Source organism: Conger conger, chromosome 8 (genome assembly GCF_963514075.1).
Source record: "Conger conger chromosome 8, fConCon1.1, whole genome shotgun sequence".
NCBI lineage: Eukaryota > Metazoa > Chordata > Actinopteri > Anguilliformes > Congridae > Conger > Conger conger.
The window spans coordinates 8,440,855-8,512,357 of NC_083767.1; the positions used below are offsets into that span (position 1 = coordinate 8,440,855).

The window sequence follows — 71,503 nt, forward strand, 5'->3', positions numbered from 1 at the left end:
TGCTTTTGAAACAAAAGGCATGCTTTCAGGAAAAGCATTTATGTGACATGCTGGTAATTACCTGGAAAGTGAAAAGTAGGAAGTGATATTGGTCACCCTGAAACAAGCATGATTTAAAAAATCATGGTAAAATCAGGTAAACTTAACATTAATTACCTGAAATTTTCATCGAAATTTAAGTGAAATATCTATTAAAGTTGGTCTTAACAGATTAACCATATGGTAATGTACATTTCATGTCCGTATTTAGTGGATAGATGGCTGTGCTCTGACATTTGTCATTCAGGTGCATCAGACTGTTATGACTGCTGCAGCAGGTTTATCAAAATAAGCAAATTTGATAAAGGCGACTCTGTGTCGCATCTATGTTCACGGGGCAAAAAGGAGCACTGCATTACTGGTTCTTTTCCTGATAGTTCGAGCAGCACATGGAGTGGAGAGGAAAGCCGATGAGCTGATGAGCTGATCTCCTACAGCCTACTGTTTATTGCATATTTTTTACTAAGTGATGGGCAGTATGCAAAAAACATCTTCCTTACTATCTTCCAATTGTGCTGTGGAAATGTGATAAGATGTTCCGCCCTTGTGACCATGCTTACGTCAGCGAAAACGTCCTGAATTGCCACAGCAATTGTCTAGATAGAATGTCTGGACTGAATTTAAGCTGTATAGATTGCTCAGGATAGGATTGTCTACCATCACAAGGGTGGTATTAAAATATGTATTTCACAACAGGAAATGCTCAGGCATCTTTTATGTAAGGACAAAGAAATGTCATATATGTCAGGGCTCTAAGCAGCCTTGTAGCCAAAGGTTATTTCTAGAGGCAAAAAGTTATTTATGGCTGTAAACACTTTTAAAGACTTGTTTGTTTGTTTGTAAGCGTTTACAAAACAAAACACATTCATATTTGTAACCAGATTTTAAGGCACAATTTCATTTGGGCATACTTTCAAGACAGTGACTGAACAAGAAGGTAGTTTATTTTTTATTTTCTATGTTGGTTATGGCTGGTTACAGAAATAGCTCATTCTGTAACTAGCTACTTTTTACTTCATGGTCAACACATACACACATCAGTACAGCACAGTGATTTCGTGCAACTTCCAAGGCCATTATCAGAATGGCTTTTCCATAACAGGGCAATGAGGCCATTAGTGATGATTCAGCAGAGACACAGGTAAGCACTGGAAAGGGTGTGACAATAGGAATTATATTACTTTCCTGCTTTGTCACCGGTGTGCACTTGATCTGACCCATGAAGCAAGTTATGCCTGTGAATTAACAGGATTGTGTGCTTAATCAATCTTACTCTAATCATATAATCCAGATTTGTTTGAACAAGACCTGTCAGTCCTGTAGACATCTGATAATGTTCTGTCTACGGTGCAGTGTCTGTCTGATACTACAGAATAAATATATGAGTACCTTGATCTGTGACTTTGTATAGGTTGTGAAGGATTTCCAGAAATGTTTACAAAGCACAGACTTTTGTGAATGCGCTGTCCAAATTTGGACACAAACTATTAGCAAAGAGACATAATCATTGTTTAGTCTTTAAAATGCCAGTGAAGCTAATTGCATTATAGAATATTATGTTTGCTTTATTGGAATGCACTGGATGGCCACTGTCCTCTACAGAGGAAAAAGCAATACATTTTGGGCCTAATTTATCAATATTTTCCTAAATTTGCATGTAAATGTACGTGCAATTGGAAGAAAATGAACAAATTCAGCTGGATTTACACAGCTTTTTTGTATCAGCCACAACATTAAAACCACCTGCTTAAACTTATAAACTTGTCTATAAACACTTCATATTTCATTGTATGATATGTGTACTTATATGTGCAGATAATCATACGTGAATTATGTTCAAAAGTTTAATTTTTTAAATGAAAATGGAAATCTTGTAAGCTCCTTGGGAGTGGGGGGTGCATTGATTTGTTAAATATCTTAACAGATGCTCCAGGAGCTGTAGAATTGTTTATATTTAAAGAAAAAATAAAGACCACCCGCCATATTTTAAAATGCATGGGATCTATTCCTCAATAAATTCCAGCACATGCAGTACCATATAATTCCAATGGAGGGAAGAAAGGTGAAACTAATGTAGAATTAGATGCCATGCATTTTTAAATATGGCGGGTGGTCTTTATTTATTTTTTAAGATGAAAAATTCTATCACTGCGGTTGACACATTTCAGTAGTTTAAAATAAACAATGCAAAGAACAACAGGTTATTTCTTTTACATCAAATCTGCCCTTTCATTTGGCAGCTATCAGTGTGTTAATGTAGGTGTCATTGATGCGGTCACACGGTTCATGACATGGTTGATCTGTGTAGCTGCTTTAAGCAATGGATCATGTTGCTTCAGGCATTTGTGTCAAATTGAATGATTGGAAGGTCGGTGGGTGGGACACCTGTGGTGCTGGTGTTCTGGTTTAGCTTCTGCCAGTCATCCTGTTGTGAGGAAAAAAAAGTGTTGAGAAAGAAACTTTTTTACTTCACACCAGAGACCTGGCAGAAAAACATAACATTTTTTGACATAATAGAAATGTCTTAGAAGACAAAAACATGTAGTGAAAATATTTTTTAAAACATTATGCATTTTTATTTTTATTGAATGTTTTGTTTTGTGTGGATTTCAGCATAGTAGAATTTGTATGAATTTAAAAATGAATTTCCGGGTCTTAGGAGGCTGTAGGAGATTGTTGTCTGGCCCTGTTCTGCAATAGAATATCAGGCTGGAATGAACACCCCTGTGGACCATTGCTTTCGGGAAGAATCAATGGGGCCAGAGACTGCATTACTGCATTAACTTTTATGTCAGCTGGTCGATCAGGCTGTACTTACGTGCAATGATACTACCTGGTATAACATCCAGTTGAGACTGCCCAGTACTCAAAGCTGCAGATAAATAATCCACAACTGTGTCTCTGCTTGGAACCACTCCCTGATTCATGAATGTAAGAGTCACATCAACACCCACTGATCCATTCCTGTAGGAGAAGAGGAAGAACATTTTTATCTTTAAGGTGCTACATACAATATATTGATTTCTCCTGAAAAAGGTACATGTGATTTTGAACTTTGGAGGGACAATGTATTTCATGTATAATTCAATTGGTACAATTAATGCAACTATACGTTTGGAATCAAAATATTACACTTGAATATACATTCTCATATAAACTTGGTCAGGGTTTAATTAACAATCAGTTTTTTGTATGTACAGGCCAGAGAGGCCACCTTTATTTCCCATTGGAAATTGGGAAATGACTCACCAGAAGCCATCCACTTGGCATCGCACAAAGGTCTTTGGGTACATTGTCTTAAAAACAGGGCTCACCTATGGACACACACAAACACATACACACACACACACACACACACACACACACACAGAATTATGAGCTGAAACAGTTCATTGAATTGTGGTATTCTGCCATGAAAATTTGATGATCCTATAACATGTAGTTAATTCACGTCATCACACACCTCCTCTGTCACATTTCTAGCTAGCTCCAAGTACTCGGGTGTGTTTGGATCCCAGTAAGCAGAGTGAAATACCCTGCTTATTCGCATTTGCAGGCCCAGTGTCCCATCTGCTCCTATGTTGTTCCCTGTTGCCATTGTGTTAGGGCTGTGTGCATCCTTTGGGTCGGGCCCACTGGAACGGACTTCCCTGATAGGGTCATCCTTAGTTCTGTTGGTACTGCTCAAGGGGACAGTACCAGAAACGGACATTGCAGAAATGGTTTCACAAATTACTACTGGATACTGAAATTGAACGGGGTTTACAACAACGAGTCTTGGCTTTTGTGAAAAAAAGATAAGGGTTCCTTTGGTAGGTGCAGCTGATTTTTCTTCTGTGGTACCAGAGGAAAAGTGGGATGTGGTGCTGAATGGGGTTGTGATATGGACAGAGGCTGGTTTCTGGGAGGAATTCTTATTTGTGGCTACGGATGCCTCCTCTAAGGCCATTGTTATTGGAGTTGAATTAGTAGCCATGACAACAGTTGCTGGATCTGTTGGTGGTGTAGTACTGGGAGATGAATCTGTGGGCTGAGCTGTGAAAGTTGAGGGAATAGTGGTGGGGGCTGAGGAGGATTTTGTGCTTTGTGAGGCTGAAGTAAGGACGTGAGTTCTGGTGACTGAGGGAATGCTTGTACTGTCAGCTATAGCTAGTGATACAATCGGGGTAGCCAAAATTGTCAAATAATTCATAGAGGCTGAAGGCACTGGTGTATGTCCAATAACAGAAGTTTCACTTGTTGCCATTGGAGGGTTTGTCCAGTCATTGGAGGGTGTTGCCTTTGTGAGTGTTGTTGCTGGTGTTAAAATATTATGTGGTTTAGGTGTAGAAATGGAAGTAATAGATGTAGTTATTAGGGATGAAGTGATCTGACTTGTTGTTCGATGTGAAGAAAGGGTTCTGGTTCTGTGATTATTGAAATCAGTAGTTGTAGCTGAAGGTACAAGAGTAGTGGCAGCAGTTGCCATGGGAATTGTAGTGGCTAAAAAGTCTGTTGTGGTCCTTGAGGTGGTAATGGTTCCTGGGGCTGAAATAACATTTGTGGCCGTAGATGGAACTAAGAGAGTGGTAGTTGATGTATCCTTAACGGGGACTTCCGATGTAGCTATGGAAGGAGCGCTTGTATGTGGGGATTTAACAATTGCGGTTGTGAAGGCTGTTGTGATACTAGTTGTTGTGGGTCTTGATGGAAGTGTTGTGGCTGTGTGAATTGTGAAACCTGCGCTTGAAGCTGAAGGTGCAAGAGTAGAGGCAGTACTTTTCCTGGGGTTGGGAGTTGAAGGAGCTAAAGTGCCTATTGTAATCATGAAGGAAGTATTAATATGAAAGTTTGTTAGAGCAGAAGTGGCATTTGTAGTTGTGGCCTCTGTGCCTGTAGATGCAGCTGAGGAAGCTGTTGAGGAAACAGAAGTTATTAAGGATGGCATTTTGCTTTTACTTGTGGGCTCTGAACTGGTAGGTGTAGGCCTGTCAGTTGGTATACCTGTAGTTATGGGTTCTAAAGTCATACTGGTGGCAGTGAAGACTGGAGTTATGGCTGCAGGGCTTATAGATGTGGGTTCATTTTTAAGAGCTGTAGCTGTGGTAGTCATTGTCTGGGCTGAGGTAGTTGATGTTTCCAGGATGGTGGCTTCAGACGTAGCTGTGGAAGTGGAGCTCACATCTTGGGATTTTGCTATTTCTGTTATGAATATGGGAGTCATAGGGGGTGAAAAGTTGGTTTTCCTCACTGGGACAGGTGTAGAATTAGTTGTCAGAGGAGCTAATGTGACTTTTGAGTTTCTGCGAGCTATCGTGGTCCGAGTGGTCATGGGACTTGAAGAAATTGTTGTGTCCGTATAAATTGAGGAATCTGTAGTTGTAGCTGAGGGCATAATAGAAGTGGAAGTAGCTGTCATGGCGTTAGGAATTGTATGGGCTAAAAGGTCTGTTGTGGTCACGAAGGCAGTATTCATATTACTGGTTGTCGGACCAGGTGGAACATTTGTGGTTGTGGACTCTGTGCGTGTAGATGCAGCTGAGGAAGCTGTTGAGGAAACAGAAGTTATTAAGGATGGCATTTTGCTTTTACTTGTGGGCTCTGAACTGGTAGGTGTAGGCCTGTCAGTTGGTATACCTGTAGTTATAGGTTCTAAAGTGATACTGGTGGCAGTGAAGACTGGAGTTATGGCTGCAGAGCTTATAGATGTGGGTTCATTTTTAAGAGCTGTAGCGGTGGTAGTCATTGTCTGGGCTGCTGTAGTTGATGTTTCCATGATGGTGGCTTCAGACGTAGCTGTGGAAGTGGAGCTCACATCTTGGGATTTTGCTGTTTCTGTTATGAATATGGGAGTCATAGGGGGTGAAAAGTTGGTTTTCCTCACTGGGACAGGTGCAGAATTAGTTGTCAGAGGAGCTAATGTAACTTTTGAGTTTCTGCGAGCTATCGTGGTCCGAGTGGTCATGTGATTTGAAGAAATTGTTGTGTCCGTATAAATTGAGGAATCTGTAGTTGTAGCTGAGGGCATAATAGTAGTGGAAGTAGCTGTCGTGGCGTTAGGAATTGTAGGGGCTAAAAGGTCTGTTGTGGTCACGAAGGCAGTATTCATATTACTGGTTGCCGGACCAGGTGGAACATTTGTGGTTGTGGACTCTGTGCCTGTAGATGCAGCTGAGGAAGCTGTTGAGGAAACAGAAGTTATTAAGGATGGCATTTTGCTTTTACTTGTGGGCTCTGAACTGGTAGGTGTACGCCTGTCAGTTGGTATACCTGTAGTTATGGGTTCTAAAGTCATACTGGTGGCAGTGAAGACTGGAGTTATGGCTGCAGGGCTTATAGATGTGGGTTCATTTTTAAGAGCTGTAGCTGTGGTAGTCATTGTCTGGGCTGCTGTAGTTGATGTTTCCATGATGGTGGCTTGAGACGTAGCTGTGGAAGTGGAGCTCACATCTTGGGATTTTGCTATCGCTGTAATGAATATGGGAGTCATAGGGGGTGAAAAGTTGGTTTTCCTCACTGGGACAGGTGCAGAATTAGTTGTCAGAGGAGTCAATGTAACTTTTGAGTTTCTGCGAGCTATCGTGGTCCGAGTGGTCATGTGATTTGAAGAAATTGTTGTGTCCGTATAAATTGAGGAATCTGTAGTTGTAGCTGAGGGCATAATAGTAGTGGAAGTAGCTGTCGTGGCGTTAGGAATTGTAGGGGCTAAAAGGTCTGTTGTGGTCACGAAGGCAGTATTCATATTACTGGTTGCCGGACCAGGTGGAACATTTGTGGTTGTGGACTCTGTGCGTGTAGATGCAGCTGAGGAAGCTGTTGAGGAAACAGAAGTTATTAAGGATGGCATTTTGCTTTTAGTTGTGGGCTCTGAACTGATAGGTGTAGGCCTGTCAGTTGGTATACCTGTAGTTGTGGGTTCTAAAGTCATACTGGTGGCAGTGAAGACTGGAGTTATGGCTGCAGGGCTTATAGATGTGGGTTCATTTTTAAGAGCTGTAGCTGTGGTAGTCATTGTCTGGGCTGCTGTAGTTGATGTTTCCATGATGGTGGCTTGAGACGTAGCTGTGGAAGTGGAGCTCACATCTTGGGATTTTGCTATCGCTGTAATGAATATGGGAGTCATAGGGGGTGAAAAGTTGGTTTTCCTCACTGGGACAGGTGTAGAATTAGTTGTCAGAGGAGCTAATGTAACTTTTGAGTTTCTGCGAGCTATCGTGGTCCGAGTGGTCATGGGACTCGAAGAAATTGTTGTGTCCGTATAAATTGAGGAATCTGTAGTTGTAGCTGAGGGCATAATAGTAGTGGAAGTTGCTGTCATGGCATTAGGAATTGTAGTGGCTAAAAGGTCTGTTGTGGTCACGAAGGCAGTATTCATATTACTGGTTGTCGGACCAGGTGGAACATTTGTGGTTGTGGACTCTGTGCCTGTAGATGCAGCTGAGGAAGCTGTTGAGGAAACAAAAGTTATTAAGGATGGCATTTTGCTTTTACTTGTGGGCTCTGAACTGGTAGGTGTAGGCCTGTCAGTTGGTATACCTGTAGTTATGGGTTCTAAAGTGATACTGGTGGCAGTGAAGACTGGAGTTATGGCTGCAGGGCTTATAGATGTGGATTCACTTTTAAGAGCTGTAGCTGTGGTAGTCATTGTATGGGCTGCTGTAGTTGATGTTTCCTTAATGGTGGCTTGAGACGTAGCTGTGGAAGTGGAGCTCACATCTTGGGATTTTGCTATCGCTGTAATGAATATGGGAGTCATAGGGGGTGAAAAGTTGGTTTTCCTCACTGGGACAGGTGTAGAATTAGTTGTCAGAGGAGCTAATGTAACTTTTGAGTTTCTGCGAGCTATCGTGGTCCGAGTGGTCATGGGACTTGAAGAAATTGTTGTGTCCGTATAAATTGAGGAATCTGTAGTTGTAGCTGAGGGCATAATAGTAGTGGAAGTAGCTGTCATGGCGTTAGGAATTGTAGGGGCTAAAAGGTCTGTTGTGGTCACGAAGGCAGTATTCATATTACTGGTTGCCGGACCAGGTGGAACATTTGTGGTTGTGGACTCTGTGCCTGTAGATGCAGCTGAGGAAGCTGTTGAGGAAACAGAAGTTATTAAGGATGGCATTTTGCTTTTACTTGTGGGCTCTGAACTGGTAGGTGTACGCCTGTCAGTTGGTATACCTGTAGTTATGGGTTCTAAAGTCATACTGGTGGCAGTGAAGACTGGAGTTATGGCTGCAGGGCTTATAGATGTGGGTTCATTTTTAAGAGCTGTAGCTGTGGTAGTCATTGTCTGGGCTGCTGTAGTTGATGTTTCCATGATGGTGGCTTCAGACGTAGCTGTGGAAGTGGAGCTCACATCTTGGGATTTTGCTATCGCTGTAATGAATATGGGAGTCATAGGGGGTGAAAAGTTGGTTTTCCTCACTGGGACAGGTGCAGAATTAGTTGTCAGAGGAGTCAATGTAACTTTTGAGTTTCTGCGAGCTATCGTGGTCCGAGTGGTCATGTGATTTGAAGAAATTGTTGTGTCCGTATAAATTGAGGAATCTGTAGTTGTAGCTGAGGGCATAATAGTAGTGGAAGTAGCTGTCGTGGCGTTAGGAATTGTAGGGGCTAAAAGGTCTGTTGTGGTCACGAAGGCAGTATTCATATTACTGGTTGCCGGACCAGGTGGAACATTTGTGGTTGTGGACTCTGTGCGTGTAGATGCAGCTGAGGAAGCTGTTGAGGAAACAGAAGTTATTAAGGATGGCATTTTGCTTTTAGTTGTGGGCTCTGAACTGATAGGTGTAGGCCTGTCAGTTGGTATACCTGTAGTTGTGGGTTCTAAAGTCATACTGGTGGCAGTGAAGACTGGAGTTATGGCTGCAGGGCTTATAGATGTGGGTTCATTTTTAAGAGCTGTAGCTGTGGTAGTCATTGTCTGGGCTGCTGTAGTTGATGTTTCCATGATGGTGGCTTGAGACGTAGCTGTGGAAGTGGAGCTCACATCTTGGGATTTTGCTATCGCTGTAATGAATATGGGAGTCATAGGGGGTGAAAAGTTGGTTTTCCTCACTGGGACAGGTGTAGAATTAGTTGTCAGAGGAGCTAATGTAACTTTTGAGTTTCTGCGAGCTATCGTGGTCCGAGTGGTCATGGGACTCGAAGAAATTGTTGTGTCCGTATAAATTGAGGAATCTGTAGTTGTAGCTGAGGGCATAATAGTAGTGGAAGTTGCTGTCATGGCATTAGGAATTGTAGTGGCTAAAAGGTCTGTTGTGGTCACGAAGGCAGTATTCATATTACTGGTTGTCGGACCAGGTGGAACATTTGTGGTTGTGGACTCTGTGCCTGTAGATGCAGCTGAGGAAGCTGTTGAGGAAACAAAAGTTATTAAGGATGGCATTTTGCTTTTACTTGTGGGCTCTGAACTGGTAGGTGTAGGCCTGTCAGTTGGTATACCTGTAGTTATGGGTTCTAAAGTCATACTGGTGGCAGTGAAGACTGGAGTTATGGCTGCAGGGCTTATAGATGTGGATTCACTTTTAAGAGCTGTAGCTGTGGTAGTCATTGTATGGGCTGCTGTAGTTGATGTTTCCATAATGGTGGCTTGAGACGTAGCTGTGGAAGTGGAGCTCACATCTTGGGATTTTGCTATCGCTGTAATGAATATGGGAGTCATAGGGGGTGAAAAGTTGGTTTTCCTCACTGGGACAGGTGTAGAATTAGTTGTCAGAGGAGCTAATGTAACTTTTGAGTTTCTGCGAGCTATCGTGGTCCGAGTGGTCATGGGACTTGAAGAAATTGTTGTGTCCGTATAAATTGAGGAATCTGTAGTTGTAGCTGAGGGCATAATAGTAGTGGAAGTAGCTGTCATGGCGTTAGGAATTGTAGGGGCTAAAAGGTCTGTTGTGGTCACGAAGGCAGTATTCATATTACTGGTTGTCGGACCAGGTGGAACATTTGTGGTTGTGGACTCTGTGCCTGTAGATGCAGCTGAGGAAGCTGTTGAGGAAACAGAAGTTATTAAGGATGGCATTTTGCTTTTACTTGTGGGCTCTGAACTGATAGGTGTAGGCCTGTCAGTTGGTATACCTGTAGTTGTGGGTTCTAAAGTCATACTGGTGGCAGTGAAGACTGGAGTTATGGCTGCAGGGCTTATAGATGTGGGTTCATTTTTAAGAGCTGTAGCTGTGGTAGTCATTGTATGGGCTGCTGTAGTTGATGTTTCCATGATGGTGGCTTGAGACGTAGCTGTGGAAGTGGAGCTCACATCTTGGGATTTTGCTATCGCTGTAATGAATATGGGAGTCATAGGGGGTGAAAAGTTGGTTTTCCTCACTGGGACAGGTGTAGAATTAGTTGTCAGAGGAGCTAATGTAACTTTTGAGTTTCTGCGAGCTATCGTGGTCCGAGTGGTCATGTGATTTAAAGAAATTGTTGTGTCCGTATAAATTGAGGAATCTGTAGTTGTAGCTGAGGGCATAATAGTAGTGGAAGTTGCTGTCATGGCATTAGGAATTGTAGGGGCTAAAAGGTCTGTTGTGGTCACGAAGGCAGTATTCATATTACTGGTTGTCGGACCAGGTGGAACATTTGTGGTTGTGGACTCTGTGCCTGTAGATGCAGCTGAGGAAGCTGTTGAGGAAACAGAAGTTATTAAGGATGGCATTTTGCTTTTACTTGTGGGCTCTGAACTGGTAGGTGTAGGCCTGTCAGTTGGTATACCTGTAGTTATGGGTTCTAAAGTGATACTGGTGGCAGTGAAGACTGGAGTTATGGCTGCAGGGCTTATAGATGTGGATTCACTTTTAAGAGCTGTAGCTGTGGTAGTCATTGTATGGGCTGCTGTAGTTGATGTTTCCATAATGGTGGCTTGAGACGTAGCTGTGGAAGTGGAGCTCACATCTTGGGATTTTGCTATCGCTGTAATGAATATGGGAGTCATAGGGGGTGAAAAGTTGGTTTTCCTCACTGGGACAGGTGTAGAATTAGTTGTCAGAGGAGCTAATGTAACTTTTGAGTTTCTGCGAGCTATCGTGGTCCGAGTGGTCATGGGACTTGAAGAAATTGTTGTGTCCGTATAAATTGAGGAATCTGTAGTTGTAGCTGAGGGCATAATAGTAGTGGAAGTAGCTGTCATGGCGTTAGGAATTGTAGGGGCTAAAAGGTCTGTTGTGGTCACGAAGGCAGTATTCATATTACTGGTTGTCGGACCAGGTGGAACATTTGTGGTTGTGGACTCTGTGCCTGTAGATGCAGCTGAGGAAGCTGTTGAGGAAACAGAAGTTATTAAGGATGGCATTTTGCTTTTACTTGTGGGCTCTGAACTGGTAGGTGTACGCCTGTCAGTTGGTATACCTGTAGTTATGGGTTCTAAAGTCATACTGGTGGCAGTGAAGACTGGAGTTATGGCTGCAGGGCTTATAGATGTGGGTTCATTTTTAAGAGCTGTAGCTGTGGTAGTCATTGTCTGGGCTGCTGTAGTTGATGTTTCCATGATGGTGGCTTCAGACGTAGCTGTGGAAGTGGAGCTCACATCTTGGGATTTTGCTATCGCTGTAATGAATATGGGAGTCATAGGGGGTGAAAAGTTGGTTTTCCTCACTGGGACAGGTGCAGAATTAGTTGTCAGAGGAGTCAATGTAACTTTTGAGTTTCTGCGAGCTATCGTGGTCCGAGTGGTCATGTGATTTGAAGAAATTGTTGTGTCCGTATAAATTGAGGAATCTGTAGTTGTAGCTGAGGGCATAATAGTAGTGGAAGTAGCTGTCGTGGCGTTAGGAATTGTAGGGGCTAAAAGGTCTGTTGTGGTCACGAAGGCAGTATTCATATTACTGGTTGCCGGACCAGGTGGAACATTTGTGGTTGTGGACTCTGTGCGTGTAGATGCAGCTGAGGAAGCTGTTGAGGAAACAGAAGTTATTAAGGATGGCATTTTGCTTTTACTTGTGGGCTCTGAACTGGTAGGTGTAGGCCTGTCAGTTGGTATACCTGTAGTTATGGGTTCTAAAGTGATACTGGTGGCAGTGAAGACTGGAGTTATGGCTGCAGGGCTTATAGATGTGGATTCACTTTTAAGAGCTGTAGCTGTGGTAGTCATTGTATGGGCTGCTGTAGTTGATGTTTCCATAATGGTGGCTTGAGACGTAGCTGTGGAAGTGGAGCTCACATCTTGGGATTTTGCTATCGCTGTAATGAATATGGGAGTCATAGGGGGTGAAAAGTTGGTTTTCCTCACTGGGACAGGTGTAGAATTAGTTGTCAGAGGAGCTAATGTAACTTTTGAGTTTCTGCGAGCTATCGTGGTCCGAGTGGTCATGGGACTTGAAGAAATTGTTGTGTCCGTATAAATTGAGGAATCTGTAGTTGTAGCTGAGGGCATAATAGTAGTGGAAGTAGCTGTCATGGCGTTAGGAATTGTAGGGGCTAAAAGGTCTGTTGTGGTCACGAAGGCAGTATTCATATTACTGGTTGTCGGACCAGGTGGAACATTTGTGGTTGTGGACTCTGTGCCTGTAGATGCAGCTGAGGAAGCTGTTGAGGAAACAGAAGTTATTAAGGATGGCATTTTGCTTTTACTTGTGGGCTCTGAACTGGTAGGTGTACGCCTGTCAGTTGGTATACCTGTAGTTATGGGTTCTAAAGTCATACTGGTGGCAGTGAAGACTGGAGTTATGGCTGCAGGGCTTATAGATGTGGGTTCATTTTTAAGAGCTGTAGCTGTGGTAGTCATTGTCTGGGCTGCTGTAGTTGATGTTTCCATGATGGTGGCTTCAGACGTAGCTGTGGAAGTGGAGCTCACATCTTGGGATTTTGCTATCGCTGTAATGAATATGGGAGTCATAGGGGGTGAAAAGTTGGTTTTCCTCACTGGGACAGGTGCAGAATTAGTTGTCAGAGGAGTCAATGTAACTTTTGAGTTTCTGCGAGCTATCGTGGTCCGAGTGGTCATGTGATTTGAAGAAATTGTTGTGTCCGTATAAATTGAGGAATCTGTAGTTGTAGCTGAGGGCATAATAGTAGTGGAAGTAGCTGTCATGGCGTTAGGAATTGTAGGGGCTAAAAGGTCTGTTGTGGTCACGAAGGCAGTATTCATATTACTGGTTGTCGGACCAGGTGGAACATTTGTGGTTGTGGACTCTGTGCCTGTAGATGCAGCTGAGGAAGCTGTTGAGGAAACAGAAGTTATTAAGGATGGCATTTTGCTTTTACTTGTGGGCTCTGAACTGATAGGTGTAGGCCTGTCAGTTGGTATACCTGTAGTTGTGGGTTCTAAAGTCATACTGGTGGCAGTGAAGACTGGAGTTATGGCTGCAGGGCTTATAGATGTGGGTTCATTTTTAAGAGCTGTAGCTGTGGTAGTCATTGTCTGGGCTGCTGTAGTTGATGTTTCCATGATGGTGGCTTGAGACGTAGCTGTGGAAGTGGAGCTCACATCTTGGGATTTTGCTATCGCTGTAATGAATATGGGAGTCATAGGGGGTGAAAAGTTGGTTTTCCTCACTGGGACAGGTGTAGAATTAGTTGTCAGAGGAGCTAATGTAACTTTTGAGTTTCTGCGAGCTATCGTGGTCCGAGTGGTCATGGGACTCGAAGAAATTGTTGTGTCCGTATAAATTGAGGAATCTGTAGTTGTAGCTGAGGGCATAATAGTAGTGGAAGTTGCTGTCATGGCATTAGGAATTGTAGTGGCTAAAAGGTCTGTTGTGGTCACGAAGGCAGTATTCATATTACTGGTTGTCGGACCAGGTGGAACATTTGTGGTTGTGGACTCTGTGCCTGTAGATGCAGCTGAGGAAGCTGTTGAGGAAACAAAAGTTATTAAGGATGGCATTTTGCTTTTACTTGTGGGCTCTGAACTGGTAGGTGTAGGCCTGTCAGTTGGTATACCTGTAGTTATGGGTTCTAAAGTGATACTGGTGGCAGTGAAGACTGGAGTTATGGCTGCAGGGCTTATAGATGTGGATTCACTTTTAAGAGCTGTAGCTGTGGTAGTCATTGTATGGGCTGCTGTAGTTGATGTTTCCATAATGGTGGCTTGAGACGTAGCTGTGGAAGTGGAGCTCACATCTTGGGATTTTGCTATCGCTGTAATGAATATGGGAGTCATAGGGGGTGAAAAGTTGGTTTTCCTCACTGGGACAGGTGTAGAATTAGTTGTCAGAGGAGCTAATGTAACTTTTGAGTTTCTGCGAGCTATCGTGGTCCGAGTGGTCATGGGACTTGAAGAAATTGTTGTGTCCGTATAAATTGAGGAATCTGTAGTTGTAGCTGAGGGCATAATAGTAGTGGAAGTAGCTGTCATGGCGTTAGGAATTGTAGGGGCTAAAAGGTCTGTTGTGGTCACGAAGGCAGTATTCATATTACTGGTTGTCGGACCAGGTGGAACATTTGTGGTTGTGGACTCTGTGCCTGTAGATGCAGCTGAGGAAGCTGTTGAGGAAACAGAAGTTATTAAGGATGGCATTTTGCTTTTACTTGTGGGCTCTGAACTGATAGGTGTAGGCCTGTCAGTTGGTATACCTGTAGTTGTGGGTTCTAAAGTCATACTGGTGGCAGTGAAGACTGGAGTTATGGCTGCAGGGCTTATAGATGTGGGTTCATTTTTAAGAGCTGTAGCTGTGGTAGTCATTGTATGGGCTGCTGTAGTTGATGTTTCCATGATGGTGGCTTGAGACGTAGCTGTGGAAGTGGAGCTCACATCTTGGGATTTTGCTATCGCTGTAATGAATATGGGAGTCATAGGGGGTGAAAAGTTGGTTTTCCTCACTGGGACAGGTGTAGAATTAGTTGTCAGAGGAGCTAATGTAACTTTTGAGTTTCTGCGAGCTATCGTGGTCCGAGTAGTCATGTGATTTAAAGAAATTGTTGTGTCCGTATAAATTGAGGAATCTGTAGTTGTAGCTGAGGGCATAATAGTAGTGGAAGTTGCTGTCATGGCATTAGGAATTGTAGGGGCTAAAAGGTCTGTTGTGGTCACGAAGGCAGTATTCATATTACTGGTTGTCGGACCAGGTGGAACATTTGTGGTTGTGGACTCTGTGCCTGTAGATGCAGCTGAGGAAGCTGTTGAGGAAACAGAAGTTATTAAGGATGGCATTTTGCTTTTACTTGTGGGCTCTGAACTGGTAGGTGTAGGCCTGTCAGTTGGTATACCTGTAGTTATGGGTTCTAAAGTGATACTGGTGGCAGTGAAGACTGGAGTTATGGCTGCAGGGCTTATAGATGTGGATTCACTTTTAAGAGCTGTAGCTGTGGTAGTCATTGTATGGGCTGCTGTAGTTGATGTTTCCATAATGGTGGCTTGAGACGTAGCTGTGGAAGTGGAGCTCACATCTTGGGATTTTGCTATCGCTGTAATGAATATGGGAGTCATAGGGGGTGAAAAGTTGGTTTTCCTCACTGGGACAGGTGTAGAATTAGTTGTCAGAGGAGCTAATGTAACTTTTGAGTTTCTGCGAGCTATCGTGGTCCGAGTGGTCATGGGACTTGAAGAAATTGTTGTGTCCGTATAAATTGAGGAATCTGTAGTTGTAGCTGAGGGCATAATAGTAGTGGAAGTAGCTGTCATGGCGTTAGGAATTGTAGGGGCTAAAAGGTCTGTTGTGGTCACGAAGGCAGTATTCATATTACTGGTTGTCGGACCAGGTGGAACATTTGTGGTTGTGGACTCTGTGCCTGTAGATGCAGCTGAGGAAGCTGTTGAGGAAACAGAAGTTATTAAGGATGGCATTTTGCTTTTACTTGTGGGCTCTGAACTGATAGGTGTAGGCCTGTCAGTTGGTATACCTGTAGTTGTGGGTTCTAAAGTCATACTGGTGGCAGTGAAGACTGGAGTTATGGCTGCAGGGCTTATAGATGTGGGTTCATTTTTAAGAGCTGTAGCTGTGGTAGTCATTGTATGGGCTGCTGTAGTTGATGTTTCCATGATGGTGGCTTGAGACGTAGCTGTGGAAGTGGAGCTCACATCTTGGGATTTTGCTATCGCTGTAATGAATATGGGAGTCATAGGGGGTGAAAAGTTGGTTTTCCTCACTGGGACAGGTGTAGAATTAGTTGTCAGAGGAGCTAATGTAACTTTTGAGTTTCTGCGAGCTATCGTGGTCCGAGTGGTCATGTGATTTAAAGAAATTGTTGTGTCCGTATAAATTGAGGAATCTGTAGTTGTAGCTGAGGGCATAATAGTAGTGGAAGTTGCTGTCATGGCATTAGGAATTGTAGGGGCTAAAAGGTCTGTTGTGGTCACGAAGGCAGTATTCATATTACTGGTTGTCGGACCAGGTGGAACATTTGTGGTTGTGGACTCTGTGCCTGTAGATGCAGCTGAGGAAGCTGTTGAGGAAACAGAAGTTATTAAGGATGGCATTTTGCTTTTACTTGTGGGCTCTGAACTGGTTGGTGTAGGCCTGTCAGTTGGTATACCTGTAGTTATGGGTTCTAAAGTGATACTGGTGGCAGTGAAGACTGGAGTTATGGCTGCAGGGCTTATAGATGTGGGTTCATTTTTAAGAGCTGTAGCTGTGGTAGTCATTGTATGGGCTGCTGTAGTTGATGTTTCCATGATGGTGGCTTGAGACGTAGCTGTGGAAGTGGAGCTCACATCTTGGGATTTTGCTATCGCTGTAATGAATATGGGAGTCATAGGGGGTGAAAAGTTGGTTTTCCTCACTGGGACAGGTGTAGAATTAGTTGTCAGAGGAGCTAATGTAACTTTTGAGTTTCTGCGAGCTATCGTGGTCCGAGTGGTCATGGGACTCGAAGAAATTGTTGTGTCCGTATAAATTGAGGAATCTGTAGTTGTAGCTGAGGGCATAATAGTAGTGGAAGTTGCTGTCATGGCGTTAGGAATTGTATGGGCTAAAAATTCTGTTGTGGTCACGAAAGCAGTATTCATATTACTGGTTGTCGGACCAGGTGGAACATTTGTGGTTGTGGACTCTGTGCCTGTAGGTGCAGCTGAGGAAGCTGTTGAGGAAACAGAAGTTATTAAGGATGGCATTTTGCTTTTACTTGTGGGCTCTGAACTGATAGGTGTAGGCCTGTCAGTTGGTATACCTGTAGTTGTGGGTTCTAAAGTCATACTGGTGGCAGTGAAGACTGGAGTTATGGCTGCAGGGCTTATAGATGTGGGTTCATTTTTAAGAGCTGTAGCTGTGGTAGTCATTGTCTGGGCTGCTGTAGTTGATGTTTCCATGATGGTGGCTTCAGACGTAGCTGTGGAAGTGGAGCTCACATCTTGGGATTTTGCTATCGCTGTAATGAATATGGGAGTCATAGGGGGTGAAAAGTTGGTTTTCCTCACTGGGACAGGTGTAGAATTAGTTTTCAGAGGAGCTAATGTACCTTTTGAGTTTCTGCGAGCCATCGTGGTCCGAGTGGTCATGTGATTTGAAGAAATTGTTGTGTCCGTATAAATTGAGGAATCTGTAGTTGTAGCTGAGGGCATAATAGTAGTGGAAGTAGCTGTCGTGGCGTTAGGAATTGTAGTGGCTAAAAGGTCTGTTGTGGTCACGAAGGCAGTATTCATATTACTGGTTGTCGGACCAGGTGGAACATTTGTGGTTGTGGACTCTGTGCCTGTAGATGCAGCTGAGGAAGCTGTTGAGGAAACAAAAGTTATTAAGGATGGCATTTTGCTTTTACTTGTGGGCTCTGAACTGGTAGGTGTAGGCCTGTCAGTTGGTATACCTGTAGTTATGGGTTCTAAAGTCATACTGGTGGCAGTGAAGACTGGAGTTATGGCTGCAGGGCTTATAGATGTGGATTCACTTTTAAGAGCTGTAGCTGTGGTAGTCATTGTATGGGCTGCTGTAGTTGATGTTTCCATGATGGTGGCTTCAGACGTAGCTGTGGAAGTGGAGCTCACATCTTGGGATTTTGCTATCGCTGTAATGAATATGGGAGTCATAGGGGGTGAAAAGTTGGTTTTCCTCACTGGGACAGGTGTAGAATTAGTTGTCAGAGGAGCTAATGTACCTTTTGAGTTTCTGCGAGCCATCGTGGTCCGAGTGGTCATGTGATTTGAAGAAATTGTTGTGTCCGTATAAATTGAGGAATCTGTAGTTGTAGCTGAGGGCATAATAGTAGTGGAAGTAGCTGTCGTGGCGTTAGGAATTGTAGTGGCTAAAAGGTCTGTTGTGGTCACGAAAGCAGTATTCATATTACTGGTTGTCGGACCAGGTGGAACATTTGTGGTTGTGGACTCTGTGCCTGTAGATGCAGCTGAGGAAGCTGTTGAGGAAACAAAAGTTATTAAGGATGGCATTTTGCTTTTACTTGTGGGCTCTGAACTGGTAGGTGTAGGCCTGTCAGTTGGTATACCTGTAGTTATGGGTTCTAAAGTCATACTGGTGGCAGTGAAGACTGGAGTTATGGCTGCAGGGCTTATAGATGTGGATTCACTTTTAAGAGCTGTAGCTGTGGTAGTCATGGTATGGGCTGCTGTAGTTGATGTTTCCATAATGGTGGCTTGAGACGTAGCTGTGGAAGTGGAGCTCACATCTTGGGATTTTGCTATCGCTGTAATGAATATGGGAGTCATAGGGGGTGAAAAGTTGGTTTTCCTCACTGGGACAGGTGTAGAATTAGTTGTCAGAGGAGCTAATGTAACTTTTGAGTTTCTGCGAGCTATCGTGGTCCGAGTGGTCATGGGACTTGAAGAAATTGTTGTGTCCATATAAATTGAGGAATCTGTAGTTGTAGCTGAGGGCATAATAGTAGTGTAAGTAGCTGTCATGGCGTTAGGAATTGTATGGGCTAAAATGTCTGTTGTGGTCACGAAAGCAGTATTCATATTACTGGTTGTCGGACCAGGTGGAACATTTGTGGTTGTGGACTCTGTGCCTGTAGATGCAGCTGAGGAAGCTGTTGAGGAAACAGAAGTTATTAAGGATGGCATTTTGCTTTTACTTGTGGGCTCTGAACTGGTAGGTGTAGGCCTGTCAGTTGGTATACCTGTAGTTATGGGTTCTAAAGTCATACTGGTGGCAGTGAAGACTGGAGTTATGGCTGCAGGGCTTATAGATGTGGATTCACTTTCAAGAGCTGTAGCTGTGGTAGTCATTGTATGGGCTGCTGTAGTTGATGTTTCCATAATGGTGGCTTGAGACGTAGCTGTGGAAGTGGAGCTCACATCTTGGGATTTTGCTATCGCTGTAATGAATATGGGAGTCATAGGGGGTGAAAAGTTGGTTTTCCTCACTGGGACAGGTGTAGAATTAGTTGTCAGAGGAGCTAATGTAACTTTTGAGTTTCTGCGAGCTATCGTGGTCCGAGTGGTCATGGGACTTGAAGAAATTGTTGTGTCCGTATAAATTGAGGAATCTGTAGTTGTAGCTGAGGGCATAATAGTAGTGGAAGTAGCTGTCATGGCGTTAGGAATTGTATGGGCTAAAAGGTCTGTTGTGGTCATGAAGGCAGTACTCATATTACTGGTTGTCGGACCAGGTGGAACATTTGTGGTTGTGGACTCTGTGCCTGTAGATGCAGCTGAGGAAGCTGTTGAGGAAACAGAAGTTATTAAGGATGGCATTTTGCTTTTCCTTGTGGGCTCTGAACTGGTAGGTGTAGGCCTGTCAGTTGCTATACCTGTAGTTATGGGTTCTAAAGTGATACTGGTGGCAGTGAAGACTGGAGTTATGGCTGCAGGGCTTATAGATGTGGGTTCATTTTTAAGAGCTGTAGCTGTGGTAGTCATTGTCTGGGCTGATGTAGTTGATGTTTCCATGATGGTGGCTTGAGACGTAGCTGTGGAAGTGGAGCTCACATCTTGGGATTTTGCTATCGCTGTAATGAATATGGGAGTCATAGGGGGTGAAAAGTTGGTTTTCCTCACTGGGACAGGTGTAGAATTAGTTGTCAGAGGAGCTAATGTAACTTTTGAGTTTCTGCTAGCTATCGTGGTCCGAGTGGTCATGGGACTTGAAGAAATTGTTGTGTCCATATAAATTGAGGAATCTGTAGTTGTAGCTGAGGGCATAATAGTAGTGGAAGTAGCTGTCATGGCGTTAGGAATTGTATGGGCTAAAATGTCTGTTGTGGTCACGAAAGCAGTATTCATATTACTGGTTGTCGGACCAGGTGGAACATTTGTGGTTGTGGACTCTGTGCCTGTAGATGCAGCTGAGGAAGCTGTTGAGGAAACAGAAGTTATTAAGGATGGCATTTTGCTTTTACTTGTGGGCTCTGAACTGGTAGGTGTAGGCCTGTCAGTTGGTATACCTGTAGTTATGGGTTCTAAAGTGATACTGGTGGCAGTGAAGACTGGAGTTATGGCTGCAGGGCTTATAGATGTGGATTCACTTTTAAGAGCTGTAGCTGTGGTAGTCATTGTATGGGCTGCTGTAGTTGATGTTTCCATAATGGTGGCTTGAGACGTAGCTGTGGAAGTGGAGCTCACATCTTGGGATTTTGCTATCGCTGTAATGAATATGGGAGTCATAGGGGGTGAAAAGTTGGTTTTCCTCACTGGGACAGGTGTAGAATTAGTTGTCAGAGGAGCTAATGTAACTTTTGAGTTTCTGCGAGCTATCGTGGTCCGAGTGGTCATGGGACTTGAAGAAATTGTTGTGTCCATATAAATTGAGGAATCTGTAGTTGTAGCTGAGGGCATAATAGTAGTGGAAGTAGCTGTCATGGCGTTAGGAATTGTATGGGCTAAAATGTCTGTTGTGGTCACGAAAGCAGTATTCATATTACTGGTTGTCGGACCAGGTGGAACATTTGTGGTTGTGGACTCTGTGCCTGTAGATGCAGCTGAGGAAGCTGTTGAGGAAACAGAAGTTATTAAGGATGGCATTTTGCTTTTCCTTGTGGGCTCTGAACTGGTAGGTGTAGGCCTGTCAGTTGCTATACCTGTATTTATGGGTTCTAAAGTGATACTGGTGGCAGTGAAGACTGGAGTTATGGCTGCAGGGCTTATAGATGTGGGTTCATTTTTAAGAGCTGTAGCTGTGGTAGTCATTGTCTGGGCTGATGTAGTTGATGTTTCCATGATGGTGGCTTGAGACGTAGCTGTGGAAGTGGAGCTCACATCTTGGGATTTTGCTATCGCTATAATGAATATGGGAGTCATAGGGGGTGAAAAGTTGGTTTTCCTCACTGGGACAGGTGTAGAATTAGTTGTCAGAGGAGCTAATGTAACTTTTGAGTTTCTGCGAGCCATCGTGGTCCGAGTGGTCATGGGACTTGAAGAAATTGTTGTGTCCATATAAATTGAGGAATCTGTAGTTGTAGCTGAGGGCATAATAGTAGTGGAAGTAGCTGTCATGGCGTTAGGAATTGTATGGGCTAAAATGTCTGTTGTGGTCACGAAGGCAGTATTCATATTACTGGTTGTCGGACCAGGTGGAACATTTGTGGTTGTGGACTCTGTGCCTGTAGATGCAGCTGAGGAAGCTGTTGAGGAAACAGAAGTTATTAAGGATGGCATTTTGCTTTTACTTGTGGGCTCTGAACTGGTAGGTGTAGGCCTGTCAGTTGGTATACCTGTAGTTATGGGTTCTAAAGTCATACTGGTGGCAGTGAAGACTGGAGTTATGGCTGCAGGGCTTATAGATGTGGGTTCATTTTTACAAGCTGTAGCTGTGGTAGTCATTGTATGGGCTGATGTAGTTGATGTTTCCATGATGGTGGCTTGAGACGTAGCTGTGGAAGTGGAGCTCACATCTTGGGATTTTGCTTTCGCTGTAATGAATATGGGAGTCATAGGGGGTGAAAAGTTGGTTTTCCTCACTGGGACAGGTCCAGAATTAGTTGTCAGAGGAGCTAATGTAACTTTTGAGTTTCTGCGAGCCATCGTGGTCTGAGTTGTCATGGGACTTGAAGAAATTGTTGTGTCCGTATAAATTGAGGAATCTGTAGTTGTAGCTGAGGGCATAATAGTAGTGGAAGTTGCTGTAATGGCGTTAGGAATTGTATGGGCTAAAAGGTCTGTTGTGGTCACGAAGGCAGTATTCATATTACTGGTTGTCGGACGAGGTGGAACATTTGTGGTTGTGGACCCTATTCCTGTAGATGCAGCTGAGGAAGCTGTTGAGGAAACAGAAGTTATTAAGGATGGCATTTTGCTTTTACTTGTGGGCTCTGAACTGATAGGTGTAGGCCTGTCAGTTGGTATACCTGTAGTTATGGGTTCTAAAGTGATACTGGTGGCAGTGAAGACTGGAGTTATGGCTGCAGGGCTTATAGATGTGGGTTCATTTTTAAGAGCTGTAGCTGTGGTAGTCATTGTATGGGCTGATGTAGTTGATGTTTCCATGATGGTGGCTTGAGACGTAGCTGTGGAAGTGGAGCTCACATCTTGGGATTTTGCTATCGCTGTAATGAATATGGGAGTCATAGGGGGTGAACATTTGGTTTTCCTCACCGGGACAGGTTTAGAATTAGTTGTCAGAGGAGCTAATGTAACTTTTGAGTTTCTGCGAGCTATCGTGGTCCGAGTGGTCATAGGACTTGAAGAAATTGTTGTGTCTGTATAAATTGAGGAATCTGTAGTTGTAGCTGAGGGCATAATAGTAGTGGAAGTAGCTGTCGTGGCGTTAGGAATTGTATGGGCTAAAAGGTCTGTTGTGGTCACGAAGGCAGTACTCATATTACTGGTTGTCGGACCAGGTGGAACATTCGTGGTTGTGGACCCTGTTCCTGTAGATGCAGCTGAGGAAGCTGTTGAGGAAACAGAAGTTATTAAGGATGGCATTTTGCTTTTACTTGTGGGCTCTGAACTGGTAGGTGTAGGCCTGTCAGTTGGTATACCTGTAGTTATGGGTTCTAAAGTGATACTGGTGGCAGTGAAGACTGGAGTTATAGCTGCAGGGCTTATAGATGTGGGTTCACTTTTAAGAGCTGTAGCTGTGGTAGTCATTTTATGGGCTGCTGTAGTTGATGTTTCCATGATGGTGGCTTGAGACGTAGCTGTGGAAGTGGAGCTCATATCTTGGGATTTTGCTATCGCTGTAATGAATATGGGAGTCATAGGGGGTGAAAAGTTGGTTTTCCTCTCTGGGACAGGTGTGGAATTAGTTGTCAGAGGAGCTAATGTAAGTTTTGAGTTTCTGCGAGCCATCGTGGTTCGAGTGGTCCTGGGACTTGAAGAAATTGTTGTGTCCGTATAAATTGAGGAATCTGTAATTGTTGCTGAGGGCATAATAGTAGTGGAAGTAGTGGTCATGGCGTTAGGAATTGTAGGGGCTAAAAGGCCTGTTGTGGTCACGAAGGCAGTACTCATATTACTGGTTGTTGCACCAGGTGGAACATTTGTGGTTGTGGACCCTGTGGGTGTAGATGCAGCTGAGGAAGTTGCAGAGGAAACAGAAGTTTTGAATGATGTAGCTTCTTTTTTATCAGTGTCTATCGTCCTGGCAGTTGAGGGTATGCCTGTAGTTGTGGGTTTTACATTGCCACTGGTGGTAGGGAAGCCTGGAATTATGGATGCGGGGCCTGTCGATTTAGGTTCATTTGTTTGAGGTAAAGTGGTAGTTGTTGTGTTGCCTACTAAGGTTGATGCATCCGTTATTGAGGCTTGATATGTAGCTGTTGAAGTGGATCTTGTATGTATAGATGTAGTAGTTGAGCCAGAAGGTGAAAATGTTGTAGTAGGAGTTCGTTCTGTAAGTTTGGGTATTGTAAGGGCTGAAAAGTTTGACATTATTGCTGCTGGGGCTGTTAATTTGGGTTCATTTGTTCCAGCTAAAGCTGTAGTAGTTGTGTGGACTAATGTATTTAATATATCTATTATGGTGGCTTTTGAAGTAACATTTGGTGTTATGATAGCAAGTCCCATGACTGCAGTTTTGTGAATTGAAGATATGGGTGCTTTAATGGAGGGTGAGATTATAGGTGTAGTTTTTTGGATTGAACTTCCAAGCTTTTGGAGCAATGAGGTGGTGGGTGTAGTCGAGAGGGGCAAAGTTACACTTATAGTTATGGGACTTGCAGCTGTGTCTGTTTTTCTTGAGCTAGTAGGGCTGACAGTTCGTTTTGTAGATTCAGACATCACTGATATAGAATGTGCAGTTGCAGAGGTAGTGCTAGATATAATGGGAATGTTTGTACTGGTTGGTACAAAAGAGGACGTTTTGTAAGCTGAATTGTTTGAAGTCTCTGTTAGCACAGTCTTTTCTGTTGGGGAGGTGGAGGAATGGGCCACAGTGCTTTGGGCTGTACTTTCTCCTGTGTTGGTAATGTGGATGGATTTGGTTAACGTACTGAGCAACACATGTTTTGTAATACTGCTAAGTGCTGAGGCCTCAATTTCAGCTGTTTGGGTAACAGTTACTGTGGTGTCCAGTGCTCCTTTAGTATGGGCAGTTTTTGCTTCAACAGTATTCACAGTACCAGGAATGGTAGTTTTGGATACTGATGTGGTAGAATCTGTTTTCTTTAAAGTTATTGTAGCATTTTCAGTGCTGAGGGTGTGGACTGTGGCTGTTTGGCTAAGGGCTTCTTTCGACTCTGTTGTTCTCAATTCATTCGTGCATAGTAGAGGTGTACTTGCTGTTAAAAAAAAAGCAAAAGTTATGGGAACTGTGTTAATGTCTATAAATATAACTAAAGCTATACTGTACCATAGTGACAACAACAAACGTTACAATAAATTAAATATTCCCAGTCAGCTCAACGCATTTCTTGGCCATATTTGGAAAAAAAACATATTCAGTTGAGAACTTCATCCTTTGATCAAGTGCTATTACATTTCTGTTATCTTGTTTTAAATTAATTTATATATCAGACACTGAGATGATGGTTTTGCTTGACTCACCAAACAGGAATATGGTTAGGATCATTGCTCCATATGCCAGGGTGATAGCTTTTGTGTGGATCCTCTGTGTCAAAACCACAGAAAGATGATGAGAGAGAGAGAGAGAGAGAGAGAGAGAGAGAGAGAGAGAGGGGCCCATTCCAACTTACCTACGATGGGTTAAGTGCAAAGGACACAAGTTACTCCACACAGTTCAACAAAAGTGTCATGATCTGTCTTTTCTGTCTCTGTTTTCCGTCTAAGTCCCCAGCGGTTCGCCTTTTGTTTCCGTCATTGCTTTCCGTTAAGTGTTTTCTGTTCATTCATTTTCATTCATTTATTTCACCTGTCTTCACTTCCTGATTATTGTGCACACCTGATTATCATTTCCGCCTCATTATTTGTCTATTTAAACCTGTCTGCTCTGTTCATCTGTTCAGATTGTAATGTGCTCCTGCCATTCTCTCCAGCGGTTGCGCTGCCTGTGTATCGACCGGTTTTGTGACCCCTGATCACTGATTCCTGGATTATCCTTCTGTCTGATTCTGACCCACTGTTATTGGACTTTGCTTGGACTTTCAGTTTGTGAATTGGATTTCGTTTTGTTGTCCTGCCTCTTCTGATTGCCTTCCTGATAACAAACCCTTGCCCGCTATTTTGACAACAATTTGGATTATCCTCTCTGTGTCTGTTTGCACCTGTCACAAAGCTTTGCCTGTACTATCTGTGTTATCTCTGACGTTACCATTTGCCTGTGTTTGACCCTTGTATTCTATCAATAGAATACAATAGAATTTCCTTATTGGAAATGCAACAAGTTCACTACTGGTTCCTGGGTTCCAAAACCATGTCTGCACTTATGTTATTACACTGCCAATCTCATACCCCCAACTCAACCCACCTCAAACCCTCTTTTTAAACGATTGGAAAAATGATAATAATATCCATCCAACTCATCAAAACTCACAAAACCTGTCAGGCCTGCAGAGGGATCATTGTCCACACACCCAATATGGCATGTGTCCTCATGCTGGTGCATTTTTCAAATTATTGAAACTTCATAAGTAACATACCATTTTGCAAAATGCTGAACATTTTTTCAATGACATTTGAGTACTTCCATTGAATTTACACCTAGATTTGGAACAATCATACAGCAACAACTTACCTGAGAATATGTAACATTTTGTTATGCAGCTTTTATCTAAGTGCTTTTTGGCCACTCCTTTTTATATATCAATAACATGGCTGCTGAAAGTGAAAGAACATACGCTGCTTGTACCAAATACTGCCATTATATGTGTATACAACATGACACATTCAAACATGTTTCCATGGCACTACAAATAACACACAGTTGCTATGAGCCACTGAATTGGATTAAGTTTTGAAATGTTACACGCTTGCACTTCCCCTCCTGAACCGTTTCACAATAGTTTGTAGCAATAAAGGAATGTGAACACAGCATATTAATATGTATTGCTTCTGTATCAATTTCTATGAATTTCTGCTATCTTAGATTTCTCAAGACTACTTAGATTACTTCTCCAGCAAGATCACTTGCGGTATTAACACAGGTCTAAAAGTTTTGCATTATAGTTTTCAGTAAGGCGCAGACCAGACAAATCACAGAGTGGGGAAGGACCAAACAGGTGATCATGAACATACATGTGCACTGACATATAGAAAATATGGGCAAAGATGTAAACATGTAAACAGAGAGAGGGAGTGAGAAAGAAATGTGTTGGTTGAAAAAAAAATGTACTGACCTTTTTTGATGAAGACATTGTGTTCACAAAAGTGCTTAAGCTAGATGTGGTAGCTAAGATGACGATGGAATAAAGAACATCAATCTTTAAAATGCACAACGCCCATAATCTCCGCCTCTTGCATGTTTCTCTCTGAAAACCTGCACTTCATGTCAGCTTCATCTGCACTTCTTAAAGTAAATAAGTTTCCTTATTTACTTTTATTGCCATTCAATGAACTTATGATAATCTATGTTATTTAGTTATTGAAGTGGTACACGCCCAATAAGAATAAATAAAACATTCTTTGGAACATTCTTTTCTACCATATATTCACAATTGTAAATGGATTTAAAGCACAAAACAAACAATTATCTATAGTAGAGATTATGAGATGTTCTCAAGGGGCTATAGGTAGCAATAATAATTCAGAGCAAAAGGGCTCAAGATTGGTCAGCCAGTTTTTTAATGGATTGTGCCTTTAAGAATGTATTTCATAAACAATTTTTGAAGAGTGGGAAGAGAAGAAGTATGAAGGCGGTCCTGTCTGGCAGCAATCTTCACTTCACCTGTTTAAAAAAAGAACTTGCTGCCTGTTTACCAGAAGAATGTCTGCTATTTCTCTCTATTGTCTCCCAGTGTTGTAACTGAGTCATGCATGCATGTTCGTGTCCAAGCAACGTGTACAGGAGGAAACCATAGCTAATGCATTGCACTCTACATATTTTCTATGATTCATAAAAACTACTAAGCTACTAAAGACTACTAAAAGACCAGTGCCAGATGACCCCATTACCCGCAAGCAGGTCAGAAATGTATTGTGGAGCCTAGCCATTAATTAATGTAGTCTAGACATAGCCTGGCTGCAATACCGAGATAAGTAGAACATATGCATATACTGACACCATGTTCTATTTATAAAAAAACAAGAACAAAAACATTGCAAGGATGAAGCTAAAAAATATATAAATAATGTTAAGTTAAGTCACTCTGGATAACTGTTATATTGTCAGGGGAATTACATGTCATTCTTATCTTAAATATATTTTCCCTCAGAAAAGCTCCACTGGAATAGTCATCTCTGTTCTTTTATTTTTTTACGATCAAATGTTTTGTTTATTCAGAAAGGTTTTCTCACACAGAACATTCAACTTTACCCCCCACCCCAAAAAAACTAAATACAACTCAACTCAAACACCCAAAAACATCATAAAAAAGCCAGGCATACAATTATTTATGATTAGCTTTGTGAATCTGACCAACTGATGTTTCCATTTAGATAATTTGGAGAAAGCTATTTACCCAGTGAGACCAGGACAGGGAGTGTGGTGGCTTCTACCTTTGTGCATGCATCTTTTCAGCTGCAGTGAACCCAGCCAACCATACACATTTTTGAGGTAGAGATCAGTCAAGTTTCAAATTGTCATTCAAAATGAGTACTTGTGGAATATTTCTGCCAACAATATTGGGTAAAGTTACCAACACTTGGTTCCAAAACTGATTAGCAGGGCAATCCCCAAGCATGGCTGAAGGACACGGACGAGGACACAGCAGACAGATCAGAAAATGAGCAAGCCCCATTATGCGGCATTATGCTAGGTTTTATGTACACTCACTTAGCACTTTATTAGGAAAAAATGTACACCTACTTATTCATGCGATTATCTAATCAGCTAATCAGCAGCAGTGCAAAGCATAAAATTATGCATATACGGGTCAGGAGCTTCAGTTAATGTTCACATCAACCATCAGTATGGGCTCAATGATTTTGATCGTGGCATAACTGTTGGTGCCAGATGGACTGGTTTGAGTATTTCTGTAACTGCTGATCTCCTGGTATTTTCATACACAACAGTCTCTAGAGTTTGCAAAAAAACAAAAAACATCAATTGAGCAGCAGTTCTGTGGGCAGAAACGCCTTGTTAATGAGAGAGGTCAGAGTAGAATGGCCAGATTAAACCCCTTGTTCTGTTTCTCTGTGGTCCACCTTTTATGATTACTATTTGGTTTTGTCTGTTTTCTCGATCTGGTGGGCATTAATATAGGCATATATATGGCATATATATTGGATAAGAGCGTCTGCCAAATGCCAATAATGTAATGTAATGTAATGAATGTACTGTATAATACGCTATTTAGTGAACCAAATTTTCATTTTTACTAACAATTAAATTCCGCCTTTAACTAGGAGAGTTCATTGTTTAAAAAGCATTTCCCCCATCAATTTCCTCACATTTCTCCCACATTTCTCCCCATCAGACTGAGCCAAAAATCTCATCTTTTTCAGAAAAAAGTATTAGCTGACAAAAATCTTTTGAATCATTTATTGACTGTGCTCATGATTACAATACTTACAAATTGTTTGTTACATTATTACATTAAAGGAGTACTGTAATTATTTCCCATAAGACAAATTCATATCAGAAGAAAATGCACATTGTACACAATTAATCTATTTTCATTAGAGACTAATTAAACTAATGTAAGTAAATGCTGAATACTGTAAGTATCTGCTATGAGAAAATGGTAGTTAAATTGATTAATTAGACAGTAAAACAATTATTAAATATTTCACTTATTAATTTGCTTCCTTGTTTATACATACAACAACCATACATTTATTTTCCTCTACCAATAACATAAAGTTTCAAAAACTATTTTTATTAAGCTTTCATCCTCAATCACTTCTGTTTTCCCAATTTGGAATGTCCAATTGTCTCTCAGGAGTGCAGTGTTTTGAGTTCATAAGAATCTAGGACGATTGCACATTATAAGCAGAAACCAGAAATGCATACTCATGTCACTTCTTCTCATTTTCCAGTCCACCCAATGAGCTGTGCAATCATTGCATTGCATTGGAAGAGTATGCTTCACACACAGTCAGCATGGGCAGATGGCAAGGGGCCAATCAACATGTGAAGTCACTGTTACCCTCCCTCCCTGGTCAATGCTACACCAATCAGGTGCTGACCTGCAGAAGCAGTGACACTACAAAGAATCAATTCCAACAATTTGGGACACTTCAAAAACTATAGTATTAAAATAGGCTACCGGGATAAGCCTTCCAGCAGCCTCTTTTATTCATATTATATTCTTCAATTGAGAAATATCTTAAAATAAAACATATTTCAGTGACTTGTGGTAAGAAATGGAATCAGTGAAAAAAACATTAGAACGATTATGTTGATAGTCTGCTTGGGTGACCCAGATGTGGTCATTGGTGTGGTTGCATTCGTAGATGTTTCACCTGAGGGAAAAATGACAAAACACATAAATAAAAGTTATATTTATCTCATAGCAAACTTAAATGTGCAAAGAGTGCAGAGAACAAAGAGTAGCCTACATGTATGCACAATTTTATATAATGTCGGTAAAATGAGTAGAATTTTGCAATTCATAAATGGCATGTGTATCAACAATTTTAAATGTTAAACAATTTTTCTCCAATGTTTCTCCAAATATGCACAATTGGAGAAACATCTTATAGGCTACAGAAAAAGGACTTCTGCTCTGGTTCATACAGGACACCGACACAGAAAATTGGCATTTACGGGCTAAGATGCATGTGTGTAAGGGCCTTTAGTTCCAATATATTGTGCTGCAAATTAATCCACAAGTAGTTCATGTTAAGGAAAGTTAATGCATTCTTATTTACACTGAGGCTATTGTTGTGTTGAGTGAGTACTTATTGGTGATCAGTAGTATTGTTAAAAGTATGCTTACTTGCAACAATAGTGCCAGAAATAACATTCAAAAAGATTATTCCTTGGTCCAGGGCTGTCTGGAGATTTTGTGCTGCCACAGTTGTGTTTGGAACCACAGACAGGTTGCTGAATATGAGGGTTGCCTCAACTATCACTGACCCAGAGCTGAAAGAGAGACACATAATAAGGGAATAAAGGGAATTATTATTAAAATTAAGATGCAGGAGCTTGATCCCCATAAAAGAACACACACACATTTTGAGTTATTATCTGTTACTCACCGGAATGACTCAACTCGAGAGCGCCGGAAAGTATTTGGATTAGACGCCCTGTAAGCACGATTAATCTTACGAAATAAAAGAAAGAATTTATTGTAATTTCTCTTCATAATTTCAAGGCATTGTTACATTTCAAATGCTGATATAGGAAAAACAGAGAACAGGGATGAATCCAGTGAACTACAGTTAACACATTTAACATTTAAAACGTATTGGAACACTATTTGTTAATGTAAAGCAATGTGAATTAGGTATGAAAAACATTTTGAAAGCAACAAACAAAGAGTAGTAGTGATTACCTCAGTGGTAACGTTGCCTGCCAGGTCCATGAACTCTTGTGTTGTGCTATCTAGGAGGTTGTCGTTGAACGTCTGATCTATACTGAAGCCAAGCGTCAGAGATCCCTCTCCTGCTGCTGGTCCATCCGTGGAGTCAGTCGGAGCAATGACAACTGACCTGGTTGTAATAACAACTTCTGCTAATGTAGTCAGTGGACCTGCAATTCCCCTAGTTGTTTGGGCAGGGACAGCTCTTGTAGAAATGAGAGGGGCTACAGGTTTCATAGTAGTTGCAAGTATTTCACGTAAAGTTGTAATTCTACGAGCTGCAGTACTAGGTTGGCCCCCCATTGCCATTGGTGTTGTAGGTGCTGGGTTTGTAGTTACAATGCCTGGTATGGGTTTTATTGTGGTAATTACAATTGCTGCTGCAGTTGTAGGTTGACCCCCTATTGCCATTGGTGTTGTAGGTGCTCGGTTTGTAGTTACAATGCCTGGTATGGGTTTCGTTGTGGCGATTACAATTGCTCCTGCAGTTGTAGGTTCGTCCCCCATTGCCATTGCTGTTGTAGGTGCTGGGTTTGTGGGTACAATGCCCGGTATGGGTTCTGTTGTGGGGATTACAGTTGCTGCTGCAGTTATGGATATAGGTGGAACAGTTGTAGGTACCATTGCTACCAGTGTTGTAGGTGCTGGGTTTGTAGGTACAATGCCCGGTATGGGTTCTGTTGTGGGGATTACAGTTGCTGCTGCAGTTATGGATATAGGTGGAACAGTTGTAGGTACCATTGCTACCAGTGTTGTAGGTGCTGGGTTTGTAGGTACAATGCCCGGTATGGGTTCTGTTGTGGGGATTACAGTTGCTGCTGCAGTTATGGATATAGGTGGAACAGTTGTAGGTACCATTGCTACCAGAGTTGTAGGTGCTGTATTTGTAGATACAATGCCTGGTATAAATTCTGTTGTTGGGATTACAGTTGCTGCTGCAGTTATGGATATAGGTGGTACAGTTGTAGGTACCATTGATACCAGTGTTGTAGGTGCTGGGTTTGTAGTAGTAGTGACAGTTCTTAATGATGATGCTCTTGAAGTCAAGCCCATAGATGCCACAGATATCCTGGGAGAGATACTTGAGGCTGTTGCTGCTGTAGATGAATCTGAGCTAAATGAACTTTCTGTGGTACTAGTGATTGATGTGGGAGCAAATCTTGAAGATATACCCATGCCCGAAGTAGGGATTTCAGTAGAAATTGTGGATACTGAGAACATACTTGTAGCTGATGTAGGCATGGTAGTTGAACTTCCGAAACTTGAGAGGATAAGTGTGGTTGATGTAGATATTTCAGCAGAGCTTGTAGGTAGTGAGGACATACTTGTGGCTGAAGTAGTCATTTCACTACTTAAGGGGGTAATTGTGGCTGCCATTTCAGTGGAGCTTTCAGATGCTGAGAACACACTTGTGGGTGATGTAGAAATTTGAATAGAACCTGAGGAAACAATAAAGTATGTTTTAGTAACTTAAGTAGAACATAGCACATAGAACATACTTGTATGCCATTTTTAGAATTTCAGTTGAACTTGTCATGGGAACATACTTTTGACTAATGAGGTTACTTCAGCTTAGCATAACTTAACTCTAAAAATAATAGTGAACTATGCTAATGTTAAACATAGCTAATGTTGGACTTATTGTTATGTTATAATCACTTGGCAGACTGTAATCCATCAGAATTTAGGAAATAATTTAGGAAGCTCTTAGGAATACAATGCAATACCACCAAGAAGGCACAGAGGACCATCTATAATCAAAAATAGTAATGTTAACCTTACAAACAATTTGTAACAACAATTTGTATAGTAACAAATTAAAATTATTAGATACATTTTCTATTTTTCCACAACTATACTGATTACTTTATCCAAAAACAAGCTGAGTGTTCAGTCTGTTTTGGAAGTTGGGGAGGATTTCTGCTGTCCTGACTGCCATGGGAAATTCATACCATGACTAAAGGACTAGAACAGACATGAGACATGACCTGGACTCATGTAGGTTTCTGACAACATGCATGTGGTTGATGTAAGCAAGTAAGATGTAAGATGTAAGCGGGCGGCCTGTAGCGTTGTGGTTTAGGTAAATGACTGGGACACACAAGGTTGTTGGTTCTAATCCCGGTGTAGTCACAATAAGATCTGCACAGCCGTTGGGCCCTTGAGCAAGGCCCTTAACCCTGCATTGCTCCAGGGGAGGATTGTCTCCTGCTTAGTCTAATCAACTGTATGTTGTTCTGGATACGAGCATCTGCCAAATGCCAATAATGTAATGTAATAAAATGTGTAAGCACTGAGAAGGTATTTCAGTAAAATGTATATGCACAGAGGAAATACTTGTTGGTAATGAATGCATTTTAGAACTTCAGAAATTGAAAACACAATTGTGCTTGATGTAGTCATTTCAGTAGAACTTCAGTAGCAAGGACTTTGTTTCTCCAGTGAGCATTTCAGATACAATTGTAGAACTTGTGGAAATACTTTGGTAGATATGTCAACTGAAATTGGAGAATCTGAGGACATAATAAAATCTGATGAAGGCATTTCAGGAGAAATGGCAGAAGTTAAGGACATACTTGTGGTTGATGTAGGTAATTCAGTTGAGCTTGTAGACCCTGAGGCCATAGATCTTGCTGATGTAGACATTTCAGTTGAAATTGTAGGCACTGAGGAAGTAGTTGTGGCCAATATAAGCATGTCCGACAAACTTGTAGAACTTGAGGGCATTCTAGTGACTAATGTAGACATTTCAGCTGAACTCATAGATGTTGAGGATATAACTGTAGCTGATGTTGACATCCCAGTTGAAATTGTAGGTACTGAAGACGTTGTGGCCAATCTAAGCATGTCAGATGAACTTGTAGAACTTGAGGGCATTCTAGTGGCTAATGTAGATATTTCAGCTGTACTCATAGATGTTGAGGATATAACTGGAGCTGATGTTGACATTTCAGTTGAAATTGTAGGTACTGAAGAAGTAGTTGTGGCCAATATAAGCATGTCAGATGAACTTGTAGAACTTGAGGGCATTCTAGTGGCCAATGTAGACATTTCAGCTGCAGTCATAGATGTTGATGATATAACTGGAGCTGATGTTGACATCTCAGTTGAAATTGTAGGTACTGAGGAAGTAGTTGTGGCCAATATAAGCATGTCAGATGAACTTGTAGAACTTGAGGACATTCTAGTGGCTAATGTAGATATTTCAGCTGCACTCATAGATGTTGAGGATATAGCAGGAGCTGATGTTGACATCTCAGTTGAAATTGTAGGTACTGAAGAAGTAGTTGTGGCCAATATAAGCATGTCAGATGAACTTGTAGAACTTGAGGGCATTCTAGTGGCTAATGTAGACATTTCAGCTGCACTCATAGATGTTGAGGATATAACTGGAGCTGATGTTGACATCTCAGTTGAAATTGTAGGTACTGAGGAAGTAGTTGTGGCCAATATAAGCATGTCAGATGAACTTGTAGAACTTGAGGACATTCTAGTGGCTAATGTAGATATTTCAGCTGCACTCATAGATGTTGAGGATATAGCAGGAGCTGATGTTGACATCTCAGTTGAAATTGTAGGTACTGAAGAAGTAGTTGTGGCCAATATAAGCATGTCCGATGAACTCGTAGAACTTGAGGACATTCTAGTGGCTAATGTAGACATTTCAGCTGCACTCATAGATGTTGAGGATATAACTGGAGCTGATGTTGACATCTCAGTTGAAATTGTAGGTACTGAAGAAGTAGTTGTGGCCAATATAAGCATGTCAGATGAACTTGTCGAACTTGAGGGCATTCTAGTGGCCAATGTGGACATTTCAGCTGCACTCATAGATGTTGATGATATAGCAGGAGCTGATGTTGACATCTCAGTTGAAATTGTAGATACTGAGGAAGTAGTTGTGGCCAATATAAGCATGTCCGATGAACTTGTAGAACTTGAGAGCATTCTAGTGGCTAATGTAGACATTTCAGCTGTACTCATAGATGTTGAGGATATAACTGGAGCTGATGTTGACATCTCAGTTGAAATTGTAGGTACTGAAGAAGTAGTTGTGGCCAATATAAGCATGTCAGATGAACTCATAGAACTTGAGGACATTCTAGTGGCTAATGTAGACATTTCAGCTGCACTCATAGACGTTGAGGATATAACTGGAGCTGATGTTGACATCTCAGTTGAAATTGTAGGTACTGAGGAAGTAGTTGTGGCCAATATAAGCATGTCAGATGAACTTGTAGAACTTGAGGGCATTCTTGTGGGTGATGTAGGTATTCCAGCTGAACTCATAGGTGTTGCTGAAATAACTGTAGCTAATGTTGACAGCTCAGTTGAACTTGTAGGCTCAGGGGATATATTTGTTTCTGATGTTGCTATTTCTGTTGTACTTGAACTAGAGAACCTAATTGTACCTGATGTAGCCATTTCAGTTGAACTTGTAGAAATTGAGGGGATAATTGCAGTAGATGGAGGCATGTTGGTAGAGCTGGTAGGTAGTGATGATGTGATTTCAGGTGAACTTGTAGGTAGTGAGGACATACTTGTGGCAGATGTAGACATTTCAGCAGTGTTTGTAGGCAGTGAGGACATACTTGTGGCTGATGTAGACATTTCAGTAGAGCTTGTAGGCAGTGAGTCCATACTTGTAGCTGATGTAGACATTTCAGTTGAAACTGTGGAACTTGAAGAGCTAATTGTGGTGGACAGTGATGTTCCAGTTGAGATTATAAGTAGTGAGGACATACTTGTGGCTGATGTAGACATTTCAGTAGAGCTTATAGGCAGTGAGGCAATACTTGTGGCTGATGTAGACATTTCAGTAGAGCTTGTAGGCAGTGAGTCCATACTTGTGGCTGATGTAGACATTTCAGTAGAGCTTGTAGGCAGTGAGTCCATACTTGTAGCTGATGTAGACATTTCAGTTGAAAATGTGGAACTTGAAGGGCTAATTGTGGTGAACAGTGATGTTCCAGTAGAGCTTATAAGTAGTGAATCCATACTTGTAGCTGATGTAGACATTTCAGCAGTGTTTGTAGGTAGTGAGGACATACTTGTGGCTGATGTAGACATTTCAGTTGAAACTGTGGAACTTGAAGGGCTAATTGTGGTGAACAGTGATGTTCCAGTAGAGCTTATAAGTAGTGAGGACATACTTGGGGGTGATGTAGACATTTCAGTAGAGCTTGTAGATAGCGAGGACATACTTGTGGCTGATGTAGACATTTCAGTTGACAATGTGGAACTTGAAGGGCTAATTGTGGTGAACAGTGATGTTCCTGTAGAGCTTATAAGTAGTGAGGACATACTTGTGGCTGATGTAGACATTTCAGCAGTGTTTGTAGGTAGTGAGGACATACTTGTGGCTGATGTAGACATTTCAGTTGAAAATGTGGAACTTGAAGGGCTAATTGTGGTGAACAGTGATGTTCCAGTAGAGCTTATAAGTAGTGAATCCATACTTGTAGCTAATGTAGACATTTCAGCAGTGTTTGTAGGTAGTGAGGACATACTTGTGGCTGATGTAGACATTTCAGTTGAAACTGTGGAACTTGAAGGGCTAATTGTGGTGAACAGTGATGTTCCTGTAGAGCTTATAAGTAGTGAGGACATACTTGTGGCTGATGTAGATATTTCAGCAGAGTTTGTAGGTAGCGAGGACATACTTGTGGCTGATGTAGACATTTCAGTTGAAAATGTGGAACTTGAAGGGCTAATTGTGGTGAACAGTGATGTTCCAGTAGAGCTTATGAGTAGTGAGGACATACTTGTGGCTGATGTAGACAATTCAGCAGTGTTTGTAGGTAGTGAGGACATACTTGTGGCTGATGTAGACAATTCAGCAGTGTTTGTAGGTAGTGAGGACATACTTGTGGCTGATGTAGACAATTCAGCAGTGTTTGTAGGTAGTGAGGACATACTTGTGGCTGATGTAGACAATTCAGCAGTGTTTGTAGGTAGTGAGGACATACTTGTGGCTGATGTAGACATTTCAGTTGAAAATGTGGAACTTGAAGGGCTAATTGTGGTGAACAGTGATGTTCCAGTAGAGCTTATAAGTAGTGAGGACATACTTGGTGGTGATGTAGACATTTCAGTTGAAACTGAGGAAATTGAGGGGATAATTATGGCTGATGTAAAAATTTCAGTAGAGCTTGTTGGCAGTGAGGACATACTTGTGGCTGATGTAGACATTTCAGTTGAAACTGAGGAACTTGAGGGGATCATTTTGGCTGATATAGACATTTCAGTAGAGCTTGTAGGCAGTGAGGACACAATTGCAGCTGATGTAGACATTTCAGCGGAGTTTGTAGGTAGTGACGACATACGTGTCGTTGATGTAGACATTTCAATTGAAACTGTGGAACTTGATGAGATAATTGTGGTTGGTGTAGACATTTCAGTAGAGCTTATCGGTAATGAGAACTTATTTGTTCTTGATGTAGACATTTCAGTTGAGCTTGTTGGTGGTGAGGACATAATTGTAGTGGATGTAAACATTTCAGTTGAAATTGGAATAATTGTGCCTGACGTAGTCATTTCAGCAGAGCGTGTAAGTAGTGAGGATGTACTTGTGCCTGATGTAGACATTTCAGTTGAAGCTGTGGAACTTGAAAGGATAATTACAGCTGATGTAGACTGTTCAGGACTGCTTGTAGGTAGTGAGGACATACTTGTGGCTGTTGTAGATATCTCACTTGAACTTGTGGAACTTGAGGGGTTAAGTGTGGCTGATGTAGACACTTCAGTAGAGCTTGCAGGTGCTGAGGACACACTTGTGGGTGATGTAGAAATTTGAGTAGAATTTGTAGAACCTGAGGACACAACAGAGTCTGATTTAGTAACTTCAGTAGCACACAGAATATACCGGCATTTTACATGTAAGTCCTGAGAACATACTTTTGACTAAGTCATTTCAGCTGAGTGCAACTTAACTTAAAATAATAGTGACAGGGACTTAATGTTACATTACAAACACTTGGCAGATTGTAATGCAGAGTGAACTACAACTGTGGAGAATAACAGCGTTACTCTCCAGAATACAGAAAATGTGGGATTACCAAGAAGTAAATGGTCTGAATTTATAATTTATAATTGATGCCTCTCATTCACCCACACACACACCAACGCTGATTGGCTACCATGCAAGGTACCAACCAACTCTCCGGAGCAATAGGAGGTTAAGTGTCCTGCTCAGGATGGAATCGTACTGGCAAGCCTCCTGAGCTAATGTCGCTCAAATAAATTTAAACTGAGGAATTTGAAGGGATAATTGTGGCTGATATAGACATTTCAATAGAGCTTGAAGGTAGTGAGGATATAATTGTTCCTAAGGTAAATATTTCAGTAGCACTTGTGGACAACAAATACAAAGTTGAGGCTAATGTAGAAATGTCAGTTTATCGGTAATAAGAACATACTTGTTCCTGATGTAGGCATTTCAGTTGAACTTGTAGGTGGTGAGGACATAATTGCAGTAGATGTAAACATCTTGGTTGAAATTGGGATAATTGTGGCTGACATAGTAACTTCAGTAGAGTGAGTAAGTCCTGAGGATGTACTTGTGGCTGATTCTGCCATTTCACTTGAACTTGTAGAAATTGATGGGGAAATTGTGGCTGAGGTTGATATTTCAGTAGAGTTTTTAGTGAGTGAGGGCAAACTTGTGGCTGATGTCAACATTTCAGTTGAAACTGTGGAACTTGATGGGATAATTGTGGCAGAGGTAGACATTACATTAAAGCTTGTTGGTAGTGAGGATCTACTTGTGGCTGATGTAGAGATTTCAGTTGAAAAGGTGGAACTTGAAAAGATAATTGTGGCTAAAGTAGACATTTTAGTAGAACTTGTAGGTAGTGGGGATATACTTGTGCCTGATGTAGGCAGTTCAGGAGAACGTGTAATTACTGAGGAGATACTTGTGCCTGACATTTCAGTTGAAGCTGTTGAATTTGAATTTGAACTTGAGGGGGTAAATGTGGTAGATGTCAACATTTCAGTTGAACTTGGGGAAATTGAGGGGATACTTGTGACTGGTTTTGAAAATACAGTTGTGCTTGTTGCTAGTGAGGACATGCCTGTGGCGAATGTAGACATTTCAGGTGAACTTGTAGATAATGAGGACAAAGTTGAGACAAAAGTAGACATTTCAGGAGAGCTGATGGGTAATGAGAACATACTGGTCTCTAAGGTAGACATTTCTGTTGAACTTGTGGAACTAGAGGGGGTAATTATGGCAGATTTTGACATTTCAGTAGAGCTTGTAGATAATGAGGACAAATGTGTGGCTGATGTAGACATTAGAGTAGTGCTTGTCGGTAGTGATGACATGCTTAGGCCTGATGTAGACATGTCAGTTGAACCTCCGGTACTTGACATGATAAAAGTGGCAGATGTCAACATTTCAGTTGAATTTGTGGAGATTGAGGGCATCCTTGTGGCTGATGTTGACATTTCAGTTGTGCTTGTCGCTAGTGAAAACATGGCTTTGGTGGTTGTAGACATTTCAGGTGAAACTGAGGAACTTGAGGGGACTGTGGCTGATGTAGATATTTCAGTGGAGCTTGTAGGGAGTGAGGATATACTTATTCCTGAGGTAACTATTTCGGTAGAGCTTGTAGATAGCAAAGATAAAGTTGAGGCTACTATAGAAATTTCAGTAGAGCTTATCGGTAACAAGAATGTACTTGTTCCTGATGTAGACACTTCATTTGAACTTGTAGGTGGTGAGGACATAATTCCAGTGGATTTAAACATCTCAGTTGAAATTGGGATAATTGAGGCTGATGTACTCATATCAGTAGAGCGTGTAAGTAGTGAGGATGTACTTGTGGGTGATGTCGGCATTTCACTTGAAATTGTCAAATTCGATGTGATAATTGTGGCTGAAGTTAATGTTTCAGTTGCATTTGTACTGAGTGAGGACATACTTGTGGCTGATGTCAACATTTCCTTTGAAGCTATGGGACTAGATGGGATAACTGTGGCAAAAGGAGACATGATAGTAGAACTTGTTGGTAGTGAGAATCTACTTCTTGTAGAGATTTCATTTGAAATCATGGAACTTGAAAAGATAATTGTGGCTAGAGTAGACATTTTAGCTGAACTTGTAGCTAGTGAGGACATGTCTTCAGTGGATGTAGTCATTACAGTTGAAATTGTGGAACTTGAGGGGATAATTGTGCTTGAAGTTGACAATCCAGTGGAACTTGTAGGTATTGAAGAAATACCTGTGGTAGATGTGAACATTTCAGTTGATCGTGTGGAAATTGAGGGGATACTTCTGGCAGATGTGAACATTTCAGTTGTGTTTGTAGCTAGTGGGGACAAGCCTGTGGTAGTTGCAGATATTTCAGTAGAAATTGAGGAACTGGAGGGGATAATTGTGGGAGACATTGACATTTCAAGAGAGCTTGTCGGTAGTGAGGACAAACCTGTGGAAGATGTAGACATTTCCATTGAAATTGTAGAATTTGAAGACATGCTTCTTTCTGAGGTAGACATTTCAGTAGAGCTTATAGAAAGTGAGAACAAACTTGTTCCTGATATTGACATTTCAGTTGGACTTCTGGAACTTGAGGGTATCATTGTGGCTGAGGTTGGCATTTGAGGTAGTGAGGTCAGGCTTGTGCCTGATGTAGACATGTGAGTTGAACCTGCAGTGCTTGACATGATAAATGTGGTAGATGTCAACATTTCAGGTGAAGTTGTGGAAATTGAGGGAATCCTTTTGGGTGACATAGACATTTGCGTAGTGCTTGTCAGAAGTGATGACATGCTTGTGCCTGATGTAGACATGTCAGTTGAAATTGTGGAAGTTGAGGGGATAATTGTGGGAGACATTAACATTTTAGTCAAGCTTGTAGGTAGTGAAGACATACCTGTCATGGATGTGGAAATTTCAGTTGGACTTATGGAAGTTGAGGGGATGATTGTAGTTGAAGAAGACATTCCAGTAGAGCTTGTAGGTAATGAAGACATACCTGTGGTGGATGTAGACATGTCAGTTGAAATCATGGAACTTGAGGGGATAATTGTGGATGACATTGACATTACAACAGAGCTTATCAAGGGTGAGGACAAACTTGTGGCTAATGTAGACATTTCAGACATGCTTGTGGAACTTGACATGATAAATATGGTAGAGGTCAACATTTCAGTTGATCTTGTGGAAAATAAGGGGATACTTGTGGCTGATGTGAACCTTTCAGTTGTGGTTCTGGCTAGTGAGGACATGCCTGTGGTAGTTGCAGATATTTCAGTTGGAATTGTGGAGCTTGAGGGATTAATTGTGGGAGACATTGACATTTCAGTAGAACTTGTAGGTTTTGATGAAATTCCTGTGATAGATGTAAACATTTCTGTTGATCTTGTGAGAATTGAGGGGATACCTGTGGCTGATGTGAACATTTCATGTGTGCTTGTAACTAAAGAAAATAGGCCTGTGGTAGATGCAGATATTTCACTTGAAATTGTGGAACTTGAGGGGATCAACTTGGGAAAATTTGATATTTCAGTAGAACTTCTAGATATTGAAGAAATTTCTTGGGTGGATGTAAAAATTTCCGTTGAACTTCTGAAAATTGAGGGGATACTTGTGGATGATGTGAACATTTCATTTGTGGTTCCAGGTATTGAAGACATGCCTGTGGTAGTTGCAAATATTTCAGTTGAAATTGTAGAGCTTGTGGGATTAATTGTTGGAGACGTTGACATTTCAGGAGAACTTGTAGGAATTGATGAAATTCCTGTGGTAGATAGAAACATTTCAGTTGATCTTGTGGGAATTGAGGGGATATTCGTGGCTGATGTGAACATTTCATGTGTGCTTGTAGCTAAAGAAAACATGCCTGTGGTAGTTGCAGATATTTCAGCTGAAATTGTGGAGCCTGTGGGATTAATTGTGGGAGACGCTGTCATTTCAGCAGAACTTGTAGGTATTAATGAAATTCCTCTGGTAGATGTAAACATTTCCGTTGATCTTGTGGAAACTGAGGGGATACTTCTGGCTGATGTGAACATTTCAGTGGTGGTTGTAGCAAGTGAGGACATGCCTGTGGTAGTTGCAGATATTTCATTTGAAATTGTGGAGCTGGTGGGATTACTTGTGGGAGATGTTGACTTTAAAGGAGAACTTGTAGAGATTGTGGGGATAATTTTGGGAGACGTTGATATTTCAGTAGAACTTGTTGGAATTGATGAAAGTCCTGTAGTAGTTGTAGATATTTCAGGTGAAACTGAGGAGCTTGAAGGATTAATTGTAGGAGAAGTTGACATTTCAGCAGAACTTGTAGGTATTAATGAAATTCCTCTGGTAGATGTAAACATTTCCGTTGATCTTGTGGAAACTGAGGGGATACTTCTGGCTGATGTGAACATTTCAGTGGTGGTTGTAGCAAGTGAGGACATGCCTGTGGTAGGTGCAGATATTTCAATTAAAATTGTGGAACTTGAGGGAATACTTGTGGTAGACATTGACATTTCAGGAGAACTTGTAGGTATTGATGAAACTCCTCTGGTAGATGGAAACATTTCTGTTGAACTTGTGAAAATTGAGGGAATAATTGTGGCTGATGTGGACATTTCAGTTGAGGTTCTAGCTAGTGAGGACATGCCTGTGGTAGTTGCAGATATTTCATTTGAAATTGTGGAGCTGGTGGGATTAATTGTGGGAGACGTTGACATTAAAGGAGAACTTGTAGAGATTGTGGGGATAATTTTGGGAGACGTTGATATTTCAGTAGAACTTGTTGGAATTGATGAAAGTCCTGTGGAAGTTGTAGATATTTCCGGTGAAACTGAGGAGCTTGAAGGATTAATTGTAGGAGAAGTTGACATTTCAGTAAAATTAGTTGGTATTGAAGAAATTTCTGTGGTAGATGTAAACATTACAGTTGATCTTGTGGAAGTTGAGGGAATAATTGTGGCTGATGTGGACATTTCAGTTGAGTTTCTAGCTAGTGAGGACATGCTTGTGGTTCTTGCAGAAATTTCAGTTGAAATTGTGGAGCTAGTTAGATTGATTGTGGGAGACATTGACTTTTCAGGAGAACTTGTTGGTAGTGAAGAAGTTTCTGTGGTAGATGGAAACATTTCAGTTGATCTTGTGGAAGTTGAGGGAATAATTGTGACTGATGTGGCCATTTCAGTTGTGATTCTAGCTTGTGAGGACATGCCTGTGGTAGTTGCAAATATTTCGGTTGAAATTGTGGAGCTTGAGGGAATACTTGTGGGAGATGTTGTTATTTGAGTAGAACTTGAAGGTATTGAAGGAATTCCTGTGGTAGATGGAAACATTTCAGTTGATCTCATGGGAATTGAGGGGATACTCGTGGCTGATGTGAACATTTCATGTGTGCTTGTAGCTAAAGAAAACATGCCTGTGGTAGTTGCAAATATTTCAGTTGAAATTGTGGAGCTTGAGGGGATAATTGTGGGAGACGTTGTTATTTGAGAAGAACTTGAAGGAATTGAAGGATTGTCTGCGGTAGATGTAAACATTTCCGTTGAACTTGGAAAAATTGAGGGGATACTTGTGGATGATGTGAACATTTCAGTGGTGGTTGTATCAAGTGAGGACATGCCTGTGGTAGTTGCAGATATTTCAATTGAAATTGTGGAACTTGAGGGTATACTTGTGCTAGACATTGCCATTTCAGGAGAACTTGTAAGTATCGATGAAATTCCTGTGGTAGATGGAAACTTTTCCGTTGATCTTGTGGAAATTGAGGGGGTACTTGTGGCCGATGTGAACATTTCAGTTGTGGTTGTATCAAGTGAGGACATGCCTGTGGTAGTTGCAGATATTTCATTTGAAATTGTGGAGCTAGTGGGATTACTTGTGGGAGACGTTGACATTAAACGAGAACTTGTAGAGATTGTGGGGATAATTTTGGGAGACGTTGTTATTTGAGTAGAACTTGAAGGTATTGATGAAAGTCCTGTGGTAGTTGTCGATATTTCAGGTGAAACTGAGGAGCTTAAAGGATTAATTGTAGGAGAAGTTGACATTTCAGTAAAATTTGTTGGTATTGAAGAAATTTCTGTGGTAGATGTAAACATTTCAGTTGATCTTGTGGAAGTTGAGGGAATAATTGTGGCTGATGTGGACATTTCAGTTGTGATTCTAGCTCGTGAGGACATGCCTGTGGTAGTTGCAAATATTTCGGTTGAAATTGTGGAGCTTGAGGGAATACTTATGGGAGATGTTGTTATTTGAGTAGAACTTGAAGGTATTGAAGGAATTCCTGTGGTAGATGGAAACATTTCAGTTGATCTCATGGGAATTGAGGGGGTACTCGTGGCTGATGTGAACATTTCATGGGTGCTTGTAGCTAAAGAAAACATGCCTGTGGTAGTTGCAAATATTTCAGTTGAAATTGTGGAGCTTGAAGGGATAATTGTGGGAGACATTGTTATTTGAGGAGAACTTGAAGGAATTGAAGGATTGTCTGCGGTAGATATAAACATTCCCGTTGAACTTGTAAAAATTGAGGGGATACTTGTGGATGATGTGAACATTTCAGTGGTGGTTGTATCAAGTGAGGACATGCCTGTGGTAGTTGCAGATATTTCAGTTGAAATGGTGGAGCTAGTGGGATTAATTGTGGGAGACATTGACATTTCAGGAGAACTTGTAGGTATCGATGAAATTCCTGTGGTAGATGGAAACATTTCCATTGAACTTGTGAAAATTGAGGGAATAATTGTGGCTGATGTGGATATTTCAGTTGAGGTTCTAGCTTGTGAGGACATGCCTGTGGTAGTTGCAGATATTTCAGTTGAAATGGTGGAGCTAGTGGGATTAATTGTTGGAGACATTGACATTTCAGGAGAACTTGCAGGTATCAATGAAATTCCTGTGGTAGATGGAAACATTTGCGTTGATCTTGTGGAAATTGAGGGGATATTAGTGGCCGATGTGAACATTTCAGTGGTGGTTGTAGCAAGTGAGGACAAGCCTGTGCTAGTTGCAGACATTTCAGGAGAACTTGTAGAGCTTGTGGGGATAATTTTGGGAGATGTTGTTATTTGAGTAGAACTTGATGGTATTGATGAAAGTCCTGTGGTTGTTGCAGATATTTCAGTTGAAATTGTGGAACTAGTTGGATTAATTGTGGGAGACATTGACTTTTCAGGAGAACTTGTAGGTAGTGAAGAAGTCTCTGTGGTAGATGGAAACATTGCAGTTGATCTTTTGGAAGTTGAGGGAATAATTGTGACTGATGTGGACATTTCAGTTGTGATTCTAGCTCGTGAGGACATGCCTGTGGTAGTTGCAAATATTTCAGTTGAAATTGTGGAGCTTGAGGGAATACTTGCGGGAGACATTGTTATTTGAGTAGAAATTGAAGGTATTGAAGGAATTCCTGTGGTAGATGGAAACATTTCCATTGATCTCGTGGAAATTGAGGGGATAATAGTGGCCGATGTGAACATTTCAGTCGTGGTTGTAGCAAGTGAGGACAAGCCTGTGCTAGTTGCAGACATTTCAGGAGAACTTGTAGAGCTTGTGGGGATAATTTTGGGAAACATTGTTATTTGAGTAGAACTTGAAGGTATTGATGAAAGTCCTGTGGGAGTTGTAGATATTTCAGGTAAAACTGTGGAGCTTGAGGGGATAATTGTGGGAGACATTGTTATTTGAGTAGAACTTGAAGGAATTGAAGGATTGTCAGCGGTAGATGGAAACATTTCCGTTGATCTTGTGGAAATTGAGGGGATACTAGTGGCCGATGTGAACATTTCAGTGGTGGTTGTATCAAGTGAGGACATGCCTGTGCTAGTTGCAGATATTTCAATTGAAATTGTGGAACTTGAGGGAATATTTGTGGTAGATATTGACATTTCAGGAGAACTTGTAGGTATCGATGAAATTCCTGTGGTAGATGGAAACATTTCCATTGAACTTGTGAAAATTGAGGGAATAATTGTGGCTGATGTGGATATTTCAGTTGAGGTTCTAGCTTGTGAGAACATGCCTGTGGTAGTTGCAGATATTTCAGTTGAAATGGTGGAGCTAGTGGGATTAATTGTGGGAGACATTGACATTTCAGGAGAACTTGTAGGTATCGATGAAATTCCTGTGGTAGATGGAAACATTTCCGTTGATCTTGTGGAAATTGAGGGGATACTAGTGGCCGATGTGAACATTTCAGTGGTGGTTGTAGCAAGTGAGGACATGCCTGTGCTAGCTGCAGACATTTCAGGAGAACTTGTAGAGCTTGTGGGGATCATTTTGGGAGATGTTGTTATTTGAGTAGAACTTGAAGGTATTGATGAAAGTCCTGTGGTAGTTGTAGATATTTCAGGTGAAACTGTGGAGCTTGAGGGATTAATTGTAGGAGAAGTTGACATTTCAGTCGAACTTGTAGGTATTAAAGACATTCCCGTGGTAGATGGAAACATTTCAGTTGATCTCATGGGAATTGAGGGGATACTCGTGGCTGATGTGAACATTTCATGGGTGCTTGTAGCTAAAGAAAACATGCCTGTGGTAGTTGCAAATATTTCAGTTGAAATTGTGGAGCTTGAGGGGATACTTGTGGATGATGTGAACATTTCAGTGGTGGTTGTATCAAGTGAGGACATGCCTGTGGTAGTTGCAGATATTTCAGTTGAAATGGTGGAGCTAGTGGGATTAATTGTGGGAGACATTGACATTTCAGGAGAACTTGTAGGTATCGATGAAATTCCTGTGGTAGATGGAAACATTTCCATTGAACTTGTGAAAATTGAGGGAATAATTGTGGCTGATGTGGATATTTCAGTTGAGGTTCTAGCTTGTGAGGACATGCCTGTGGTAGTTGCAGATATTTCAGTTGAAATGGTGGAGCTAGTGGGATTAATTGTGGGAGACATTGACATTTCAGGAGAACTTGTAGGTATCGATGAAATTCCTGTGGTAGATGGAAACATTTCCATTGAACTTGTGAAAATTGAGGGAATAATTGTGGCTGATGTGGATATTTCAGTTGAGGTTCTAGCTTGTGAGGACATGCCTGTGGTAGTTGCAGATATTTCAGTTGAAATGGTGGAGCTAGTGGGATTAATTGTGGGTGACATTGAAATTTCAGGAGAACTTGCAGGTATCGATGAAATTCCTGTGGTAGATGGAAACATTTCCGTTGATCTTGTGGAAATTGAGGGGATACTAGTGGCCGATGTGAACATTTCAGTGGTGGTTGTAGCAAGTGAGGACAAGCCTGTGCTAGTTGCAGACATTTCAGGAGAACTTGTAGAGCTTGTGGGGATAGTTTTGGGAGATGTTGTTATTTGAGTAGAACTTGAAGGTATTGATGAAAGTCCTGTGGTTGTTGCAGATATTTCAGTTGAAATTGTGGAACTAGTTGGATTAATTGTGGGAGACATTGACTTTTCAGGAGAACTTGTAGGTAGTGAAGAAGTCTCTGTGGTAGATGGAAACATTGCAGTTGATCTTTTGGAAGTTGAGGGAATAATTGTGACTGATGTGGACATTTCAGTTGTGATTCTAGCTCGTGAGGACATGCCTGTGGTAGTTGCAAATATTTCAGTTGAAATTGTGGAGCTTGAGGGAATACTTGTGGGAGACATTGTTATTTGAGTAGAAATTGAAGGTATTGAAGGAATTCCTGTGGTAGATGGAAACATTTCCATTGATCTTGTGGAAATTGAGGGGATAATAGTGGCCGATGTGAACATTTCAGTGGTGGTTGTAGCAAGTGAGGACATGCCTGTGGTAGTTGCAGATATTTCAGTTGAAATGGTGGAGCTAGTGGGATTAATTGTGGGAGACATTGACATTTCAGGAGAACTTGTAGGTATCGATGAAATTCCTGTGGTAGATGGAAACATTTCCATTGAACTTGTGAAAATTGAGGGAATAATTGTGGCTGATGTGGATATTTCAGTTGAGGTTCTAGCTTGTGAGGACATGCCTGTGGTAGTTGCAGATATTTCAGTTGAAATGGTGGAGCTAGTGGGATTAATTGTGGGAGACATTGACATTTCAGGAGAACTTGTAGGTATCGATGAAATTCCTGTGGTAGATGGAAACATTTCCATTGAACTTGTGAAAATTGAGGGAATAATTGTGGCTGATGTGGATATTTCAGTTGAGGTTCTAGCTTGTGAGGACATGCCTGTGGTAGTTGCAGATATTTCAGTTGAAATGGTGGAGCTAGTGGGATTAATTGTGGGAGACGTTGACATTTCAGGAGAACTTGCAGGTATCGATGAAATTCCTGTGGTAGATGGAAACATTTCCGTTGATCTTGTGGAAATTGAGGGGATACTAGTGGCCGATGTGAACATTTCAGTGGTGGTTGTAGCAAGTGAGGACAAGCCTGTGCTAGTTGCAGACATTTCAGGAGAACTTGTAGAGCTTGTGGGGATAGTTTTGGGAGATGTTGTTATTTGAGTAGAACTTGAAGGTATTGATGAAAGTCCTGTGGTTGTTGCAGATATTTCAGTTGAAATTGTGGAACTAGTTGGATTAATTGTGGGAGACATTGACTTTTCAGGAGAACTTGTAGGTAGTGAAGAAGTCTCTGTGGTAGATGGAAACATTGCAGTTGATCTTTTGGAAGTTGAGGGAATAATTGTGACTGATGTGGACATTTCAGTTGTGATTCTAGCTCGTGAGGACATGCCTGTGGTAGTTGCAAATATTTCAGTTGAAATTGTGGAGCTTGAGGGAATACTTGTGGGAGACATTGTTATTTGAGTAGAAATTGAAGGTATTGAAGGAATTCCTGTGGTAGATGGAAACATTTCCATTGATCTTGTGGAAATTGAGGGGATAATAGTGGCCGATGTGAACATTTCAGTGGTGGTTGTAGCAAGTGAGGACATGCCTGTGGTAGTTGCAGATATTTCAGTTGAAATGGTGGAGCTAGTGGGATTAATTGTGGGAGACATTGACATTTCAGGAGAACTTGTAGGTATCGATGAAATTCCTGTGGTAGATGGAAACATTTCCATTGAACTTGTGAAAATTGAGGGAATAATTGTGGCTGATGTGGATATTTCAGTTGAGGTTCTAGCTTGTGAGGACATGCCTGTGGTAGTTGCAGATATTTCAGTTGAAATGGTGGAGCTAGTGGGATTAATTGTGGGAGACATTGACATTTCAGGAGAACTTGTAGGTATCGATGAAATTCCTGTGGTAGATGGAAACATTTCCATTGAACTTGTGAAAATTGAGGGAATAATTGTGGCTGATGTGGATATTTCAGTTGAGGTTCTAGCTTGTGAGGACATGCCTGTGGTAGTTGCAGATATTTCAGTTGAAATGGTGGAGCTAGTGGGATTAATTGTGGGAGACGTTGACATTTCAGGAGAACTTGCAGGTATCGATGAAATTCCTGTGGTAGATGGAAACATTTCCGTTGATCTTGTGGAAATTGAGGGGATACTAGTGGCCGATGTGAACATTTCAGTGGTGGTTGTAGCAAGTGAGGACAAGCCTGTGCTAGTTGCAGACATTTCAGGAGAACTTGTAGAGCTTGTGGGGATAGTTTTGGGAGATGTTGTTATTTGAGTAGAACTTGAAGGTATTGATGAAAGTCCTGTGGTTGTTGCAGATATTTCAGTTGAAATTGTGGAACTAGTTGGATTAATTGTGGGAGACATTGACTTTTCAGGAGAACTTGTAGGTAGTGAAGAAGTCTCTGTGGTAGATGGAAACATTGCAGTTGATCTTTTGGAAGTTGAGGGAATAATTGTGACTGATGTGGACATTTCAGTTGTGATTCTAGCTCGTGAGGACATGCCTGTGGTAGTTGCAAATATTTCAGTTGAAATTGTGGAGCTTGAGGGAATACTTGTGGGAGACATTGTTATTTGAGTAGAAATTGAAGGTATTGAAGGAATTCCTGTGGTAGATGGAAACATTTCCATTGATCTTGTGGAAATTGAGGGGATAATAGTGGCCGATGTGAACATTTCAGTGGTGGTTGTAGCAAGTGAGGACATGCCTGTGGTAGTTGCAGATATTTCAGTTGAAATGGTGGAGCTAGTGGGATTAATTGTGGGAGACATTGACATTTCAGGAGAACTTGTAGGTATCGATGAAATTCCTGTGGTAGATGGAAACATTTCCATTGAACTTGTGAAAATTGAGGGAATAATTGTGGCTGATGTGGATATTTCAGTTGAGGTTCTAGCTTGTGAGGACATGCCTGTGGTAGTTGCAGATATTTCAGTTGAAATGGTGGAGCTAGTGGGATTAATTGTGGGAGACATTGACATTTCAGGAGAACTTGTAGGTATCGATGAAATTCCTGTGGTAGATGGAAACATTTCCATTGAACTTGTGAAAATTGAGGGAATAATTGTGGCTGATGTGGATATTTCAGTTGAGGTTCTAGCTTGTGAGGACATGCCTGTGGTAGTTGCAGATATTTCAGTTGAAATGGTGGAGCTAGTGGGATTAATTGTGGGAGACGTTGACATTTCAGGAGAACTTGCAGGTATCGATGAAATTCCTGTGGTAGATGGAAACATTTCCGTTGATCTTGTGGAAATTGAGGGGATACTAGTGGCCGATGTGAACATTTCAGTGGTGGTTGTAGCAAGTGAGGACAAGCCTGTGCTAGTTGCAGACATTTCAGGAGAACTTGTAGAGCTTGTGGGGATAGTTTTGGGAGATGTTGTTATTTGAGTAGAACTTGAAGGTATTGATGAAAGTCCTGTGGTTGTTGCAGATATTTCAGTTGAAATTGTGGAACTAGTTGGATTAATTGTGGGAGACATTGACTTTTCAGGAGAACTTGTAGGTAGTGAAGAAGTCTCTGTGGTAGATGGAAACATTGCAGTTGATCTTTTGGAAGTTGAGGGAATAATTGTGACTGATGTGGACATTTCAGTTGTGATTCTAGCTCGTGAGGACATGCCTGTGGTAGTTGCAAATATTTCAGTTGAAATTGTGGAGCTTGAGGGAATACTTGTGGGAGACATTGTTATTTGAGTAGAAATTGAAGGTATTGAAGGAATTCCTGTGGTAGATGGAAACATTTCCATTGATCTTGTGGAAATTGAGGGGATAATAGTGGCCGATGTGAACATTTCAGTGGTGGTTGTAGCAAGTGAGGACATGCCTGTGGTAGTTGCAGATATTTCAGTTGAAATGGTGGAGCTAGTGGGATTAATTGTGGGAGACATTGACATTTCAGGAGAACTTGTAGGTATCGATGAAATTCCTGTGGTAGATGGAAACATTTCCATTGAACTTGTGAAAATTGAGGGAATAATTGTGGCTGATGTGGATATTTCAGTTGAGGTTCTAGCTTGTGAGGACATGCCTGTGGTAGTTGCAGATATTTCAGTTGAAATGGTGGAGCTAGTGGGATTAATTGTGGGAGACATTAACATTTCAGGAGAACTTGTAGGTATCGATGAAATTCCTGTGGTAGATGGAAACATTTCCATTGAACTTGTGAAAATTGAGGGAATAATTGTGGCTGATGTGGATATTTCAGTTGAGGTTCTAGCTTGTGAGGACATGCCTGTGGTAGTTGCAGATATTTCAGTTGAAATGGTGGAGCTAGTGGGATTAATTGTGGGAGACGTTGACATTTCAGGAGAACTTGCAGGTATCGATGAAATTCCTGTGGTAGATGGAAACATTTCCGTTGATCTTGTGGAAATTGAGGGGATACTAGTGGCCGATGTGAACATTTCAGTGGTGGTTGTAGCAAGTGAGGACAAGCCTGTGCTAGTTGCAGACATTTCAGGAGAACTTGTAGAGCTTGTGGGGATAGTTTTGGGAGATGTTGTTATTTGAGTAGAACTTGAAGGTATTGATGAAAGTCCTGTGGTTGTTGCAGATATTTCAGTTGAAATTGTGGAACTAGTTGGATTAATTGTGGGAGACATTGACTTTTCAGGAGAACTTGTAGGTAGTGAAGAAGTCTCTGTGGTAGATGGAAACATTGCAGTTGATCTTTTGGAAGTTGAGGGAATAATTGTGACTGATGTGGACATTTCAGTTGTGATTCTAGCTCGTGAGGACATGCCTGTGGTAGTTGCAAATATTTCAGTTGAAATTGTGGAGCTTGAGGGAATACTTGTGGGAGACATTGTTATTTGAGTAGAAATTGAAGGTATTGAAGGAATTCCTGTGGTAGATGGAAACATTTCCATTGATCTTGTGGAAATTGAGGGGATAATAGTGGCCGATGTGAACATTTCAGTGGTGGTTGTAGCAAGTGAGGACATGCCTGTGGTAGTTGCAGATATTTCAGTTGAAATGGTGGAGCTAGTGGGATTAATTGTGGGAGACATTGACATTTCAGGAGAACTTGTAGGTATCGATGAAATTCCTGTGGTAGATGGAAACATTTCCATTGAACTTGTGAAAATTGAGGGAATAATTGTGGCTGATGTGGATATTTCAGTTGAGGTTCTAGCTTGTGAGGACATGCCTGTGGTAGTTGCAGATATTTCAGTTGAAATGGTGGAGCTAGTGGGATTAATTGTGGGAGACATTGACATTTCAGGAGAACTTGTAGGTATCGATGAAATTCCTGTGGTAGATGGAAACATTTCCATTGAACTTGTGAAAATTGAGGGAATAATTGTGGCTGATGTGGATATTTCAGTTGAGGTTCTAGCTTGTGAGGACATGCCTGTGGTAGTTGCAGATATTTCAGTTGAAATGGTGGAGCTAGTGGGATTAATTGTGGGAGACATTGACATTTCAGGAGAACTTGTAGGTATCGATGAAATTCCTGTGGTAGATGGAAACATTTCCGTTGATCTTGTGGAAATTGAGGGGATACTAGTGGCCGATGTCAACATTTCAGTGGTGGTTGTAGCAAGTGAGGAAAAGCCTGTGCTAGTTGCAGACATTTCAGGAGAACTTGTAGAGCTTGTGGGGATAATTTTGGGAGATGTTGTTATTTGAGTAGAACTTGAAGGTAATGATGAAAGTCCTGTGGGAGTTGTAGATATTTCAGGTGAAACTGTGGAGCTTGAGGGATTAATTGTGGGAGACATTGTTATTTGAGTAGAACTTGAAGGAATTGAAGGATTGTCAGCGGTAGATGGAAACATTTCCGTTGATCTTGTGGAAATTGAGGGGATACTAGTGGCCGATGTGAACATTTCAGTGGTGGTTGTATCAAGTGAGGACATGCCTGTGCTAGTTGCAGATATTTCAATTGAAATTGTGGAACTTGAGGGAATATTTGTGGTAGATAATGACATTTCAGGAGAACTTGTAGGTATCGATGAAATTCCTGTGGTAGATGGAAACATTTCCATTGAACTTGTGAAAATTGAGGGAATAATTGTGGCTGATGTGGATATTTCAGTTGAGGTTCTAGCTTGTGAGGACATGCCTGTGGTAGTTGCAGATATTTCAGTTGAAATGGTGGAGCTAGTGGGATTAATTGTGGGAGACGTTGACATTTCAGGAGAACTTGCAGGTATCGATGAAATTCCTGTGGTAGATGGAAACATTTCCGTTGATCTTGTGGAAATTGAGGGGATACTAGTGGCCGATGTGAACATTTCAGTGGTGGTTGTAGCAAGTGAGGACAAGCCTGTGCTAGTTGCAGACATTTCAGGAGAACTTGTAGAGCTTGTGGGGATAGTTTTGGGAGATGTTGTTATTTGAGTAGAACTTGAAGGTATTGATGAAAGTCCTGTGGTTGTTGCAGATATTTCAGTTGAAATTGTGGAACTAGTTGGATTAATTGTGGGAGACATTGACTTTTCAGGAGAACTTGTAGGTAGTGAAGAAGTCTCTGTGGTAGATGGAAACATTGCAGTTGATCTTTTGGAAGTTGAGGGAATAATTGTGACTGATGTGGACATTTCAGTTGTGATTCTAGCTCGTGAGGACATGCCTGTGGTAGTTGCAAATATTTCAGTTGAAATTGTGGAGCTTGAGGGAATACTTGTGGGAGACATTGTTATTTGAGTAGAAATTGAAGGTATTGAAGGAATTCCTGTGGTAGATGGAAACATTTCCATTGATCTTGTGGAAATTGAGGGGATAATAGTGGCCGATGTGAACATTTCAGTGGTGGTTGTAGCAAGTGAGGACATGCCTGTGGTAGTTGCAGATATTTCAGTTGAAATGGTGGAGCTAGTGGGATTAATTGTGGGAGACATTGACATTTCAGGAGAACTTGTAGGTATCGATGAAATTCCTGTGGTAGATGGAAACATTTCCATTGAACTTGTGAAAATTGAGGGAATAATTGTGGCTGATGTGGATATTTCAGTTGAGGTTCTAGCTTGTGAGGACATGCCTGTGGTAGTTGCAGATATTTCAGTTGAAATGGTGGAGCTAGTGGGATTAATTGTGGGAGACATTAACATTTCAGGAGAACTTGTAGGTATCGATGAAATTCCTGTGGTAGATGGAAACATTTCCATTGAACTTGTGAAAATTGAGGGAATAATTGTGGCTGATGTGGATATTTCAGTTGAGGTTCTAGCTTGTGAGGACATGCCTGTGGTAGTTGCAGATATTTCAGTTGAAATGGTGGAGCTAGTGGGATTAATTGTGGGAGACGTTGACATTTCAGGAGAACTTGCAGGTATCGATGAAATTCCTGTGGTAGATGGAAACATTTCCGTTGATCTTGTGGAAATTGAGGGGATACTAGTGGCCGATGTGAACATTTCAGTGGTGGTTGTAGCAAGTGAGGACAAGCCTGTGCTAGTTGCAGACATTTCAGGAGAACTTGTAGAGCTTGTGGGGATAGTTTTGGGAGATGTTGTTATTTGAGTAGAACTTGAAGGTATTGATGAAAGTCCTGTGGTTGTTGCAGATATTTCAGTTGAAATTGTGGAACTAGTTGGATTAATTGTGGGAGACATTGACTTTTCAGGAGAACTTGTAGGTAGTGAAGAAGTCTCTGTGGTAGATGGAAACATTGCAGTTGATCTTTTGGAAGTTGAGGGAATAATTGTGACTGATGTGGACATTTCAGTTGTGATTCTAGCTCGTGAGGACATGCCTGTGGTAGTTGCAAATATTTCAGTTGAAATTGTGGAGCTTGAGGGAATACTTGTGGGAGACATTGTTATTTGAGTAGAAATTGAAGGTATTGAAGGAATTCCTGTGGTAGATGGAAACATTTCCATTGATCTTGTGGAAATTGAGGGGATAATAGTGGCCGATGTGAACATTTCAGTGGTGGTTGTAGCAAGTGAGGACATGCCTGTGGTAGTTGCAGATATTTCAGTTGAAATGGTGGAGCTAGTGGGATTAATTGTGGGAGACATTGACATTTCAGGAGAACTTGTAGGTATCGATGAAATTCCTGTGGTAGATGGAAACATTTCCATTGAACTTGTGAAAATTGAGGGAATAATTGTGGCTGATGTGGATATTTCAGTTGAGGTTCTAGCTTGTGAGGACATGCCTGTGGTAGTTGCAGATATTTCAGTTGAAATGGTGGAGCTAGTGGGATTAATTGTGGGAGACATTGACATTTCAGGAGAACTTGTAGGTATCGATGAAATTCCTGTGGTAGATGGAAACATTTCCATTGAACTTGTGAAAATTGAGGGAATAATTGTGGCTGATGTGGATATTTCAGTTGAGGTTCTAGCTTGTGAGGACATGCCTGTGGTAGTTGCAGATATTTCAGTTGAAATGGTGGAGCTAGTGGGATTAATTGTGGGAGACATTGACATTTCAGGAGAACTTGTAGGTATCGATGAAATTCCTGTGGTAGATGGAAACATTTCCGTTGATCTTGTGGAAATTGAGGGGATACTAGTGGCCGATGTCAACATTTCAGTGGTGGTTGTAGCAAGTGAGGAAAAGCCTGTGCTAGTTGCAGACATTTCAGGAGAACTTGTAGAGCTTGTGGGGATAATTTTGGGAGATGTTGTTATTTGAGTAGAACTTGAAGGTAATGATGAAAGTCCTGTGGGAGTTGTAGATATTTCAGGTGAAACTGTGGAGCTTGAGGGATTAATTGTGGGAGACATTGTTATTTGAGTAGAACTTGAAGGAATTGAAGGATTGTCAGCGGTAGATGGAAACATTTCCGTTGATCTTGTGGAAATTGAGGGGATACTAGTGGCCGATGTGAACATTTCAGTGGTGGTTGTATCAAGTGAGGACATGCCTGTGCTAGTTGCAGATATTTCAATTGAAATTGTGGAACTTGAGGGAATATTTGTGGTAGATAATGACATTTCAGGAGAACTTGTAGGTATCGATGAAATTCCTGTGGTAGATGGAAACATTTCCATTGAACTTGTGAAAATTGAGGGAATAATTGTGGCTGATGTGGATATTTCAGTTGAGGTTCTAGCTTGTGAGGACATGCCTGTGGTAGTTGCAGATATTTCAGTTGAAATGGTGGAGCTAGTGGGATTAATTGTGGGAGACATTGACATTTCAGGAGAACTTGTAGGTATCGATGAAATTCCTGTGGTAGATGGAAACATTTCCGTTGATCTTGTGGAAATTGAGGGGATACTAGTGGCCGATGTGAACATTTCAGTGGTGGTTGTAGCAAGTGAGGAAAAGCCTGTGCTAGTTGCAGACATTTCAGGAGAACTTGTAGAGCTTGTGGGGATAATTTTGGGAGATGTTGTTATTTGAGTAGAACTTGAAGGTAATGATGAAAGTCCTGTGGGAGTTGTAGATATTTCAGGTGAAACTGTGGAGCTTGAGGGATTAATTGTGGGAGACATTGTTATTTGAGTAGAACTTGAAGGAATTGAAGGATTGTCAGCGGTAGATGGAAACATTTCCGTTGATCTTGTGGAAATTGAGGGGATACTAGTGGCCGATGTGAACATTTCAGTGGTGGTTGTATCAAGTGAGGACATGCCTGTGCTAGTTGCAGATATTTCAATTGAAATTGTGGAACTTGAGGGAATATTTGTGGTAGATAATGACATTTCAGGAGAACTTGTAGGTATCGATGAAATTCCTGTGGTAGATGGAAACATTTCCATTGAACTTGTGAAAATTGAGGGAATAATTGTGGCTGATGTGGATATTTCAGTTGAGGTTCTAGCTTGTGAGGACATGCCTGTGGTAGTTGCAGATATTTCAGTTGAAATGGTGGAGCTAGTGGGATTAATTGTGGGAGACATTGACATTTCAGGAGAACTTGTAGGTATCGATGAAATTCCTGTGGTAGATGGAAACATTTCCGTTGATCTTGTGGAAATTGAGGGGATACTAGTGGCCGATGTGAACATTTCAGTGGTGGTTGTAGCAAGTGAGGACATGCCTGTGCTAGTTGCAGACATTTCAGGAGAACTTGTAGAGCTTGTGGGCATAGTTTTGGGAGATGTTGTTATTTGAGTAGAACTTGAAGGTATTGATGAAAGTCCTGTGGTTGTTGCAGATATTTCAGTTGAAATTGTGGAACTAGTTGGATTAATTGTGGGAGACATTGACTTTTCAGGAGAACTTGTAGGTAGTGAAGAAGTCTCTGTGGTAGATGGAAACATTGCAGTTGATCTTTTGGAAGTTGAGGGAATAATTGTGACTGATGTGGACATTTCAGTTGTGATTCTAGCTCGTGAGGACATGCCTGTGGTAGTTGCAAATATTTCAGTTGAAATTGTGGAGCTTGAGGGAATACTTGTGGGAGACATTGTTATTTGAGTAGAAATTGAAGGTATTGAAGGAATTCCTGTGGTAGATGGAAACATTTCCATTGATCTTGTGGAAATTGAGGGGATAATAGTGGCCGATGTGAACATTTCAGTGGTGGTTGTATCAAGTGAGGACATGCCTGTGGTAGTTGCAGATATTTCAGTTGAAATGGTGGAGCTAGTGGGATTAATTGTGGGAGACATTGACATTTCAGGAGAACTTGTAGGTATCGATGAAATTCCTGTGGTAGATGGAAACATTTCCATTGAACTTGTGAAAATTGAGGGAATAATTGTGGCTGATGTGGATATTTCAGTTGAGGTTCTAGCTTGTGAGGACATGCCTGTGGTAGTTGCAGATATTTCAGTTGAAATGGTGGAGCTAGTGGGATTAATTGTGGGAGACATTGACATTTCAGGAGAACTTGTAGGTATCGATGAAATTCCTGTGGTAGATTTAAACTTTTCAGTTGATCTTGTGGAAGTTGAGGGAATAACTGTGACTGATGTGGACATTTCAGTTGTGATTCTAGCTCGTGAGGACATGCCTGTGGTAGTTGCAAATATTTCAGTTGAAATTGTGGAGCTTGAGGGAATACTTGTGGGAGACATTGACATTTCAGGAGAAATTGAAGGTATTGAAGGAATTCCTGTGGTAGATGGAAACATTTCCATTGATCTTGTGGAAATTGAGGGGATACTAGTGGCCGATGTGAACATTTCAGTGGTGGTTGTAGCAAGTGAGGACATGCCTGTGCTAGTTGCAGACATTTCAGGAGAACTTGTAGAGCTTGTGGGGATAATTTTGGGAGACGTTGTTATTTGAGTAGAACTTGAAGGTATTGATGAAAGTCCTGTGGTAGTTGTAGATATTTCAGGTGAAACTGTGGAGCTTGAGGGATTAATTGTAGGAGAAGTTGACATTTCAGTCGAACTTGTAGGTATTGAAGGAATTCCTGTGGTAGATGGAAACATTTCAGTTGATCTCATGGGAATTGAGGGGATACTCGTGGCTGATGTGAACATTTCATGGGTGCTTGTAGCTAAAGAAAACATGCCTGTGGTAGTTGCAAATATTTCAGTTGAAATTGTGGAGCTTGAGGGGATAATTGTGGGAGACATTGTTATTTGAGTAGATCTTGAAGGAATTGAAGGATTGTCTGCGGTAGATGTAAACATTCCCGTTGAACTTGTAAAAATTGAGGGGATACTTGTGGATGATGTGAGCATTTCAGTGGTGGTTGTATCAAGTGAGGACATGCCTGTGGTAGTTGCAGATATTTCAGTTGAAATGGTGGAGCTAGTGGGATTAATTGTGGGAGACATTGACATTTCAGGAGAACTTGTAGGTCGTGAAGAAGTTTCTGTGGTAGATGGAAACATTTCCATTGAACTTGTGAAAATTGAGGGAATAATTGTGGCTGATGTGGATATTTCAGTTGAGGTTCTAGCTTGTGAGGACATGCCTGTGGTAGTTGCAGATATTTCAGTTGAAATGGTGGAGCTAGTGGGATTAATTGTGGGAGACATTGACATTTCAGGAGAACTTGTAGGTATCGATGAAATTCCTGTCGTAGATGGAAACATTTCCGTTGATCTTGTGGAAATTGAGGGGATACTTGTGGCCGATGCGAACATTTCAGTGGTGGTTGTAGCAAGTGTGGACATGCCTGTGCTAGTTGTAGATATTTCAGGAGAACTTGTAGAGCTTGTGGGGATAATTTTGGGAGATGTTGTTATTTGTGTAGAACTTGAAGGTATTGAAGGAATTCCTGTGGTAGTTGTAGATATTTCAGTTGATCTCATGGGAATTGAGGGGGTACTCGTGGCTGATGTGAACATTTCATGTGTGCTTGTAGCTAAAGAAAACATGCCTGTGGTAGTTGCAAATATTTCAGTGGAAATTGTGGAGCTTGAGAGAATACTTGTGGGAGACGTTGTTATTTGAGTAGAACTTGAAGGTATTGAAGGAAGTCCTGTGGTAGATGGAAACATTTCAGTTGATGTCATGGGAATTGAGGGGATACTCATGGCTGATGTGAACATTTCATTGGTGGTTGTAGCAAGTGAGGACATGCCTGTGCTAGTTGCAGATATATCAACTAAAATTGTGGAACTTGTGGGAATACTTGTGGCTGATGGGAACATTTCATGTGTGCTTGTAGCTAAAGAAAACATGCCTGTGGTAGTTGCAAATATTTCAGTTGAAATTGTGGAGCTTGAGGGGATAATTGTGGGAGATGTTGTTATTTGAGTAGAACTTGAAGGTATTGAAGGATTGTCGGCGGTAGATGTAAACATTTCCGTTGAACTTGTGAAAATTGAGGGGATACTTGTCGCCGATGTGAACATTTCATTGGTGGTTGTAGCAAGTGAGGAAATGCCTGTGCTAGTTGCAGATATATCAATTGAAATTGTGGAACTTGTGGGAATACTTGTGGGAGACGTTGACATTTCAGGAGAACTTGTAGAGCTTGTGGGCATAATTTTGGGAGACGTTGATATTTCAGTAGAACTTGTTGGTTTTGAAGAAATTTCTGTGGTAGATGTAAACATTTCAGTTGATCTTATGGAAGTTGAGGGAATAATTGTGGCTGATGTGGACATTTCAGTTGATGTTCTAGCTAGTGAGGACATGCCTGTGGTTGTTGCAGTTATTTCAGTTGAAATTGTGGAGCTAGTTGGATTAATTGTGGGAGACATTGACTTTTCAGGAGAACTTGTAGGTAGTGAAGATGTTTCTGTGGTAGATGGAAACATTTCAGTTGATCTTGTGGAAGTTGAGGGAATAATTGTGACTGATGTGGACATTTCAGTTGTGGGTCTAGCTCGTGAGGACATGCCTGTGGTAGTTGCAAATATTTCAGTTGAAATTGTCGAGCTTGAGGGAATACTTGTGGGAGACATTGTTATTTGAGCAGAACTTGTAGGTATTGATGAAATTCCTGTGGTAGATGGAAACATTTCCGTTGATCTTTTGGAAATTGAGGGGATACTTGTGGCTGATGTGAACATTTCAATGGTGGTTGTAGCAAGTGAGGACATGCCTGTGGTAGTTGCAGATATTTCAGTTGAAATTGTGGAGCTAGTGGGATTAATTTTGGGTGATGTTGAAATTTCTGTAGAACTTGAAGGTATTGAAGAAGTTTCTGATGTAGCTGTAAACATTTCAGTTGATCTTGTGGAAGGTGAGGGAATAATTGTAACTGATGTGGATATTTCATTTGTGATTCTAGCGAGTGAGGACATGCCTGTGGTAGTTGCAGACATTTCAGTAGAAATTGTGGAAGTTGAGGGAATAATTGCCGCTGATGTGGACATTTCAGTTGTGGGTCTTGCTAGTGAGGACATGCTTGTGGTAGTTGCAAATATTTCAGTTGAAATTGTGGAGCTTGAGGGAATACTTGTGGGAGACATTGACATTTCAGCAGAACTTGCAGGCATTGAAGAAATGTCCGTGGTAGATGTTAACATTTCAGTTGATCTTGTGGAAGTTGAGGGAATAATTACCGCTGATGAGGACATTTCAGTTGTGGGTCTGGCTAGTGAGGACATGCCTGTGGTAGTTGCAGATATTTCAGTTGATCTCATGGGAATTGAGGGGATACTCGTGGCTGATGTGAACATTTCATGTGTGCTTGTAGCTAAAGAAAACATGCCTGTGGTAGATGGAAACATTTCAGTTGATCTTGTGGAAGGTGAGGGAATAATTGTGGCTGCTGTGGAAATTTCACTTGTGGTTCTAGCTAAAGAAAACATGCCTGTGCTAGTTGCAGATATTTCATTTGAAATTGTGGAACTTGAGGGACTACTTTTGGGAGACATTGACATTTCAGCAGAACTTGTAGGTATTGATGAAATTCCTGTGGTTGTTGGAAATATTTCAGTTGATCTTGTGGAAGTTGAGGGAATAATTGCAGCTGATGTGGACATTTCAGTTGTGGGTCTAGCTAGTGAGGACTTGCCTGTGGTAGTTGCAGATATTTCAGTTGAAATTGTGGAACTTGAGGGAATACTTGTGGGAGAAATTGACATTTCAGCAGAACTTGTAGGTATTGATGAAATTCCTGTGGTAGATGGAAACATTTCAGTTGATCTTGTGGAAGTTGAGGGAATAATTGTGGCTGATGTGAACATTTCAGTGGTGGTTGTATCAAGTGAGGACATGCCTGTGGTAGTTGCAGATATTTCAGTTGAAATTGTGGAGCTAGTGGGATTAATTTTTGGTGATGTTGAAATTTCTGTAGAACTTGAAGGTATTGAAGAAGTTTCTGATGTAGATGTAAACATTTCAGTTGATCTTGTGGAAGGTGAGGGAATAATTGTAACTGATGTGGATATTTCATTTGTGATTCTAGCGAGTGAGGACATGCCTGTGGTAGTTGCAGACATTTCAGTAGAAATTGTGGAAGTTGAGGGAATAACTGCCGCTGATGTGGACATTTCAGTTGTGGGTCTTGCTAGTGAGGACATGCTTGTGGTAGTTGCAAATATTTCAGTTGAAATTGTGAAGCTTGAGGGAATACTTGTGGGAGACATTGACATTTCAGCAGAACTTGCAGGCATTGAAGAAATGTCCGTGGTAGATGTTAACATTTCAGTTGATCTTGTGGAAGTTGAGGGAATAATTGCCGCTGATGAGGACATTTCAGTTGTGGGTCTGGCTAGTGAGGACATGCCTGTGGTAGTTGCAGATATTTCAGTTGAAATTGTGGAACTTGAGGGAATACTTGTGGGAGAAATTGACATTTCAGCAGAACTTGTCGGTATTGATGAAATTCCTGTGGTAGATGGAAACATTTCAGTTGATCTTGTGGAAGTTGAGGGAATAATTGTGGCTGCTGTGGAAATTTCAGTTGAATTTGTGGAGCGTGAGGGATTAATTGTGTGAGACATTGACATTTCAGCAGAATGTGTAGGTATTGAAGACATTTCTGTGGTAGATCTAAGCATTTTAGTTGATCTTGTGGAAATTGAGGGAATACTTGTGGCTGATGTGAACATTTCATGTGTGCTTGTAGCTAACGAAAACATCCCTGTGGTAGTTGCAGATATTTCAGTTGAAATTGTGGAACTTGAGGGAATACTTGTGGGAGACTTTGACATTTCAGCAGAACTTGAAGGTATTGAAGAAATTTCTGTGGTAGATGGAAACATTTCCGTTGATCTTGTGGGAATTGATGGGATACTTGTGGCTGATGTTGACATTTCATGTGTGCTTATTGCTAGTGAGGACATGCCTGTGGTAGTTGCAAATATTTCAGTTGATCTCATGGGAATTGAGGGGATACTCGTGGCTGATGTGAACATTTCATGTGTGCTTGTAGCTAAAGAAAACATGCCTGTGGTAGATGCAGATATTTCAGTTGAAATTGTGGAACTTGAGGGAATACTTGTGGGAGAAATTGACATTTCAGCAGAACCTGTAGGTATTGATGAAATTCCTGTGGTAGATGGAAACATTTCAGTTGATCTTGTGGAAGTTGAGGGAATAATTGTGGCTGCTGTGGAAATTTCACTTGTGGTTCTAGCTAAAGAAAACATGCCTGTGCTAGTTGCAGATATTTCATTTGAAATTGTGGAACTTGAGGGACTACTTTTGGGAGACATTGACATTTCAGCAGAACTTGTAGGTATTGATGAAATTCCTGTGGTTGTTGGAAATATTTCAGTTGATCTTGTGGAAGTTGAGGGAATAATTGCAGCTGATGTGGACATTTCAGTTGTGGGTCTAGCTAGTGAGGACATGCCTGTGGTAGTTGCAGATATTTCAGTTGAAATTGTGGAACTTGAGGGAATACTTGTGGGAGAAATTGACATTTCAGCAGAACTTGTAGGTATTGATGAAATTCCTGTGGTAGATGGAAACATTTCAGTTGATCTTGTGGAAGTTGAGGGAATAATTGTGGCTGATGTGAACATTTCAGTGGTGGTTGTATCAAGTGAGGACATGCCTGTGGTAGTTGCAGATATTTCAGTTGAAATTGTGGAGCTAGTGGGATTAATTTTTGGTGATGTTGAAATTTCTGTAGAACTTGAAGGTATTGAAGAAGTTTCTGGTGTAGATGTAAACATTTCAGTTGATCTTGTGGAAGGTGAGGGAATAATTGTAACTGATGTGGATATTTCATTTGTGATTCTAGCGAGTGAGGACATGCCTGTGGTAGTTGCAGACATTTCAGTAGAAATTGTGGAAGTTGAGGGAATAATTGCCGCTGATGTGGACATTTCAGTTGTGGGTCTTGCTAGTGAGGACATGCTTGTGGTAGTTGCAAATATTTCAGTTGAAATTGTGGAGCTTGAGGGAATACTTGTGGGAGACATTGACATTTCAGCAGAACTTGCAGGCATTGAAGAAATGTCCGTGGTAGATGTTAACATTTCAGTTGATCTTGTGGAAGTTGAGGGAATAATTGCCGCTGATGAGGACATTTCAGTTGTGGGTCTGGCTAGTGAGGACATGCCTGTGGTAGTTGCAGATATTTCAGTTGATCTCATGGGAATTGAGGGGATACTCGTGGCTGATGTGAACATTTCATGTGTGCTTGTAGCTAAAGAAAACATGCCTGTGGTAGATGCAGATATTTCAGTTGAAACTGTGGAACTTGAGGGAATACTTGTGGGAGAAATTGACATTTCAGCAGAACTTGTAGGTATTGATGAAATTCCTGTGGTAGATGGAAACATTTCAGTTGATCTTGTGGAAGTTGAGGGAATAATTGTGGCTGCTGTGGAAATTTCACTTGTGGTTCTAGCTAAAGAAAACATGCCTGTGCTAGTTGCAGATATTTCATTTGAAATTGTGGAACTTGAGGGACTACTTTTGGGAGACATTGACATTTCAGCAGAACTTGTAGGTATTGATGAAATTCCTGTGGTTGTTGGAAATATTTCAGTTGATCTTGTGGAAGTTGAGGGAATAATTGCAGCTGATGTGGACATTTCAGTTGTGGGTCTAGCTAGTGAGGACATGCCTGTGGTAGTTGCAGATATTTCAGTTGAAATTGTGGAACTTGAGGGAATACTTGTGGGAGAAATTGACATTTCAGCAGAACTTGTCGGTATTGATGAAATTCCTGTGGTAGATGGAAACATTTCAGTTGATCTTGTGGAAGTTGAGGGAATAATTGTGGCTGCTGTGGAAATTTCAGTTGAATTTGTGGAGCGTGAGGGATTAATTGTGTGAGACATTGACATTTCAGCAGAATGTGTAGGTATTGAAGACATTTCTGTGGTAGATCTAAGCATTTTAGTTGATCTTGTGGAAATTGAGGGAATACTTGTGGCTGATGTGAACATTTCATGTGTGCTTGTAGCTAACGAAAACATCCCTGTGGTAGTTGCAGATATTTCAGTTGAAATTGTGGAACTTGAGGGAATACTTGTGGGAGACTTTGACATTTCAGCAGAACTTGAAGGTATTGAAGAAATTTCTGTGGTAGATGGAAACATTTCCGTTGATCTTGTGGGAATTGATGGGATACTTGTGGCTGATGTTGACATTTCATGTGTGCTTATTGCTAGTGAGGACATGCCTGTGGTAGTTGCAAATATTTCAGTTGAAATTGTGGAGCTTGAGGGATTCATTGTGGCTGGAATTGACATTTCAGTTGCGCTTGAAGATAGCAAGGACATACTTGTTCCTGACGTAGACATTTCTTTTGAACTTGTGGGACTTTGTGGGGAAATTGTGGCTGTTGTTGACATTTCAGTTGAGCTTGTAGACAGTGAGGACAAAGTTGATGGTCTTGTAGACATTTCAGTCAGGCTAGTAGGTAGTGATGACATGCTCGTGTCTGATATAGACATGTCAGTTGAAGTTGCAGAACCTGACATGATGAATGTGGTAGATGTCAACATTTCAGTCAAACTTGTCGAAATTGAGGGGATACTTGTGGCTGATGTCAACATTTCAGTTGTGCTTATAGCTTGTGAGGACATGCTTGTGGTGGTGCTAGACATTTCAGGTGAACTTGTGGGGATAATTGTGGCAAATATTGACATTTCAGTAGAGCTTGTAGATAATGAGGACAAAGCTGAGGATAATGTAGCCATTTTACTCGAGATTATAGGTAGTGAGGTTATGCTTGTGTCTGATGTAGACATGTCAGTTGAACCTGTGGTGCTTGACATGATAAATATGGTAGATGTCGACATTGTTGGTGAACTTGAGGGCATCCTTGTCACTGACGTAGACATTTCAGTCGTGCTTCTCAGTAGTGATGACATGTTTAGACCAGATGTAGACATTTCACTTAAAATTGTGGAAGTTGACCGGATACTTTTGGGAGATATTGACACTTCAGTAAAGCTTGTAGGTAGTGCAGACATACCTGTGATGGATGTGGAAATTTCAGTCGAACTTGTGGAACTTGAGGGGATGACTGTGGTTAATGTTGATGTTTCAGGAGAGCTTGTAGGTAGTGAAGACATACCTGTGGTAGATATCAACATTTCAGTTGAAATAGTCGAACGTGAGGGGATAATTGTGGTTGACATTGACAATACAATAGAGCTTATCAGTGATGAGGGCAAACTTGTGGCTGGCATCGACATTTCGGACATGCTTGTGGAACTTGACATGATAAATGTGGTAGAGTTCAACATTTCAGTTGATCTTGTGGAAATTGAGGGGATAATTGTGGGAGACATTGACATTTCAGTCGAGCTTGTAGTTAGTGAAGACATACCTGTGGTGGATGTAGACATTTCAGTTGAACTTATGGAACTTGAGGGGATGATTGTGGTTGATGTTGACAATCCAGTTGAACTTGTAGGGAGTGAAGTAATACCTGTGGTGGATGTAGACATTTCAGTTGAAATGGTGGAACTTGAGTTGTTATTTGTGGTTGACATTGACATTACAATCAAGCTCATCAGTGGTGAGGACAAACTTGTGGCTGGTGCAGACATTTTGGACGTGCTTGTGGAACTTGACTTGATAAATGTGGTGGAGGTCAACATTTCAGTTGAAATTGTGGAACTTCTGGGGATAATTGTGCTTGAAGTTGTCAATCCAGTAGAACTTTTAGATATTGAAGAATTACCTATGGTAGATATAAACACTTCAGGTGACCTTGTGGCAGTTGAGGGGATACTTGTGACTGATGTGAACATGTCAGTTGTGCTTGTAGCTAGTGAGGACATGTCTTTGGTTGTTGTAGACATTTCCATTGAAATTATAGAATTTGTGGACATACTTGTTCCTGAGATCGACATTTCAGTAGGGCTTGTAGAAAGTGAGGACGAAGTTGAGGCTAATGTAGACATTTCAGTAGAGCTTGTCGGTAATGAGAACATACTTGTTCCTGATGTAGAGATTTCCATTGCACTTCTGGAACTTGCAGGGATAATTGTGGCTAAGGTTGACATTTCAGTCAAGCTTGTAGGTAGTGAGATCAAGCGTCCCCCTGATGTAGACATGTCAGTTGAACTTGAGGTGCTTGACATGATAAATGTGTTAGATTTCGACATTTCAGTTGAACCTATGGAAATTGAGGGCATATTTTTGGATGTGGTTTCCGTAGAGCTTCTAGACAGTGTGGACAAGGTTGAGGTTAATGTCGACATTTCTGGAGAGCTTATTGGTAATGAGAAAATACTTGTTCCTGATGTAGACATTTCAGTTGGAATTATTGAACTTGAAGGGATAATTATGGCTGATGTTGACATTTCAGTTGTGCTTATAGGTAGTGATGACAAGCTTGTGCCTGATGTAGACATGTTAGTTGAATTTGCTGAACTGGACATGATAATAGTGGTAGATGGCAACATTTCAGTAGAACGTGTTGGAATTGAGGGGATACTTGTGGCTGATGTGAACATTTCAGTTGTGCTTGTAGCTAGTGAGGATGTGCCTGTGGTTCTTGCAGATATTTCAGTTGAAATTGTGGAACTTGAGGGGATAATTGTGGGAGACATTGACATTTCAAGAGAGCTTGCCGGTAGTGAGGACAAACCTGTGGCTGATGTAGACATTTCCATTGAAATTGTAGAATTTGAGGACATACTTGTTTCTGAGGTAGACATTTCTTTTGAAATTGTAGAACTTGTTGGGATAATTATGGTTGATATTGACATTTCAGTAGCACTTGTGGAACTTGACATTATAAATTTGTTGGATGTCAACATTTTAGTTGTGCTTGTAGTTATTGAGGGCATGCCTGTGTTGGTTGTCGACATTTCACTTGAACTTGTGGAACTTGAGGAGATAAATGTGGGAGACAGTGACATTTCAGTAGAGCCAGTAGCTCCTGAGAACAAGCCGTTGGTGGTTGTAGACATTTCAGTTGAGCTTGTAGAACTTGAGCGGATGATTGTGGTTGTCATTGACATTCCAGTAGAGCTTATAGGTTGTGAAATAATATCTGTACTGGATGAAGTCATTTCAGTTGAGATTGTGGCTTGTGTCGACATTTCCTTTGCAATTGTGGAACTTGACAGGATAATTGTGGGAGACACTGACATTTGAGTCAAACTTCTTGGTAGTGAAGTAAAATCTGTTGTGGTTGTAGACGTTTCAGTTGAAATTGTGGAAGTTGAGGGGATACTTGTGGCTGATCTTGACATTTCGGTAGAGCTCATAGGCAGTGAGGTAAAGCTTGAACCTGATGTAGACGTGTCCATTGAACTTGCAGTGCTCAACATCATAAATGTGGAAGATGTTGACATTTCAGTTGAACTTGTGGGAATACTTGTGGCTGAAGTTAACATTTCAGTTGTTCTTATAGCTGGTGAGGACAGGCCTCTGTGGACTGTAGACATAATTGTGGGAGAAATTGACATCACAGAAGAGCTTGTAGCTAAGGAGGTCATGCCTGAGGTGGTTGTAGACATTTCAATTGTGGAATTTGAGGCGATAATTGTGGATAAAGTTGTCATTCCAGTAGAGCTTGTCGGCAGTGAAATAATACCTGTGATTGGTGTTGACATTTCAGTTGTGCTTGTAAGTGAGGACATGCCTGTGGGGGTTGAAGACATTTCAGTTGAAATTGTAGAACTTGAGGGGGTAATTGTTGGAGACACTGACATTTCAGTTGAGCTTGTAGTGAGTGAAGACATACCTGTGGTGGATGTAGATTTTTCAGTTGAACTTGTAGAACTTGAGGGGATAATTATGGCTGATGTTGACATTTCAGTTGAGCTTGTAGTTAGTGAGGTCATTCTTGTGCCTGATGTTGACATTCCATTTGTGTTTGTAGCTTGTGAGGACATGCCTATGGTTGCTGTAGACATTTCAGTTGAACTTGTGGAACTTGTGGACATACTTGTTCCTGAGATCGACATTTCAGTAGGGCTTGTAGACAGCGATGACAAAGTTGAGGCTAATGTAGACATTTCAGTAGAGCTTATCGGTAATGAGAACATAATTGTTCCTGATGTAAACATTTCCGTTGAGCTTGTGGAACTTGAAGGGTTAATTATAGCTGATGTTGACATTTCAGTAGAGTTTGTAGGTAGTGGTGACATGCTTGTGCTTGATGTAGACCTGTCAGATGAGCTTGTAGAACTTGGCAGGATAAATGTGGTAGATGGCAACATTTCAGGAGAACTTGTGGAAATTGAGGGATCTCTTGTGGCTGCTGTAGACATTTCAGTTGTGCTTATAGCTAGTGAGGATAAACTTGTTCCCGATGTAGACATTTCTGTTGAACTTGTGGAACTTGAGGGTATAATTATGGCTGATGTTGATATTTCAGTAGAACTTGAAGATGACATGCTTGTGCTTGATGTAGACACGTCAGATGAACTTGCAGAACTTGACAGGATAAATGTGGTAGATGGCAACATTTCAGGAGAACTTGTGGGAATTGAGGGAGCTCTTGTGGCTGATGTAGACATTTCAGCAGTGCTTGTAGGGAGGGATGGCATGCTTGTGCTTGATGTAGACATCTCAGATGAACTTGCAGAACTTGACAGGATAAATGTGGTAGATGTCAACAATTCAGTTGAACTTGTGGAACTTGAGGGGATCATTTTGGTTGATACTGACATTAAAGGAGAACTTGCAGATAGTGAGGATATACTTGTGCCAGCTGTAGAAATTTCATTTGAACTTGTGGAACTTGAGGACATACTTGTTACTGAGGTTGACATTTCAGGAGAACTTGTGGATAATGAGGAAGAGGTTGTGGAACTTTCTGTTGAACTTGTGGAACTTGAGGGTATAATTATGGCTGATGTTGCTATTTCAGTAGAACTTGAAGATGACATGCTTGTGCTTGATATAGACATGTCAGTAGAACTTGAAGATGACATGCTTGTGCTTGATATAGACATATCAGATGAACTTGCAGAACTTGACAGGATAAATGTGGTAGATGGCAACATTTCAGTTGAACTTGTGGAAATTGAGGGTATACTTGTGGCTGATGTAGACATTTCAGCAGTGCTTGTAGGGAGGGATGGCATGCTTGTGCTTGATGTAGACATCTCAGATGAACTTACAGAACTTGACAGGATAAATGTGGTAGATGTCAACAATTCAGTTGAACTTGTGGAACTTGAGGGGATCATTTTGGTTGATACTGACATTAAAGGAGAACTTGCAGATAGTGAGGATATACTTGTGCCAACTGTAGACATTTCATTTGAACTTGAGGACATACTTGTTACTGAGGTCGACATTTCAGGAGAACTTGTGGATAATGAGGAAGAGGTTGTGGAACTTTCTGTTGAACTTGTGGAACTTGAGGGTATAATTATGGCTGATGTTGCTATTTCAGTAGAACTTGAAGATGACATGCTTGTGCTTGATATAGACATGTCAGATGAACTTACAGAACTTGACAGGATAAGTGTGGTAGATGGCAACATTTCAGGAGAACTTGTGGAAATTGAGGGTATACTTGTGGCTGATGTAGACATTTCAGCAGTGCTTGTAGGGAGTGATGCAATGCTTGTACTTGATGTAGAAATCTCAGATGAACTTGCAGAATTTGAAAGGATAAATGTGGAAGATGGCAAGGTAGTTGAACTTGTGGAACTTGATGGGATCATTTTGGTTGATACTGACATTACAGGAGAGCTTGCAGATAGTGAGGATATACTTGTGCCAGCTGTAGACATTTCATTTGAACTTGTGGAACTTGAAGACATACTTGTTACTGAGGTCGACATTTCAGTAGAACTTGTGGATAATGAGGAAGAGGTTGTGGAACTTGAGGGTATAATTATGGATGAGGTTGACATTTCATTTGAGCTTGTAGATAGTGAGAATAAATTTGTGACTGATGTAGACATTTCAGTAGTGCTTGTGGGTAGTGAGGACAAACTTGTGACTGGTGTTGACATTTCAGTAGAACTTGTGGAAATTGAGGGAACACTTGTGGCTGATGTGAACATTTCAGTTGTGCTCGTAGCTAGTGAGGACATGCCTGTGGTGGGTATTGATATTTCAGTTGAACTTGTGGAACTTGAGGGTATAATTACAGCTGATGTTGTCAATTCAGTTGAGCTTGTAGATAGTGAGAAGAAATTTGTGGCTGATGTAGACATTTCAGTAGTGCTTGTAGGTAGTGATGACATGCTTGTGCCTATTGTAGACATTTCAGTTGAACTTGTGGAACTTGAAGACAAACTTGTTCCTGATGTAGACATGTCAGATGCACTTGCAGAACTTGACAGGATAAATGGGGTTGATGCCAACATTTCAGTAGAACTTGTGGAAATTGAGGGAACACTTGTGGCTGATGTGGACATTTCAGTTGTGCTTGTAGCAAGTGAGGACATGCCTGTGGTGGTTATTGATATTTCAGCTGAACTTGTGGAACTTGAGGGGATGATTGTGGTTGATGTTGACAATCCAGGAGAGCTTGTAGGTAGTGAATTAATACCTGTGGTGGATATCAACATTTCATTTGAACTTGTGGAACTTGAGGACAAACTTGTTCCTGATGTAGACATTTCTGTCAAACTTGTAGAACTTGAGGGTATAATTACAGCTGATGTCGTCAATTCAGTTGAGCTTGTAGATAGTGAGAACACATTTGTGGCTGGTGTAGACAATTCAGTACTGCTTGTAGGTCGTGATGACATGCTTGTGTCTATTGTAGACATTTCAGTTGAACTTGTGGAACTTGAAGACAAACTTGTTCCTGATGTAGACATGTCAGATGCACTTGCAGAACTTGACAGGATAAATGGGGTT

The 71,503-nt window shown here is 41.3% G+C and overlaps 2 protein-coding genes across 2 annotated transcripts; both read right to left on the bottom strand.

The window, feature by feature from the left end:
- Window positions 1–965: 965 nt before the first annotated feature.
- On the bottom strand, window positions 966–5,488 carry LOC133135696 (mucin-2-like). Its single transcript, XM_061252894.1, has 5 exons — window positions 5,023–5,488; window positions 3,503–4,932; window positions 3,289–3,353; window positions 2,858–3,003; window positions 966–2,464 (listed from the first exon to the last, which is right to left on the bottom strand). Exons 1-5 carry the CDS (start codon window positions 5,435–5,437, stop codon window positions 2,460–2,462), a joined length of 2,061 nt encoding a protein of 686 aa, XP_061108878.1. The 5' UTR covers window positions 5,438–5,488; the 3' UTR covers window positions 966–2,459.
- A 32,040-nt stretch (window positions 5,489–37,528) lies between these two features.
- On the bottom strand, window positions 37,529–47,154 carry LOC133135117 (uncharacterized). Its single transcript, XM_061251897.1, has 5 exons — window positions 47,019–47,154; window positions 43,929–44,030; window positions 43,164–43,265; window positions 39,287–39,383; window positions 37,529–37,598 (listed from the first exon to the last, which is right to left on the bottom strand). Exons 1-5 carry the CDS (start codon window positions 47,152–47,154, stop codon window positions 37,529–37,531), a joined length of 507 nt encoding a protein of 168 aa, XP_061107881.1.
- Window positions 47,155–71,503: the final 24,349 nt, after the last annotated feature.

Excerpts from the sequence above, each read along its gene's own strand:
- LOC133135696 (XM_061252894.1), bottom strand. The coding sequence starts at position 5,437 with ATGACAGCTACTTCCACTTCTATTATGCCCTCAGCTACAACTACAGAT. Across the intron at positions 4,933-5,022 it reads TTTAGAACCCATAACTACAG|CTTCCTCAGCTGCATCTACA; the intron begins GTATACCAACTG and ends TTTCCTCAACAG. Across the intron at positions 3,354-3,502 it reads CTAGAAATGTGACAGAGGAG|GTGAGCCCTGTTTTTAAGAC; the intron begins GTGTGTGATGAC and ends GTGTGTCCATAG.
- LOC133135117 (XM_061251897.1), bottom strand. The coding sequence starts at position 47,154 with ATGTCTCCCACAATTAATCCAACTAGTTCCACAATTTCAACTGAAATA. Across the intron at positions 43,266-43,928 it reads AATATTTGCAACTACCACAG|ACAATCCTTCAATTCCTTCA; the intron begins GCATGTCCTCAC and ends CATCTACCGCAG. Across the intron at positions 37,599-39,286 it reads TCCTCAGTTTCACCTGAAAT|GTTCTACAAATTCTACTCAA; the intron begins GTCTACAACCAC and ends TTGTGTCCTCAG.